General features: G+C 39.3%; 1 protein-coding gene across 1 annotated transcript; it reads left to right on the top strand.

Annotated features, from left to right (window-relative positions):
• The first annotated feature begins 21,231 nt into the window (after window positions 1–21,231).
• On the top strand, window positions 21,232–41,077 carry LOC138174015 (zinc finger protein 420-like). Its single transcript, XM_069104172.1, has 4 exons — window positions 21,232–21,328; window positions 22,031–22,190; window positions 23,463–23,592; window positions 32,159–41,077. Exons 2-4 carry the CDS (start codon window positions 22,116–22,118, stop codon window positions 34,102–34,104), a joined length of 2,151 nt encoding a protein of 716 aa, XP_068960273.1. The 5' UTR covers window positions 21,232–21,328; window positions 22,031–22,115; the 3' UTR covers window positions 34,105–41,077.
• Window positions 41,078–72,089: the final 31,012 nt, after the last annotated feature.

Raw genomic sequence — 72,089 nt, 5'->3', positions numbered from 1 at the left:
TCACCTTCTACTCTAGGGACCTATATAAACCTCTCACCTTATGATACTATGGATTTGCTGTCCCCTCCAGAAAGAGAAAGAATCTTTCCATTGGAGATGAACCATCTGAATAAATCAGTAAAGGATAATTTATAGGTTTTTATTTTTACTTTTTGTGTTGTGGTTTAGTTACTTGCTACACTGCTAATTCTGGAGCCATGTGATAATCCTCAGAAACCCTTTAATAGAAAGTTAGAGTTTAAAAAACACTTAGCACCTGGCCATGTGGTTCCATGGATGCCATCTTGAGGGCTTAGTGGACAGGGATGGCCATTCTGTGAGTAGATGGGACAATGCACAGGCTTTACCCTATTCCCCAGACAAAAGTATGCATCTATCGTATTGATTCTTTCTAGATATCCAAAGAAATCTACATTGGTCTGTCTTTTAAATTGTATAGGTCTGGTATATAATTCAGATCCGTACCAGAGTCAATCAAATTATGATTACTGAGGCACCATCCTCAATGAAATGTGAATAGGTTAAAAGTACCCAGTCTCAGAAAATGTCCTTTGTTTATCAGAGGTATAGATAGGCGTGTCCATGTCCTTCCTAGCTGAAATTTCCAAACAAAGACTCTCCTTCACTAGTAATGTGATTTGAAGGATGTTTGCACCTCATCAAATGGACCAGGCTTTCCTCAGCAACCCTCAAGTACCAATGTGTAGGATATAAGATAGAAGAATGAATGGTACGGCAGAAAGGAACCCTGGAGTGAAGTCAGGAGACCTCAGTTCTGCCACTAAACCATATGACCTTGATTAAGTCATGAGGAAATGGATAAAATTTAGAAGTAGGAGAATGGAGGGCAGACCTAAATGAGCCTTGTCAAACATAACTCCAGGATGTCTTTTCCTTTCAAATCTCCAAATTCCTAGAATTAAGGAGTAAAAAAAAAGTTGCATCTTGTCTTGAAGTGGGTCTTTGTGCCCCATAGAAAGAGAGGATGATAACTTAGGGTGATGGTAGGATCAAGTGAAGGTTTTTTGTCAAAGATGCCTTTTACTAGTCATCATCCTTCTTGATTTCTCTACAACATTTGACATTTACCTATGTGCCTCTTCTGAATACTCTATCCTCCGTGGTTTTTCTGACACTACTCTGTCATGGTTTATTTCTTACCTATCAGACTGATCCTTCTCCACTTCCTGTATAGTATCATCATCTATGCATAGGTATGCTCCAAAGGTCCATTCTTGACATTTTTTCTTTCTATACACTTTCTTGATGGTTCTATGGATTCAGCTATCATCGTTCTATATAGATGATATTATCTATATATCTAGTTCTGATCCCTCTCTTGAGCTTTAGTACTCTCCACCTAGATGTTCCATAGGCATCTCAAACTCCATATATCCAGAATAGATGTCATCTTTATCTCTAAAATCATCCTTCTTCCTAACTTTCTTATTTTTGTCAAAGGCACACTTTTTTTTAAAGCAATTGGGGTTAAGTAATTTCCTCAAGGTTACACTGCCAGTTATATTTTGTGTGGGTGCTAAGTATCTGAGGCTGGAACCAATCCCAGGTCTCCCGACTCTGGGGCCAATGCTCTTACTCGCTGCGCCACCTGGCTGCCCCCACTATTCTTCTAATCATGAAGTTTTACAAACTAAAAGTTACCCTCAACTCCTCATTCTCCCTCAATACCCAGATACAATCAATCTAACTGATTCTATCTACTCAACATCATTCTAATTTGCCTCTTTCTCCATTACACTATAACTATTCTAGTCCAGTCGGTCAGAAGTCAACAAACATTTATTAAATGCCTTCTATGTGCTAGGCTAGACTGTCATTACCTCCCACCTGATCTATTACAATAGATTTCTAATTGACTTCCCTGAATCCAAATAGCTTCCAAATTGATATTCCTAATGTGTAGGTCTATCTATACAACTCTTCAAGAAGTTTCAGTAGCTTCCCTTTGCCTTTAAACAAAAAATCTTCTGTTTGGCATATAACATCATATAATCTATTTTTATTCTTTGTTTTTCAGAATGATTACACATCACTTCATGCATTGTACTCCAGTGAAATTGTCCTTCCAACAGTAATACCATACATGGTATTCCATCTCCTATCTTTGTGCCTTTGTCCAAGGTGTCTGCCATGCCTAGAATATTTTCTCACCTCCATCTCTTGCAAAATCCCTTCAAAGCTCATCTTAAGTGCTGTTAGTTTTCCCCAGATCAAAGTGTATTTCTTTTGTGTATAGTATCCCTTTGGGCTACTTGTACTGTACTCTCAGGTTGTGTCCTCCCTAGGTTCATAGTACTTACTCAGTGAATCCAAATTCCTAAAACTCTGGCTCTAAAACCACCACATTGTGTCTTTCTTTACCTTGTCTGTAGTACTCCAGAGTCCAGCAAGATGCCTGTGCTTTTGCATCATCACTTAGCTTAAGGCAAAGGCTACTAAAATGGCATCCTAAGCACAATAGTAACAACACATCTTCCTGTGATACACTATTCTATAAATATACACATAGTCAGTGTGAAGAACAAGCACAGAGAAATGGAGCCCACACTGTGGTGGGTGAAAGATGAAATGACTGAGGAAACAAAGGTTTGAGCTTCCAAGTATTTTGATTTATTAAGCAATGTGTGCCAACTGTCTAACAAAATGGGACCAGGCTCCTTCCTCAGCTTAAAGGTTGGCCCCCAAATACAGCAGAAGACTGATTTTTATACATTCAAAACAACGAAATAAGGTCATTTGGCTACAAGGAAACAACACAACATTAGGTAATATGATTTCTAATTGGAGAAAAGATTGGGGACTTCCCAAATTGGGAGGGAGAGAGCAAATAGGTGCAATTTCCCGAAATCAGAAAAAGAGATGTCCAATGGTCTCCAAGTGTTAATATACAGTACAAAAATTGATTGATCAGTGGGGGACCAGTTTTCAGATAAAACATGGGTTGCTAGAAATGTATAATTGTGAGAAAGCCCCTTGCATCAGTCTTAGGATCTGACTGGATTTCTGATTAGCATAACCTAGGTCCTTAATTAAGAGTTCCTAAGTAGTAGATAGAAGTGGTCCAGCTTTCCAGTTGGGCTAAATTCCAACAGGGCTAAGTTCAAACAATGCAATAAAGTTTTCTCACAGGACAATGATTAGACTAGCCCCAGAATTGAGTCACAAGCTGAAGTCAGTGTGGTTCACTTAATTCCCACAATTAACCAATTATTGTCCTGATTCCCTCAATTCTTTCAAGATGCTGGGACCATCAAGAGTCAGCTCTAGGGTTTGCTAGCTCCTGAGCAGGATTCCAACTTCTGATGCCAGACATTGGTTTTTCTCACTCACTAGCCTAATTCCATTTTGAAGCTGGCCTATGTTCTTCTAGATACTGCTTCTTCTAGATATGCTTCTGCATTGCTGGGGGGAAAGGAGGAGGAGATCAGAGAAGAGAAGGAGAGAGAAATTTCCTATCCTCTTCCTGTATTCTCTAAAATATCCGAGTCTTCTAAAAGAGCTTCTTAGATTCTTCTTAGCTTCTTCCTCCATAGCTGGGTTTCTTTACTGACTTGGAGTAGGGGCAACCTGCCTTTTAAAGGATTCTAGAGGTATGGATGCGTCCATCACCTTTATCCAATGGCCAAGGTTATATAGCCACTTACACTTTGTTACCAATTTGTTTAGGGAATTCCTTTTTTACACATCTTGGTTAATTTAGAAGAGTACCTAATTTTGTCAAATTTGCCTTGAAACCGCCTTCCTTATACTCTTCCCTGGATAAATATTTGTTATCCTCTTGACAAATTGTTTGCGATACTCTTGGCACATTTATTCACACCCCCAATTTTGAGTATTTCTCTGGAGACTCAGGAAGGCTCCAGAATTGTCCTTTCAAGTGTTTCCCCCATATCTGATAAATTAGTCATGTGTGAGAATATAGAGCCACCACAGCTAGTGGTCTGGAGGTTATATTTACCCCCAAATATATGATAATATGAATCAAATCAAACATTTTACAAAATTCTCATAGGTTAATGCTCTCAAGTGTGTATTAGAGGCCTGCTTGAACCCAAAAATAATTAAGAAAAAGGAAAAATCAAATGAGTTTTCCTTCTCAGAGGAAAATTCTGGTCCCAAATGAACTCTAGAAACATGTGGGGCTCCCCTAGTAAGCACTGGGGACCTTTAGTTAACTAAAAGTCATTCACTTTCAGGTAAGAAAACAAAGTATTTTTTATGCATTTCTAGGCCACAAGACAAATTTTATCCTGTGACAATAAGGGTCTTGGAGGCACTCCTTTGACTCGAAGTTCTTTGTGCGGCTCTAGGTGCGTATCTAGGAGAGAGTATTCTAAGAACATAATATCTGTATTACTCCTACTAGCCCCCATGCTACGAATGAACACCATAATACAACAAATATACTTAAGCAGTCAACTGATTTCAAACAATTGATGTGACTTGAAAACACAACAGAAACTGACCAATTATTTTTTGGAAAAAAAATTAAAATGACTACATTTTCTCTAATGGATCTCTGCAATCTGTGTCCAAAATGGAAGCCCTAGATATACAGTTAATATGCTATATTTATTTATCTGTGAACATGATGTATTCCCCCTAGTAGAATAAGCTCTTTGTGGAACAGGGACTAACCTACTTTTATATTTATATTGCCAGTGCCTAGCATAGTGGCTGGCACATAATAGGTGCTTAATAAATGTGTGTTGGTGATTGTTGAATCAAAAGTCTCACATATCATCCAAAGAACTATCTAGGGGGCTTCGTGAAAAGCACAGTATCTAAAGCAAGGGACATTCACTTACTAAACTGAGACTTGAAAAAGACAATTTAAAAAGGCCAAGGTCTCCCACTGCATCCAGGGGTATCTCCAGTTGTCCTGACCTATGTCTTGCCACTGGACTCAGACTGTGGAGGAGAGAGTGAGGCTGATGTCTTTTCATAGTCCTGTCTCACTTAAATCCAATCTACTTGCAAGGCAAGACATCACCCTCCTGATGTCATTGGTACTCTTCGAGAACGAAGGGCAAACAACAACAAGCCATAACTAGAGTGTTGTTTGGTTTTGACCACCACATTTTAGGAAAGACAGAAAACCTAAAACAAATCCAGAAGACAATTGATCAGGAGACCTCTGATCTGATGAATCAGGAAACATCTACTTGATGAAATTACAGAGTATAAGAGGAAGATAACAAGACAATGAGATGTAGGACCGTGATTGGCCTATATATATCTTGTAATATGTTTTTGACTAAGGCAATTGATTATTGGCTGAAACAATCAGTCACGTATCTTATGGCTTAGATAAAAAACAAGCTAGATCTTGTCTGATAGTCAAGAATTGAGGCTCAGTTCTTGAGGGACTTAAGAAACTCAACTCTTGAGGATGTTCTCAACCTTTTATATCTTAGAGACTACAGTATTGGGAGGGATGAGAATAATTGTGTCTTGCAGCAGAACACATGCCATAATCCACTGGAATAGAGTCCAAGTTCAGAGTCAAGTTATATTGGTCCAAAAGAATCTTGAAAAGCTCTAGCAAAGAGCTTAATATAATAAGATAAAATTCAAAAGGGACAAATGTAAAGTCTTGCACTTAGATACTAAAAATCAATTTCACCAATATAAGATGGATGAGGACTGGTTAGCATTTTTTTAATTTTAATTTTATTTTAGCCTCAAATGCCAGAACAGAAATAGAGAACAGAGAAAAGAAACAAAAACATGCCATAAACTTAAATGTTGAGACTTAAATACAAAGTTAGAAAGAAAAAAAAGCATGTCATGTGCATAGCAGAACAGAAGAGAGGATTCAAAATATGTAACAATAAATTTTCATTTCAAGAAAGCCTATATGATAAATAATACTCGTTGTGTTGAGAGTAGTCTATCTTTTCTTTGTTTCCTTGTGAGTTTTCTTTTGTTCTCTGCTGTGCACTTTTTTAGTCTGTTCTTTTTTAAAAAAAATTATTTTAGACTCAAATGCCAGAACACAAATACAGAATAGAGAAAAGAAACAAAAACATATCATAAACTTAAATATTGGAACTTAAGTGCAAAGTGGAGTTTTTTTTTTTTGCATTTCTGAAAAATATTCGAGTGGTTTAACTAGATTCCAAGCTCCATCTAAGTCATTAGTGCTCTAATAATGATAAAGTTCTTAGGAGTTACATGTATCATTTTCTCATGTAACCTTAATTTAACCTTATTAAATCCCTTATGATTTTTTTTCATGTTTACCTTTTAATGCTTCTCTTGAGTCTTATGCTTGAATGTCATATTTTCTATTCAACTCTGGTCATTTCATCAGGAATGCTTGAAAGTTCTCTATTTCATTGAATATTCATTTTCCCCCCTGGAGGATTATTATTATTCTAGGTAAATTATACCTACCCTTTTTTACCTACCTCAGAGTCCTCTGGTAACAGGTAAGTGATGAAGCAGCAGGTGCTGATACACAGGGAGATGTAGACACTACCCTATGCACCAATAGCTCAGGCCATAGGGTTATCTTCTCACTAGACTGAAGCAGCAGTAGGATTTATCAGCCCCTGGGGTGTCTGAGCAGCCTTTTTTAGGTACTAGGCTGCTAGCTTTCTGGAGTGAGGAAGAGGTTAGAAAAGGGACCCTAAAAATTATCTGCTTCACCCCACACTGGCCTGCTTACCATAGAAGGTAGGGATCCCTTCCTATGGTCAAAACACACAAAAAAGTACAAAAACTTTTGCAAAGATGATTCTACTTGCTATTGGTACATGGAATGTATAAATGCTTATGGACAACATGAAATCCAGTAGACCTAGAAGATGTATAGCTCTTGTTGTGAGAGAACTCAGAAGGTATCACATATAAAGGGAAGCCCCAGGGTGGCTAGGTGGCGCAGTGAATAGAGAACTGGCCCTGAAGTCAGGAGGACCTTAGTTCAAATTCGGCCTCAGACATTTAACACACACACACACACACACACACACACACACACACACACAACTAGCCATCTGACCTTGGGCAGACACTTACTACTAAAGACTTGTGCATCTCATGACTTTCTCATCAACAATACTGTCTTCCATTTACCTAAACTGAATAAAACTTTGTGGATACATCCTCACAACAAGCATTGACATTTAATAGACTATGTCATTTTAAGGAGAAGAGACAGACAGGATGTGAAAGTGATGAAGGCAATACGAGTGCTGGACCAATCATAGGTTTATCATTAAAAAAGCTAAATATTTTAATTTTAAAAAGCAGCAGCACCAAGGCAAGACAACTACCAGAAGACATAATGTTAACAGTTTAGAGGGCTTCTTAGAGAGGGAAAAATGTGTTGCTAACTTGGAGAGAAAGCTGAGCCAACACAAAGTTGTCAACAGTGGAGCAAAAAAGAAGTGGGCAGTTTTCAGAGATTTGGTGTTCCATGCCACATTTTAGTCATTTGGACCTGTTGAGGACCACGGCCAGTGGGGCTCTGACCCTGAGGGCTGAATAAGCCCTCTCAGCATCAGACCCTGCTAATCAGGCTTGGATAGGTTCCCCATCCCCCAGGAAGGCTCACAGGCATGGGCTTCACATCCCTGTGAGAAGCCTGGTATGCTCCCGGCCTGGGAACAAGGACGCTTGCAGTGTTCTCAGGGGAAACTAGCATAATGTTGCAACATAGTATTAACTAGAAGCCTTGGGACAACTCCATTCTGTTCTAGGGAGGTTTAGGGAGGTTTGGAACATCCTGCCCAGTACCCATACCCTGATAACAAGGATAGAGTACACTATGCAGTTTCACACTATATATACTGGACTCTTAGCTAAATAAAGTTATGTTTTCCACCATACTGGAGTCCCATCTCATTTATGATTGTCAACTTCTGGGTAAGTAATCTTTTATCTATCTTTTCACCTAACTTTTCCTTCTCAGCTCTGCTGCTGGCCGGCAGGGCTCCTCTCTACCACTATCTCAGACTGCCACAGAAGGTCAGGGGTCCCTTGGTGGGCTTGGCTCCCCACAGGACTAGGACACTCATAGACATCAAGACTGGTTTGATGAAATGTTAAGGAAATTTAGAACTCCACAGTATTGACCAGAAGGATAGTTTATCCATATCTAAGAAGCATTTAACTCAATGAAAAGTACAACATTTTTGGCTCAGGTAAGAAAGTAGATGAAATTCAGTTTAACACTGATGCTAACAATCCAAAGCACTTTATGACACCCTGAAAGCTATCTATGGGCCAGAGACCTATGGTATATCTCAACTACTCAGTCCTGATGGGGCCACATTGATTAGTGATAAGATATGATCCTGGAGAAATGAACTGAACACTTCCATAGCATTCTCAAGAGACCATCATCAACCAATGTTGAAGCCTTTGACCATATACCTCATGTTGAGTTCAATCCCTCTCAAGTCAAACTTCCAGCTGAAGAAGAGGTTTTGAATGTCAACAGATTCTTCTCGTGTGGCAGAGTCTGGTGCTTACTCTGTTCCAGCTAAGATTTACAAGTTAGGGGGTCCTCTGTTCATACAAAAGCGGACTAAAACTTTCTAGGTTATATGGCAAGAGGAGGTTATCCCCCAGGAGTTCAAGGATGCCTCCACTGTCCATCTCTATAAAGTTAAAGGAAGTGTTCTGTGATAATCACAGGGGGTGGATAGGTTTCTCTTCTTAATCATAACTGGCAAGATTCTTGCCAGAGTTGTCCTTAACAGGTTGTTTTTTCACCTGGATGATGGTCATCTAACCAAGAACCAATGTACCTTCTGAAAGGACCAAAGAACAGTTGATATGGTGCTTGTTGCTGTAATGGGAATGCAAATTTGGAAGATCTTCCCAGCCCCTAGGCTAAAGTGCACCTGAAGCCTGGGGTGGGAGGCTTGTTTTTCAGTAGATACTTCTTGATTGGCCAGTGAGTCAATAAGGTTGTTACATTCTCTGAGCCAGGAGAAGGCTATATAAGCCCTGATGTGTAGCTTTGTTTTGGGACTCATTTTGAGAAGTGTTCTGTGATTTGATCTGAATTCTGGGAAGCCATTGTTGAGAGTCCCCCAGCTTTGAAAAACCCAGATGTTGACTGGGTATGGATGTAATGGTTGGACAGTTTGGAAAGCTGTCTACTTGATCTGTTAATGTCTTGATAATTCTGTCTGTATATTTTGAAGTTTGGGGTGCTGACCTTTTTCCCCTGAACAAGGTAAAAGATATATGTCTGACTGATTAAAGTAAGCTTGTTAACCCATTTTGAGTTGCTTTCCTTTAACAAAGCAGATCCAAGAACCTGTGGTAGCTGCAAACCCTGAGGACCCTTGGGGTGCTTGCTGCTACAGTTGCCCAACAATTTCAGGAGAAATGCCAGGAGTTTAACAGAGGTCTATACACAACAATCATCAATCTCACCAAGGTCATGAGGGCTTGTGGAAGATTGTAGTGAAATTTGGTTGCCCAGAGAAGTTAATCAGTATTATATACTAGTTCCATGATTGGCATACTTACCCAGGTTCAGGGCAGGTTTCTCATACTCTCCTAGTCACCAGCGCAGTGAAGCAGGGCTGCGTGCTTGCTCCCATGCTTTTTACTTCAATGAAGACAAAAATGACATCAAGGTCAGCTACCATACTTGTCATAAATTATTTAACTTGGAAAGACTACAAGCCAAGACTAAAGTGGAGAGAGAGTTAGGGTGTGATTTTTTTGTTCACAGATGATTGTGCACTCAATGCAGCCTCTGAGGCTGAAATGCAACAAAGTATGAATCAATTCTCTGCTGCTTATACTAATTTTGCCCTAACAATTAACACCAAGAAAACCCAGGTTCTCTACCAGCCAGCACCACAGCATCTGTATGTGGAACCATCAGTTACAGCAAATGAAGAAATTTTGAATGCTGTGGAGAAGTTCACTTACTTGAGGAGTATATTTTCCAAGGATATACACTTAGATGATGAGTTTGACACATGCATTACTAGAACTATCTCAGTGTTTGGGAGACTCTGAAGTAAAGTATGGGAGAGAAGAGGTATTAGACTGCCTACCAAACTGAAGGTCTACAGAGCTATTGTCCTGACCTCCTTTTTGGTATGGCTGTGAAAACTGGACAATATACTAGCACCATGCCAGGAAACTGAATTGCTTCTATGTGAATTGTTTCAAGAAGATACTGAAGATCACCTGGCAAAATAAGGTATGGAACACTGAAGTCCTTTCTCAAGCCAAACTGCCAAGCATTCAAACTCTACTGCAGAGAGCACAACTCTGATGGGCTGCCCACGTTGTTCAAATGCCAAATGTACATTTGCCTAAAAAATTATTTTACAGAGAACTTACTGTAAAGCCAATTATAAGCAGCTCTCCTGAGGACTGCTGCTGTGAATAACTTTAAGGATCGATCTAATCACATAGTATAGCAAACTCTCTATTTATTCAGCAATAAACTACAGCAAAACATTTAAGAAACTAAAGCACAACATTCACAACAATATAACATAACAACTTATTACTAAGGTGGCCACATAGTTTTAAACAAAACATATCATGCAGTAAATCACAGTCTCCTCAATCAATACAGAGGACCCAAGTAAAGTCTTCTTTCATCTTGACTCAGGCTGGCTGCCAATCATCCTTGAGCCAATCATCCTTAAGAGGTAGCAGAAAGTACACATTAAGTCACAATCTCCTCAGTCAATACAGAGGACCCAAGTAAAGTCTTCTTTCATCTTGACTCCAGGCTGGCTTCCAAACCCAGCAGCTCTCCTCCATGGTCTAACTGCTCCCAACTCTTGTCTGGATTGACATGTAGGCAGCTCTCCACTCCTGTTTCATACCTCAGTTTATGGGGACTGCTCTTCAAAGTTTCTGTTTCTAGGAAGACAAAGCTTAATAGAGCTACAACAATATTTATACACTTTGCCAGCACTTTCATCTCAATTCACTTTCTGTCTGACAAAGTAACACAAACTAACAGACAAAGCTTCTGTCTGAGAAATCAAACATAAATTAACAGTAGAGTCCCAGACTTCTGTAACAGCAGTAAAGTCCTCTTTCAACAGACAGAATGCTTCATTCTGATAAAGTTAACATCAACACAGACAGAACAGATGGACAGAGTGCCAAAATCACAAGCATTCTCCCTCTGGGTTCTGCTCATGCTCGAGCTTTTCTCTGCTCTGCTCCCTCCTTTTCCACCCTTCCTGTTCTGCTCCTTAGGCAAGCTCCTCCCACCATGGGCTCCCCTTGATGACTGTTAGGGCTATTAAGGTCAGGGAAAGTCTCCAAACTTCCTTAGGCCTATTAAGGGCAACACAAAGAAGTGATACAAAGTCACTCTCAGGGTCTCTCTGAAGAACTTTGGAATCAATTATGAGACATGTGGGAGAAGCTAGGAAAGGACTGGCCAGCATGACGTGCCCACATCTGCTACATGAGCAAAGCAGAATTATAGTAGCTCAAAAGAAATGTGAGGTGTGCGAATTTAGTGACATCTCTATTCCAAATGCCTAACCTGTGTTAGAGCATCCCAAGCTTGTATTCTTATCAGCCACAGTAGGACACACTGTACCTTGACTCTAACATAGTGATGTCATTTTGGTCCTCTTTGAGAAAAAAGGGCAGCAACCACCCACCAAACAACCAACTACGTGTGATGTATATGTACAAATCCACTTACCAAAACACTGACATCACATGACTACATATACAAGGTGCTTTTTACAGAAATAAAAGACAAATCATTTGAGAAGAATTAAATCTCCACCCTCACCCCCAACACATTCTTCTTCCAAACTTCCTATTATGGTTGAAGGCACCAATATCCTTAGTCACCTACGTTCTTAAGCCTTGGTGTTATCCTTGATTAGGCTCTCTTAACTTGATTCCCTAAATCAGTTGCTAAATCTTATCATTTACATGTCCGAAGTATCACTTACATTATCAGCTACTTTCCACTTACATATTCACTGCTACTAGTTTAGGCTCTTATCACATCTTGTCTAGTGGCATTAAAATCTTCCTTTTAGTTACTTAGGAAATATTAAGAAATATTTCTTTAGCTTAAGAAAACTTTCCAAGACTTTTCTGGTTTGAAAGTGGTTAGCCAAGAATAAAAGACCTTTCTTTTTTGTTGTTGTTTTTTTTTTTTTTTTGCCTTTTGGAGGAGGGAAGGTAGGGCAATTGGGGTTAAGTGACTTGCCCAAGGTCACATGGCTAGTTTTGTGTTAAGTGTCTGAGGTTATATTTGAACTCAGGTCCTTCTGACTCCAGGGCCAGTGCTTTTTTATTTACTGGGCCACCTAGCAGCCTCATAAAAGACCTTTCTTAAGGCAATGGATTAAGTGGAAACTTTCTTTTTTTATTACTTTTTTATTTTTGGAGGGCAATTGGGGTTAAGTGACTTGCCCAAGGTCACACGACTATTTTTTGTGTTAAGTGTCTGAGGCCGGATCTGAACTCAGGTCCTCCTGACTCCAGGGCTGGTGCTCTATTCACTGAGCCACCTAGCTGCCCCTTTTTATTCCTTTTTTAAAAATTTATATATGTAATAAGAATGTAAATTTTAAAGATCTTCCCTGCCCCTAGGCTAATGTGCACCTGAAGTCTGGGGTGGGGGAGGCTTGTTTTTCAGTAGATACTCCTGGATTGGCCAGTGAGTCCATGAGGTTGTTACATTCTTTGAGCCAGGAGAAGGCTATATAAGCCCTGATGTGTAGCTTTGTTTTGGGACTCACTTTGAGAAGTGTTCTGTGATTTGATCTGAATTCTGGGAAGCCGTTGTTGAGAGTCCCCCGGCTTTGAAAAACCCAGAATGTGGAAACCCAGATGTTGACTGGGTATGGATGTAATGGTTGGACAGTTTGGAAATCTGTCTACTTGATGTTTCTGTCTTGATAATTATGCATGTATACTTTGAGGTTCGGGGTGCTGACCTTTTCTCCTGAACAAGGTAAAGGATATATGTCTGACTGATTAAAGTAAGCTTGTTAACCCATTTTGAATTGCTTTCCTTTAACAAAGCAGATGCAAGAACCTGTATGGGCAGCAAACCCTGAGGACGTGCTTGGGGTGCTTGCTGCTACAATATATTATTTTTAGTTTTCAACATTCACTTTTATAAAATTTTGAGTTCTAAAATTTTCCTCCTCCTTCCCTTCACCCCTCCCCAAGAAACCATACTTTTAACAAAGAATTAATTCTCCCAAGTTTTCTCCAAAATTATCAGCTCAAATGCCACCTTCCTCATGAAGCTTTCCCTATAGTTTTTAAGCTACTAAAGCCTTCTTCACAAAAGTTACATAGTATCTATTTGAATGTGTTTGCATCCTCTGGTGAACATAGTAATTGGCACAAGAGACATTTAGCAATTTGCAACCTCATTCTCTTTCACCTTCCATATCTAATTTATTGTCAAGGCTTTTTATTTCTATCTTTGCTACATCTCTCTAATATGACTCCTCTTCCTCTGACCTCCATTTCTCAGCTCTGGGCATTCTCTCTGGCTCTCCCCCATGCCTGGAATGCTCTCTCTCCCTCCTTTGCTCCAACTACTGACCTCCCTGACTTCCTTAAGTCTCAAGTAAAATTTTACTTTCTAATAGAAGCCTTCCCCAAGCTCTGTGCCTTCCATCTCTTAATTATTTCCTACTGATTCTGTATATAGCTTGCTTTATTTATATTCATTTGTATATTGTCTCCCCGGTTAGATCCTTGAGGGTAGGGGCTATCTTTTGCTTCTTTCTGTATCCCTAGCAGTCGGCACAGTGCCTGGCATATAATAGGGTGCTTAAATTTTTATTGGTTGATTGATTTATTGACACTGCCACCACTCTTGTTCAGGCAGGCACTTGTCACCTAATGCCTGGACTGTTGTAGTGACCTCGTGGTCTACCATATGTCATCTACAAAGAAGTGTTTATTTGGGGGCAGCTAGGTGGCACAGTAAGTAAAGCACCAGCTCTGGAGTTAGAAGGACCCGAGCTTGTTTCCGGCCTCAGACACTTAATACCCATACAAAAAAAACTAGCCATGTAACCTGGGGCAAGTTACTTAACCCCAATTGCCCTCCAAAAGGCAAACAAAAAGAAAAAAGTGTTTATTTGTTTCTTCTTTGCCAATGTTTATTTTCTCAATTTCTTTTCCTTGTATTATTACTATAGCTAGCATTTCTAGTACTATGTCGAATAGGTGTGGTGACAATGGACATCCTGTTTTTTCAGCCCTTGATTTTATTGGAAAGAATTCTAGTTTATTCTTATTACATATGGGGCTCTCTCTTGGTTTTAAGATATACACTATTTATAATGTTAAGAAACAGTTCATTATTCCATATTTTGCATTATTTATTTTTAATAGAAAATAGGTATATTTTAAATAGCTTTTTCTGCCTCTATTCATATAATTGTATGATTTTTATTGTTTTGGTTATTAACATTTAATTAAGCCTATAGTTTTCCTAATATTAAGCCAACTGTATACCAATCCCCAGGAATGATATAGGAATTGCTGGATGCTGAAGTCTTCAGGCAAACTATCTCTTAGTTCATCTTTTTCTGACCAGTGCACAAGACCAATGGGACTTGGCAACTGATCATGAGATTATCAGAGTTTGAATAAAAAATTGATTCAGTGACTCTAGTTGTCCCTGACATTGTAATTATTAAAGAGAAGCTGGCAGCCATAGTTCCTTCCTCTTTCTCTCCCTTCCCCCATTCAATGTAGCCTCAACTTAGCCATCTGTCATCCTTGACCCCTTATTCTCTTTATTATATCTTCCACATCTAATCTACTGCCAAGCAATTTGCAACTTAAATGTCATCCTTGACTCCTCATTCTCTTTCTCTCTCTCTTTTTTTAAAAAGCAATTGGGGTTAAGTAACTTGCCCAAAGTTACATGGCCAGGTGTTTCTGGGTGGGTGCTAAGTGTCTGAGCCCGGATTCGATTCCAGGTCATCCCAAATCTGGGGCCGGTGCTCTTACTCGATGTGCTACCTGGCCACCCTCCTCATTCTCTTTCACCTTTCATATCTAATCTATTGCCAAGGCCTTTTATTTCTATATTTGCTACATCTCTCTAATATGACTCCTCTTCCTCTGACTTCCGTTTCTCAACTCTGGGCAATTTCTCTGGCTGTCCCCCATACCTAGAATGTGCTCTCTCCCTCTTCTGCTCTAACTACTGACTTCCCTGGCTTCCTTTAAGTCCCAGCTAAAATTCTACTTTCTAATGAAAGCTTTCCCTAACCCTGTTTATTTCTCTGCCTTCCTTCTGTTAATTATTCCCTACTTATTCATATATATACAGCTTACTTTGTAAATACTTGTTTGCATATTGTCTCCCCAGTTAGATTGTAAACTCCTCGAGGATAGGACTGTCTTGGGAGTGGGGAAAGAAGACAACATGGGGAGAGTGGGGTCATGGGCAACCATTAAGACTAAGATGTAGGTAGCATTGTAGGAGCAGGGCCATTTCTGGTAATGATCTTTGATGTTTAAAAAGGTTTGAGAGACATAGTTTCTGGGTAATTTAATCATTTAATTAATAAGGTCAGCAGGTTGTTAATAAAGGGATGGTAATTTGACTGTCTCCCTCTCAGACTAAAGACAATCATGGCAGCCAGCTGATAGTTTATGTACCCTTCCAGTTAGGGCTGATGTCACCCCATTATCATGTTACTCTTGGACAGAGAAAATATCTTTATACCAGACCATTCCCAGCTATTCCAGTCTTGGGCTATCTAGACAAAAGGATCTGTCTGCACCCAGGCTTGAGTAGAACACAAAATGGGCTTCCCCATCCTAGATAAAAATCCTTGCAAGGTTGGGTGGAATATGACCAAGACTGAAAGAGTCAATGCAATCTCATTATCACTGAAGTCTTTCAAGAAAAACAGAAGTTTTTAAAATGAAGAATTTAGAGACAGGGGAGAGCCTTTGAATCTCCCCAAGATATTGGTTATTAATAATCATTTCTAACAGATCTAAGCCAATAGGTGGTTCAGTAAGTCACTTCCCATAATGTACCATCTATGGAGCCTGTCTCTACTGCAAAGGGCCAACAATAATAGGTACAGTGACCTCAGCTACCCTTATGATGGCACTAGATCCAAACCCAGACAGTATTGATTGATACTGGTTGATTAATTGATACAGCAACAGCTCAAAACTACTTGAGCTGCAGTTGCAAATAACAGTGAGTTCCTCCATTATAGTCACCAGGGCATAAGGCTTTTAGGCCGATGGGAGTGGAGGACTGAACTCTACTCCTAATCTAGCTTGATCCCTTTAAATGTGATAAAGTAAGGGGAAAAGACCGGACCCTTGGCTTTAGGGTTCTTGTTGTGGTAAAGTCAAGCACAAGCAGCTTTCCTGAGGACTGCTGCTGTGAATAACTTTAAGGTTCTGATAACATAGTATAGTTAACTCTATTTATTCAGCAATAAACTAAAGTAAAACATTCACAGAAACCAAAGTATAACATTCACAACAATATAACATAACAACTTATTACTAGAGTGGCCACATAGTCTTAAACAAAAGATATCATTCAGTAAGTCACAATCTGAATCAATCAATATAAAGTACCCATATAAAGTCTTCTTTCATCTTCTTTCATCTCATTGGAGACTGGTTTCCAATCATCCTTAAGGAGCAGTCACCCTTAAGAGGTACAAAGTACAGAGTACAAAGGTCTCCCAACCCTAAGTCACATTGTCTTAATCTCTCAGCCAGCACTAAGCACACCCAAGTGAAGATCCTTTCATCTTGACTAGAGACTGACTTCCAGACTCCATGGTTCTTCTTTTATGCTCCCAGTTCTTGCCTGAACTCACCCAACTGTCACCTGGACTCACAGGTAGGCAGTTCCCATCCCCTGTTCCATCTCCTGCTTCAGCTCCTGCTTCAACTCCTTCCCTAGCTCCAGCTCCTGCTCCAATTTGAAGCTCAAGGTGACCACTACACCTCAAGCCCTTTGCATTTTCTGTTTCTGGGAAGACAAAACTTAACAGAGCCACAACAATATCTACACACATCAAGCTTAGTCAAGTTACAACAATATTCTCACACATTGCCGGCAGTATCATCAATTCACTTTCTGCCTGTGAAATTAACACAGACCAACAGACAGGGCTTCTGTCTGAGAAACCAAACACCAGTCATTATTAAAGTCCCAGAACCTCTGAAAACATCAGTAAAAACCTCCTTCAGGACTTCTGCAAACAGCAGGAAAGTCCTCTTTCAGGGCTTCTGAACCAACAGTAAGGTCCCAGGGATTCTGTAACAATGGCAATGTCCTTTGTCAGCAGACAGGTCTCACAAAGTAGCATTAACACAGACAGAACAGACAGACAGAGTGCCGGCACCACAGGCATCCTTCCTCCTAGTTCTGCTCTGTCCCAACTCGTGCTTGAGCTTTAATATCCTCTGCACCTTCCTGTTATGCCTTTCCTCTTATGTCCTTCTTATTCTGGTCTTTGGCAAGTTCCTCCCACTGTGGGCTTCACAGGTTCTGTTTGTAGCAAAAACTTGATATAATCACAGGTGAGTCTCAAAGGCACTTGAAGAGCTGAAACTAGGAGCTAAGTGCTAATTTTGCTTGCCATTGCCATTGTGTGCAGTAATATTGTTTTCCATTTACCTAAATGCAATAAAACTTCATGGATGCCATGAGGTTGTATCCATGTGCTGGTGATTAGTACCGTAAGTTATTATTACTGTTGCTGTTTCTGATTCCATTCCTCCCAAGGACTCCCAGCCATATCTGTGCTTACTCTGATGTCAATATCACCCAGAATTACAAGTTTGTCCTCTTTCAGCACATTGATGATGACGGTCTCCAGGTCTTCATAAAATTTTTCTTTGATACGAGCCTATCATTCACTCATTTGGGGAGGCATGTTTTAGACTTGTTGACTAGATTACTTTTGAAAGCAAAAGCTACACCAGCTTCACAGAGCTCCCTGTAACTGCAGCCACTCCAGAAAAACATGTATCCAGCTTTGATTTCAGTAAACTGGCCTTCATTTTCCAGCTTTGTTTCACTCAGGATTGCTATTTGATGTAATACCTGCTGATTTCACATGCAACAAAAGTTGTTTTCTTTTGGGACTACTGGATTTCATGTTGTCCACAAACAGGCATACATTCCATATACTAGTCATGAGTTTGGAATCATCTTTGCAAAAGTTTTTGTACATCTTTGGGTGTTTTGACCACAGGGTTAGGATTCCTACCTACTACAGTAAGCAGGCCAGGATTAGGTTGAGTGAAGCATCTTTTCTAGTCCCTTCCTCTCTCTAGGAGGTATGCAGTGCAGTTCTTGAAGAAGGCTGCTCAGACACCCAGGTGGGGCTGTCAAATCCTACTGCTGCTTCAGTCCAATGAGAACACCACCCTCTGGCCTAGGCTGCCTGTTTGCATGGTTGTGGCTATAGCTCCCAGTCAAATTCCACTTGCTGCTTCAGTACTTGCCCATCACCACAGGGGCTTTGAGGTAGGCAAAAATGGTAAAATGATATTGTGTGTCTTTTAACTCAAGCATAAATTAGATTTAAATGAGACAGAGTTGTAAGAAGTTGTCTGCCTTGCTCTGTCTTCCAGAGTCATTGAAGTCCATTCACCAGACAAAAGTCAAGATGACTGTCGAAGGCTCAGTTTGCTGTGGATGATCTTGGCATCTTCTATGTCTAACCAATCTCTAAGTGCTCCACAGTGCCTGCTTCCCCACCCTAGTGGCTGTTAGAACAAATTATTCTCATCTACCTATTCTGCTGGAGGAAATCTTCAAATGTTTGGGGGTAACTGCCCCCCTAATTCACTGATGAATTTGAGACTCCGTGGTTATCCTCAACCTGGTTTACCATGTTTGCCAAAATGGTTTCCTGGGCTGTAGCCATTGTGCATGCTGCAGTTTAGAGCCACGTGTCAGAGTTGGGCAACTGGTTGGACACCAAAGGAGGAAAGCAGCCCTGAAAAGTGCTTGGCAGCCTCACACCAGAGGTACTAGCCTTCCCTGAATACCCATAACCCTGCTAATTAATAGTGGAATGATGGCTGCAGCAAACAGGTATGTGTGTTTATCTCAGTCTTCATAAAATTCTGTGGGATGTACTCTCTATGTATGAGGGACACTGTACATAGTGGTGGTGAGTGGAATTCAGCAGCTCTAACTAGGCTAAGGGGCAGCTGGATAGCACAGTGGATAGAGTTCTGAGCCTGGAGTCAGGAAGACTCATCTTCCTGAGTTCAAATATGGACTCAAATGCTTGATAATTGTGTGACTCTCGGCAAGTCATGAAACCTGGTTTGTCTCAGTTTCCACATCTGTAAAATGACTTGGAAAAAGAAATGGCAAATCACTTCAGTATCTTTGCCAAGAAAACATCAAATGGGGTCACAAAGAGTTAGGCACAACCAAACAACAAAAACAACTAGGCTAAGAGTGAGGAGACTGGGTACTTTACCTTTAGAAGGGTGAGTCTTTGAATCTTATAGCCGCAATAAATAAAAAGATCAAGGATATGAGCAGGCAATTCTCAAAAGAAGAAACACAAGATATCAATAGCTATGTGAAAAAAAATGCCCTAATTACTGATAATAAAAGAGATGCAAACTAAAACAACTTTGAGGGTCCTATCTTACACTCATTAGCTTAGCAAAGATAAGAAAGAAGGTAAAAGACATTTATTGCAGAGTTTGTGAAAGGGAAAGCACACATGCATTCTTGGTGGAACTATCTGTTAGTCCAGTCATTCCGGGCAGCATGTTGGGACTACAATCCCAAATTCCCCAAACTGCATATTCCCCAAAGTGATCAAAGAAAGAAAGAGGGAAATATTTTTTAAAAGTGATACTTTTTTGTAGTAGCAAAGAACTGAAAACAAAGTTGTTTTACATTAGTCAATAAACATTTATAAGACACCCTACCACGTGCCAGGCACTGTGCTAAGTAAATGCTGGTAAACAGAAAGGTAAGATGTCTGTGCTCTCAACTAGCTCACAGTTTAATGGGGAAGATAACATGTAAACAACTATGTAAAAACAAGCTATATGTAGATGGGGAATGTCTGAACAAACTATGGTATGTGAATGTAATGAAATATTATTGAGCACAAGAATCTATGAAAGGGAAAGATTCAGAGACACCAAGGAAGATTTGCATGAAATGATACAAAGTGAAGTGAAGCAAGAGCTTAATTAGATTAATTAAGATTAATGCAATAACTAATTATTACTTTAGAAGACTGATAATTATGCATCCTCATCTCTTGGCAAAGAGGAACTGGGCTAGAGACTTAGAATGAGACATACATTTTCATACAATTACATGTGGATCTGTTTTGATTGATTGTACTTGTCAAAAGGATGGGTTCTTATGTGGGCAAGGAGGAAGTGGTGGAGTAATGATAGTAATAATAAAAAAGAAGATGAAGAGAAGGAAAAGGGAGGCAATGAAAAAAATGTAAATACGCAAAAGAGCAAGATGCTCAGAAGGGGATACAGAAGCAGAACAGTATTGTGAATTGTTTTATCTTCCTTAAAATAGCTGTAATAGAGTCACTTAATTCAGTCACAACACTCCGTTCACCCACTGTAAAATGGGGGCAATAATAGTACCTACTCCAAGAGTTGTGAGGATCAAATGAATTTGTAAAGCACTTAGCACTGTCTCTGGCACATAGTAAGCAATATATAAATGTTTACTACTCCAACCACCATGACCGCCACCACTACTAGTACCACCACTACCACTACTAGTATTACTACTACTAAATCTTGCAGTTTTTTTGTATGGTGAAATGTTCATGTTGATGTTTGCCAAATTTATGAAAGTAGTTTAAAAATTTGAGAAATTAATCACCAGGTGCTAGACGTGATTTGTTCTCAATTTTTTAAAAGTGAAATTGATCATGTTTGTTACTGACATGGTAGTAGTAGTTCCTGAATCAGAGGTCTCTACAATTATAACATAAAGTTGCTAGAGCAAAGGTAAAAAAAGGGGAAGGCCACATGAGATACTGGGAAAATGGCCAAGTTTGGTGAAATGACTTGTGTTTTAATTCAGGATCTGCTTCTACTACGTGACCCTGGGCTAAGAGCAATCTCCAGCCTTTCCCTTTGGTTCACTACTTAAACCAACGATATGCGGAGGCCTCCCAAATTCCCAGAGAGGCACCGGAAGTGCAGCTAGGAGATGGATCCTTTCAGTCGTTGGAACTCAAATACGGACCCTCCCCCCCCATACACTTCCGGCCTATGTGCCTTTCTCGGTGCACGTGGCTTGTGTCCAGAATTACGGATTGAGTCCGATTGCAGGGTCCAAGTAGGGAGGAAACTGTAGCCGCTGGGGACGGGCCTGAGGGCGGACGCTGTGGTCGCAAGCCTCGGGGGGCGGGAATTGGGGTGGGTGGTGTGTCTTGGCCCCAGGGTCCCCGGAATTTGAGGGAGAGGAGCCCCAGGCCAGAGGGAGGAAGCTTCCCCAGGTCACCGCCCGCGAGGTGCCGCGGGGGCCGATTGGGGGAGGGCGGGGCACGTGACTTAAAGACCTCCGAAGGTGGCGAAGGAACCTCCAGCACCTTGGACCTGGCTCCTGACGGGGCTCGCCCCTTTTCACTATGAAAACTTAAATCTCCGTCTGCCAAAGTCAAGGATGGCTTTCACCCACGTGATCACACCCCCAAATTCCGAATTCCTTCCTCTGTCATCCACCGGGGGTCACCCCTAACCTGTGTAGCTGGTAGTTTACAGGTGTAATCCTCTGGTCAGCCTGGCAGTGCGAGGTGCATACGGTTCTTAAGTCGTGGCCCCCAGGCAATTCGGGGTTGTGTTCTTAAGTCCCTAAGTGGCAATTTGGGGTATAGTTCTTGAGCCTCTACTAAAATGCCCTGTGTTTACCCTAATGTGGGTAATGAGGGGGTAGTTGTAGTGGTGGCTTTTAGAGGGATGGAGACATGTATGTGTATCTATGTGTGTATCTGTCTGTGTGACACAGTTTTGTTAATACACTTATCTCTCTCATCTCCAGCACACTTGGAAAACTTCAGGATAAAATAGTGGGGAGACTTCAGTTTGATTTCCCACAGCACAAACTTCAAGCCAGAGCAGGCTTGATGGCAGCAAATTCAAGGGAGGTGGCGGCTTTAGCTCCCACAGTCTTGGATCCCGAGAAGGAAGGAGCCCATCAGGTGTGGTCCTGTGTTAGCTGGTGGGGTTTGGCTCTTACTGTTGAAGCCTTTTTTTTTTTTTTTAGGTTCTTTGCCCCCTCCTCCCGTCCCCCCTTTTTGGGAATAGCTCAGGTGGATGGGGAAGTGTTCATGGAGCATATGGGCCTCCAACTGAAATCTTTAGCATCATAGGTTAATGTGTTGAGTGTGCATGCATGGGGTTTCAAGTATCAAATTTTAATTTCTAAGAAAGTCCAATAAATTAAAAGAGTTCACACCCTTCATTAAGTACCATTCTAGGAGCTGGGGGAAGGGAGGGAGGAGGGACCAGAATAATATCATTAATAATTTCTATTAATGAAACAAGACACATAGAACAGATGCAGTATTTTATATAGTCCTTTGTCAGACTGAGTAACAGACTTTCAGAAAATGAAGAATACATTGTGAACTGGTGTATGCTTCTTGGAGGAGGTGGGTATAAAGATGGGTAAAAAGTAAAATATGGATAAGCACAGTCACAGAAACAGCTGTAATTATGGTGATTTTGTTGTACAATAAAGCAACAGGCCTGGAATGGAACAGAGGGTTCTATTGTGTAATGATAAGGTAGCATATATACAGTGAAGCCAGATTTTTTTTTTTTGAGGGCCCCAAACTGAGAAATTTAGACATTGTATAAGTATTTTGAGAGTTATCAAAAGTTTGTCCTGAATGATGTGAAAGCAGTGGTAGAATGTGCAATGGATTAGAGATAGGAGGCAGGCTGTTAGGTTACAAAAAAAGTAATCCAGGAATGAGATGATAAAGAGCTGGACTAGAATAATGGCAGTAGAAATGGAAGAAGACATATAGGAGAGAGCTTTGCTGAACAAAGCCCAGATGATAACAAATCAAGCATTCTAGAAGGAACCAGGAAGGAGATAATTCAGATATAATCTGTGCTCTCAAGGAGTTCCTGATCTGCTGGAAATGGAAGACACATACAACAATTAGGTTAAAATCTATTTGGATTGTAGGATTTAGAGCTAGAGAGTATCTCGGGTTACCTTGTTCAATCCCATCATTTTAGAGGTAAAATGGCTTGCCTAGGATCACAAAGGTAGAGAATGGCCCAGCTGGGATTTGATCCTTCGGATGACAAATCCACTACATCCCAATACACAAGATTATTATGAAATTTTTTAAGGGGTAGAATATTTTGAATCTTGTTGATGTTTCTTACTTTTAAGCTTCCATAGTAATTGCCTACTCAACTCAGCTTAATTCTGCTATAATGTTAATTATCCACAGGCCTTCGACCTGACAGCTGGGCAGGATATTTTGACTCCGACAGAATGGGAGTCAAAGAGATTCCAACTCCAGTCTGTGACAGATGAGTCTGAATGTGTGACCCTGGAGCCCCACCTGCTGCTACAGAATGGTGAGAAGTAGAATCTATTCTGTTGGGTTTTTCCCTCTTGTCTGTGTCTCTTTATAGAGAACTTTGTTTCTAGTGGGTTTTAGACCAGATCACATTGCCTTTAATATACATCTTAGCTTGGTGTGAACAACTTTGTAGCTAACATTAAGGCAATATTAACCTTTAATTTAAAATTTTGATAATACTAATTAGGAATTATTTCTCATTGTTCCTCGTGACATGTTTGTTTTGAGAAATAATGAAGGTAATATTTGAGGTTTTATTTATTTTGGTTAAGGAGAGGCAACCTGGCTAGTGAGTAGAGAGCTGGCCTTGTAATAAGAAAGATCTGGGTTCAAGTGTTGCCTCTGGTACATATTGGCTTTGGGCGAATCATTTAATTTCCCAATGATCCAGGCAACTTTTATGGACTACAAATTTCAAAATATTTGCTGACATGTATTTGTAGAGAGAATTTCCTCACTGGCAGTTCCTTGTACTAATGAAATCAAAGGATTTGTGTAGGGCATGAATACCTCCCACCAGTGCCAACTCAATCATGAATTCATGTTGGGTGAAAGTTTACAATTTAAACTGAAATTAATATTTTTGCCTGGTTTCAAATTCTAGATCATTTCTGGATTTAGATTAAATTCTGGATCATTCCACTCCACTTTGCAGCCAGTATATTATTTAGAAATAATAACTCACATTTATATAGCACTTTGGAGTTTACAAATAGCTTTCTCAATAAAACTGTGAAAAAAATAGTATTTTTTTTTTTACATATTAATTAAGCAAGCATTTATTAAGTGGCTTCTGTGTGCAAGCATTGTGCTGGGTGATGACAATACAAAGACCAGGTAGAAAACAGGCCCTGCCCTTAAGGAACCACATTCTCCTAGGTGAGGATACAATAAGTACACAGATCCATCAGTACAACATATTTTGAGGAAGGAGAGAATTCTAATAATGAGGGGCATTGGGAAAGGCTTCGAAGAGGAGGTGAGGCAGTGTGAGCATAGTAGATATAGAGTCCTGGAGAGGGGGTCAGGAAGATCAGGAAGAAGGCCTCAAATCCTGCCACTGAATTTTTTCATCTGTATGACCATAGGTGAATCACTTAGCATCTGAATTTCTTTTTTAATCTACAAAATGGGAATGATAACTGTGGTTCCTACTTTACAACATTGTTTAGATGCTCAGATGAGATTTTTGTAATGTGCTTCGCAAACTTTAAAACACTACATAAATGTCAGTTATTGTTATTATTGAAAGATGCTCAAGCTTCTTACATATGGAAAGTTAGGCAAGAGACAGATTGTGAAGAGCTTTGAATGCCAAACTATTGATTTATGCTAGTAGCAATAGAAAGCCATTGGAGATTTTTGAGCAGGGGATATGGTCAGACTCGTACTTTAAGAAAATGATTTTGGCAGCTATGTGGAGGGTGAATTAGAAAGGAGAGAGGCTAGAAGTATAGGGATCAATAAGATGACTATTTCAATAGTCGAGGCAAGAGGTAATGAAGACTCAAAATAGCATGGTAGCTTGGTGAATGGAAAGAAGGAGATGGAAGCAGGAGGTGTGGAGTTAGAATCAACAAGATTTTACAGTTGATGAGCTATTGGAGGTGAGTGATAAGATGAGAAAGAGTCAATGATGACTCCTATGTTTCAGACTTGGGTGACTGGAAAGATGGTAGTGTTTTTCAACAAATATAGGACTTTGAAAGAAAGGAGAGTTTAGATGGGGGGGAGGGAGAAAATATCTTGTTTTGCCATGTTAGATTTGAGATACCCACAAGATAGAGATGTCCAGAAGTTAGTTGATGGTGGTTGGAGCTCATTCAGTTTTTTTTTCTTTTAAATTTATTTATTTTTAGTTTACAACATTCAGTTCCACAAGTTTTTGAGTTCCAAGTTTTCTCCCCTTCTCTCTCTTCCCTTCTCCCCGCTTCACCCCCAAGGCAACATGCAATCAGATATAGGTTCTACAGCTACCTTCACATTAAACATTAGTCAAGTTGTAAAGAAGTATAACCAATGGAATGAACCATGAGAAAGAAGAAACAAAACAAAAAAAAAAGAGAGAGAGCAAGTAGTTTGCCTCCATCTGCATTCAGACTCCGTAATTCTTTCTTTGGATGTGACAGCTTTTCCATCATGAGAGCTCATTTAGTTTTGAGGAAACATCTACATAGAGATAATAATTGGACTGTTGGGAATGAATGAGATTGCTGAGGTGGTGTGATGAGATTAGTCTCAGGATGGAACCTTGATGGGTGGGCATGTACCTAGTTAACTGACATCCAGCAGAATATGCTGAGGGCTACTCATAGACAGGTAGGAAAAGAACTAGAAAAAGAGAAGTGTCACAAAGACCCTTGAATGAAAGTGATCAGAAGGGTCAAAAGCTGAAGAGAAAATTAATACCATTTGAATGAGATTTCTGCCCTTCACCTCACAATGCTTAAGGATAAGGACAAAAGGAAAAAAAGAGGAAAAAGGCAAGAAATAAGCATTTATTAACATTTTGCCAAATGTTTTTTAGAAATTTTATCTCATTTGGTTCTCACCTCTCCCTGGGAGGTAGGTGCTATTATTACCCCCATTTTGCAATTAAGAAAACTGAGGCAGACAGATTAAGTGACTTGCCCAGGGTCACACAGCTATTAAGTGTCTAAGGCTGGATTTGAACTCAAGTCTTCATGAAGTCAGGCACAGTGTTCTTTTTTTTTTTTTCAGCAATCGGGGTTAAGTAACTTGCTCAAGGTTACACGGCCAGTTATTTCTGGGTGTGGTGCTGAGTATCTGAGCCCGGATTTGATCCAGGTCATCCCGACACTGGAGCCGGTGCTCTTACTCGCTGAGCAGGCACAGTGTTCTATAGACTATCCTACTTAGCTGTCTGAAGAGAGAGAAAAGGCCATCAAACTTAGCAGTTAAAGGAGATTGCCGGGTAATTTTGGAGAAAACAGTTTTAATCAGGTGGAAAGAGTCAGAAACCAGACTGAAAGGGATTGAGAAATGAATGGGAATACTAATATGAAGGAAAACAATGGTGAAAGACTTCAGCTCTCTGATGAATGCAGTGGCCAGTTATGACTTCAGACAGCTGTCAGTGAAACTCAACCAATTTATTGCCTCTTATCAGAGAAGTTACATAAAGATGTCGAATAAGGCATATATTGATTTATTTTTCTTAACTCTATTGTTTACAAGGGAAGGTTCTTCTGTTATTGGGAAATAAGAGAAAAATGTAATTTTAGAGTGGGAAATAATACCTCAAGCAGTATTGTCTTTAAATAGAAACCACTATCTGTATTGGATTGGATTGCTTTTCAACCTCAGTGCTTTGCACATAGTAGGCTCTTAGTAATTGTTTTGGAATACATGAGTGAATTTTTAATGTGATAGGAAAAGAGAAAATGGAGGCCATGGTATTGGTGTTGGTGCTGTGTGTGACTTTATTGTGATATGGGTGTCAAGACTGTGGCAGCTTAATTGAATGTCTTTGATATACCTTGCTATCCTGTTTTGATTAAATTCCTTTTCATGAGGTCAAAACAGGTTTAGGAAGAGTGAAACAGAGATGGAAGGATAGGAGACTGATGTGAGAGTGAAATTCCAGTGTTCTGGGTCTTGGAGGTAGATATCTCATGGGGAATGGTGAGATCAAAGTTATGGTTATTCTGTTTGAGGTGTAAGTCAGGGCCATTGAGGTTGAAGAAATGGAAATTTAACAGTAAAGTGGGGTTTCCAGAGGTAAATGGAAATGAAGGGCAGAGCAGAATGAAGATCCTACCCAGGAGGATGCCAAGATGGAGATGAAAGAGAAAAAAAGTGATAGTAGAAAATTAAGGTGTTTTTTCCATAGGCAGCTGGTGACTTTGAATTACTGCTGTTAATAGAGAAGGATGTGAGAGTTTGCTAGCCAAATAACAGAGAAATTGTACTGTTTGACTTTTGGGCTCCCACTCCCAAGCGACCTGTGATGATAGAGTGGTGTCATTTTTCTCTCAAGTACCAGGGAAGAAGGAAGAGTGAATTGGGCTCTTGGATAGGAGGTTGGGCCAGGCTTCCAAACCGATTCTGCTAAGTGGACCTCTGACTGTTCACTTCCATGGGTTGTTACTTGATCAATATTTGACTGCTGGTCCTGCAGTGATGGTTCAGGCTCACCTTCCTTGAGTTTCACTAGTGTGCCTATCTTGAGTGCTGAGATTCTGAGAGGTTGGGGAATTTATCTCACAGCTAGTGATTCTTCTGGCTAGGAAACACACTTATTTTAGTATTAACCTAAGCAAATACAATAAGGTTTTAAAAATTAAAATATATGTAATAAAAATATGTAGTCCCACAGTACATATAGATTCAATCCCATTATAATAAATTCCACATGAGGGGAAAGATGAAAAAGGAAAGTATTCTAGAATTGTTTCATGGAGACAATAAATATAACATTGATGAGGTATCAGCCTCTCCTCCCCCCACCTGACAAATCCAGTTTTGGGATCGGTCCCATGAAGACAGCTGCTACCCTGGGTTCTAGAGTATCCCATCGGTGGCTACTTTTAAGAAATATGTGAGAGTTCCTACTGATAGGCTGGTGACTTTGCACAGCCCTTCCTCACTTAAATCCAGTTCACTTGCAAATCATGGCGTCACCTTCCTGATGCCATGTTCCTTTTTGAACAAAGGACAAAGAACAACAACAACATCTTCCGAGGAGTATAAGTACAGCAGACACAGACGATACTCTGATTCTGGTCCCAAAGGATGGTAAATCAGTCATATCACCAGGTCCTTAGAGGTGACTGCATCTCTGTACTTCAGCTGTCCTTGTGCATGATATCCTTAAAAAAATCAACAGCACAAAACGGTCAGTTTTGTCTACAGGACAGTGGTGTTGTACAGTGAATTCTGAGCTTCGAGTCAGGGAGAACTGGGTTTAAACCTGTCCTCTGAAATTTCTTACTTGTATGACCCCGTACACGTTAGTCTTTGTGCCTAAGTGACTCCTGAATAAATCTCAAGATGGTGCCCTCTGTTAAGTGGAAAGGTTCTCACATTATTAGTTCACTCTGATGATGAAATCCCTTCAGCAGCATTGTTTGTCCTAAACACCTTACCTACTGGAGCACTGGGAGAACTACAGTCAGTTTCAGTCAGTTGACCTTGCCCAGTGAAAATTTCTTTTTTTCTTTATGAATTCTACCTGTGTTTTCATATTTTACTGTAAATCTAAGAACAATTAGTGTCCCAGGATGTGTTTGAAACCTGGAATTCCTTCTCTTCTTCCCCACATCTAATCAGTTATCAAAACCTATTGTCTTTATCAATTTTTTTTATCCCTCCTCTCATTCCCTAGTCTTCTTTATCACCCTTTGACATAATTACAATAGCTTTATTTTAAAAAGGTTTTGTTGATGCAGTTTTTTTTTTGTTGTCATTAAACCCTTCCTTGCAACAAGAATGACTAAACAAAAATATCTAATAGAAAGATAGTGTCTTACATTGCACATGATATTCTGTCCTACAGGTTCCCTGTATTTCTGCCTTGAGGGAAGAGATATATTGCATTATCTCTATTCTAGGGCCCTCATTGATTACTTTTGTTTTTTTACCACAGTTATCTCTTCTTAAACCTCCTCCCTCCATTAAACCCTTCATTGTTACAGTGAATGTTGTTCTTGAAGAGAACATAGTTATGGCACAGTTTACCACATCAGGGAGGTGATGCCATGACTGCAAGTGAATTGTATTTAAATGAGGGAGGGCTGTGCAAAATCACCAGCATCACTTTCTTTTCCAGAGCCATCTGGGTCACTGGCTAAGATAAGGATCAGGACAACTGGAGATGGCCCAGGATGCAATGGGAGACCTTGACCTTTTTAAGGCTAAGTTTTTTTTTTTTTTAACAGATTTTATTTTGACTGAGGCAATGCTCAAGCAGTGATCAAGGCTAGGTGGTAAAAGTAACAAAGAGAAGCATAGGAGCAAAGCCATAATGATTCCATCTGACTCTGCTGTACTCCATAGCTGTAGTCTCAACTTTTTTATTGGGAGCATGTTTCTCTAGAACTGAGATCATTGTGCCTCTTGGTTCTGCTCTCTTCAATTTGTCTCATTACTTCATACAAGTCTTTCTGTGTTTCTGGATAGTTTTTATTTCTTATGGCACAGTTTGCCATGTATTCATGTACCACAATTTGTTAAGCCATTCCCCATTTGATAGATACCTATTTTGTTTCCAGGTTTTAGTTTTATAGTAGCTTTTATAGTGCTTTATAGTAGTGCTTTTATGAATAGTAGTGCTGTGTGTGGTTTGTGGATATGAGTGTGTGTGTGTGTGTGTGTGTGTGTGTATGACTTATGTATAAACACATGCACATAAACAAGACCTTTCTGTCATTTAATTATTGGAGGTTTATGCCTCATAATGAGATAAGTTGGTAGACATGAGGAGCTTTTATTTTGGGCATAATTTAATATTGATTTATAGAATTTACAGAATCAGTTGGACCAGTTGCTGTGGAAATCTCTTGCATCAGAATCCAAAGTGCTGGAGTTTTTCATATGTGCCTTGCTGTACTTGTTTTGCTCCAGAATGCTGGGGCTAGTGGTTTATCAGATTAAAAAAATGCTTTGAATCATGAAATGAGGAGAGAGGGAGCTGTCAGGTAAATATTATTACCCCACCTCCTTTTTTTCCCAACCTTTCTAAATGTCTATATTTGACCTCATTGGAATGTTTAGGAGTTTAAGTGGGTTTGGGGGGGATGGGTAAGTCATATTTTTGGGTGGGGGTTGAAGTATAAGTGATGAGTTATAGAGCTGAGCTTTTTCCTCTCCTATTTAGCATACAAATCGCTCATGATCAGATATTTCTAGTACAAAGGAGAAATCCTGAACTAGTAGATGGGCATCTACCAGTAGATCTTGACATCTTACCTGGATGATTTCCAAGCCATTTGCCTGTATCACATCCCTGTTTCTCAGGCTTCTAAAATTCTCAATAGGGAATCGAATATATAAAGATTTAGGCTTTCTCTCAACCACTTCACTTATTAGAACAGTTTCCCACTAGTTCATTTATTTGTACCTCAAAATATTGTCTTTTCATTTTCATTTTGTGTGATTTCTAAATTCTTCTTTGCATTTTACCTTCTTTCTCACATTCTTAGTTTTTTTCCATGCTATTTTTGATATACTATCATTGCTCTCTTCCCCCTTTCCTCCTCCATAACACTCCTTCCTTCCTTTTCTCCGCCCCCCCACCCCCATTGGAACTGTGAAAGGAAAATAGAGAGTGTAGTGCCTGGATTGTAAATGGAGATGTAGACCAAGTTTCAGGGAACTGAATAAGGAAGGAAGAATCTTAGTCACTGCCAGCTGATCAGAGACATTTATGTATTACAGTTGCATACAGGTTGGCAGTCATAAGCATGTGGAGTAAATAGAGTCCAGCTTTGTTGAATTGAAGAAGTTTTAACATCACAATACATCTACAGGAATGTTGCTGGACTGGAACCTTTCCCCTACTGTTCCTAGAAGTGTTTATATTCTCTTTCTAGTGTACCCTAGCTTATGTCCTGATTCAAACTAAATTTTCCCTAGCTTTCTCAGGCCCCATGAGGAAGCAGGAACTCTCTTTCATCTGTTTCCTTAGCTCTTTACCACCAGTTTTCTTCTGAGTTCTGAGCAGCAAGTCACTTTGTCCACAACTCTTAGAGAAGTCTTTCAGCTAATTCACTTTCCCCTTTTACTCACTATTCTCTGCTACCCATCAAGAGGCTTAGGTTTCTTTATCATTTGTTGAATTGGAACATTCCTTAGATTCAGATAGATTGCCATTACCATACCATCCTTTATCCTTCTTCCTAAAACAAAGATCTATACAGGAAGGCATATTTATTTTATTATTCAGTTCTGGCACCATATTTTAGGGAGAATGTTGGCAAGCTGTCCAGAGGAAGCCAACCAGGTTGGTGAAGACTGGAGATGAGTTGAAGAAACTTGGGGTGTTTAGCCTGGAGAAGAGGTAGGGGAGTATAGCTGTCATTTATCTTGACTCTGCCACTTATTCCCTGTATAGTTTTGGGAAAGTCATTTTATATCTCTGGACCTTAGTTTCTTCTTCTATAAAATAAGGGGCAGGGGGGGTGGGCTAGATGACTTCCAAAGGCCTTGTAACTATATATTTATTATTTTGTGTTTGGTAGAACCAGTGGTAGCATGGGAAAGTAGAGTGGGAAGGTGGCATGGAAAGCTCTATGGGGATCTTGAAGAAATTTTGGATGATGGGTATGTTTATAGCTACTTTTAAATAGCCTTGTCTATATGTGGCTGCTGTGAAGGTGAAAGCTATGAACTCTGTGACCACTAATGAAAAAAGTAAGATATGAAGTAGAACTAGATCAAGGTTAAGATTCAAAAGGCATCTTTGGCTATTCATACAAATTATGAATTGGTTTGGGTCCTATTCACATTTATATGTGAATTGTATTCTTAACCCTTCTTCAGTTTCCTTCACTTTAGCACAAGAATTAGGTGACATTTGTATTTTCTATTTATTATGTCAGGTGGTGAGACCAGGACAACGAATGAAGAGGCAACTTTGAAGCAGGAAATTTTAGATAATAATTATCAATTATTACACACAGAAGAACAACCATCCCTCTTTAATGAATATGGGAGTTCTTTCAGTCAGAACTCAGCCATAGTTGGACTTACAGTATTCCAAACTAAAGAAGAAGTTTATGATTGTCAGAAGTGTGGAGAAAGCTTTATTTCTATGGCACATCTTACTCAGCACCATAGCCTTCACACTGGACCAGGTCGCTATGAATGTTATGAATGTGGGAAAAAGTTTAACCGAAGTTATGATCTGATTCGACATCAAGTTATTCATACTGGAGAGAGACCATTTTCCTGTAATGAATGTGGGAAAACCTTTAAGCGAAAATCAACGCTTATTGAACATCAGAATATTCATACTGGAGAGAAACCTTATAGATGTAACAAATGTGGAAGAGCCTTCCGGCAGAACACAGGCCTAATTGAACATCAGAAAATCCATACTATTGAGAAACCCTACAAATGTAATGAATGTGAAAAGGCTTTCAGTAATAGTTCAAGCCTTCTTCAGCATCAGATTGCACACACTGGAGAAAAGCCCTATAAATGTGATGAATGTGGGAAAGCTTTCATAAATAGCTCAAGTCTCCTTCGACATCATAATATTCACAAAGGAGGGAAACTTTATAAATGTGAGGAATGTGGGAAAACTTTGAGTAATAGCTTGAGCTTTTTTCAGCATTTGAAAATTCATACTGGAGAGAAACCATATAAATGTAATGATTGTGGGAAAGGTTTTATATGTAATTCATACCTTGTTGAACATAAAAGAATTCATACTGGAGAGAGACCATATGTATGTAAAGAATGTGGGAAAGCTTTCAGGCGGTCCTGGAACCTTACAGAGCATCAGAGAAGTCATAACTCAGAGAAATCCTATAGGTGTACTGAGTGTGGAAAAGCTTTCAAGAATAGCTCAAGTCTTTTTCATCATCAAAGAATCCATAGTGGAGGGAAACCCTTTGATTGTAATGAATGTGGTATGGCTTTCAGGCGCAAATCACGTCTTATTGACCATCAGAGAATTCATACTGGAGAAAAACCATATGAATGTGACAAATGTATGAAGAGTTTTAGTCACCGTTCACAACTTCTTGAACACATAAGAACTCACACTGGGGAAAAGCACTATGAATGTAATCAGTGTGGAAAATCCTTTACTAGGAATTCAGGGCTTTTACGTCACCAGAAAATACACACTGGAGAAAAACCATATGAATGTAATCAGTGTGGGAAAGCGTTTAGCAATAGCTCATGCCTCATTGAGCATGAGAGAATACATACTACAGAGAAACCTTATAAATGTAATGAATGTGGGAAAGCTTTCTGTAAGAAATCATACCTCACTGGACATCAGGTAATTCACTCTAAAGAGAAACCCTACAAATGTAATGAATGTGGGAAATCCTATAGTCGACGTTTCCGTCTTGTTGAACATCAGAGAATTCATACTGGAGAGAAACCCTATGAATGTAGTGAATGTGGGAAAGCTTTTAGTCGAAGTGCACTTTTTATTAAACACCAGATAATTCATACCAAAGAGAAGCCCTATATATGTGATCAATGTGGCAAAGCTTTTAGTCTGAGAAAACATCTTGTTCAACATCAGAGAATCCATACTGAAGAGAAACCTTTCAAATGCAATGAATGTGGGAAAGCCTTCAGGCACAAGTCAACTTTTCATGACCATCAGAAAACACACACTGGAGATAAACCCTGCAAATGTAATGAATGTGGGAAATCTTTCAATCGGATCTTTCACCTTATTGAACATCAGCGAACTCATACTAAAGAAAAACCTTATGAATGTAATGAATGTGGGAAATCTTTTAGTCGGAGTTCAGTCTTTATTAAGCACCAGAAAATTCATACTAAAGAGAAACTAAATTAATGTAATTAATATGGGAAAGCTTTTAGCTTGATACCACACTTTGTTGAATATTGAAGAATTTCTACCTGGAAAAAAATGAATGTGGAGAAAAACTTCAATAAGAACGTACATGATTCAACACAACCAAATTTACATGATGCAAACCAGTTATTTTAAGAAATGGAAATTTCAGTCCTGTCTCAAGCAATGTTTCATATATAAAAAGGTATTGATTGGGTAGTATCACTCTTATCTCTGTAGGAGAGTCCTGTAGACTCAGAAATATAGGGAACTATATTCTTAAAGATTAGTCCTTCATTGTTTTTTGTCTATACTCTTGCAGTGACCTATAATTGGACTACCTGCTTCTAGTCTTTCTTCTCTTTCAAATCTGTCCTCAATATTTCTGCCAGTTTGATAGTCCTAAAACACATAACTGACCATTTCATTCCTCTATTCAAAAACCTTCCCTATTGACTCTAGAATAAAATAAAAAATTATTTGTTCAGCATTTAAAGTCCAACACACTCTAACTCCCACTTATCTTTCCAGTCATATTTCAAATTACTCCCCTCATGTACTCTCTGTTATTGTCAGACTGGGTACTGGCTGCTCCTCATGCATGACAATTCATCTCTCTCCATGCCTTTTTACAGGTCCCCCAAATCCCTACCATGATTAGAATGTAATTCTTTCTCATCTCTTGCCTCTTAGATTTTCTAGTTTCCTTCAAGGCTTAGTTTAAGTTCTTTAGAAGACAAGACCTTTTCTGTTCTCCCCTGGTTAGTGCTCTCTCTCTCCTGAAATTGTTTAGTATTTACTTTGTATATAAATTGTATTTACTGTGTGTTATCACTCCCAGATTAATATAAGCTCCTTGAGGGCAGAAACTTTTATTTTTCTATTTGTTTCCCTAGTGCCTGGCATAATATTTTGCACATAGTAGGCACCTGATAAATATTTATTGAATTGAATTGGGCCAACTGTAAGCTCTGTCAGTGAAGGAAAAAGTATACGAATTAGAAGCTGTAGAGTAAAATATCCTTCCTGGAAAGCATTTTACTCCATTGTTTTCTTTATGCCAAGTAATCTGATGTTTATTAATAGAAGTTATTTTATTGAAATAGGATAGTGGAAGTAATGGTACTTGTAGTAGTCTATAGCTTAATAAAAAACTTGCATACCAGAGATACTGCCTCAGTGTCTTTGAAGAGACCAGTTGTCAGAAAAGCAGATGGAATTTAAGGGTAGGAAATAGAGATTGAATATCAGGCCACTTTTTGTTTTTGATGCTGAATGGTATAGGGATTTTCTCTTATTTGTTAGTTATTCTGCTCCCCTTGTAAGAACGGTGTCTTCACTGTACAAAGATGGAAATAACTCCAGAGAAAAGTAAGGACTGACATAAGATTTCAAATTGTAATGTGACCAATAACACTTTTGTAGGTCCAAGAAGCAAGCACACAAAGCTATGGATGGGTACCCCCTTTTTAAGAAGAATCAGTAAATGCTTCTGGGACTGTTGAGAGAGGAGAATTCAATACTTCTCACACAATTCTGAATGTTCACAGTGGAAAGAGACCAGGATGAAGGGAAATCAACATTGTCTTCTGTCCCAGTGTTTGTTAATAATTTTTTCTGTATGACCTCTAAGTCAGAAACATAAATACTAATCAAAAGAGCAGGCAGGAAAATCCTGTGTAGAAGTGATTTAAGTGGCACCTTGGGATTCAGTAGCTCTAGCCTCCTGCCTACTTTTTCATAAAATCTTAGAGTTCTAAAGGAAATTTGACATCATCTAATCTGGCCCCTTCATTTTACAGATGAGAAAGTGGGATCCACAGAGGGGAAGTGACTTACCTTTGGAGACTGTTAGAGTCATGTGTAGGGTGAAAGTTACACAAACATCCAATCTTTGCTGACTGTTGTTGGTTTACTTACACAATCTGTGCTTGTAGTATTTTTGAAGAGGGACCTGGGATTTAAAAGACTACAGGTATGAATAGTGGGTTAAATAAATCTAATAAAATGAAGTATAGTAAAGACAAATGCAAAATCTCTCACTTGGGTTGAAAAATCCAACCACCAAGTAATAGATTATGCATTCTTAGAAAAGTGCATGGAAAAAAAGACCCCCAACATGAAGAGTATTGTCTGTGTACCTTTTGATGTACTGCAAAATCAATAGGAACAATGAGATATAGCAGACAGAAAAGCTAATTTAATCTTAATAAATAATAAGTGTATGGCATCCACATAACAATAATAAAAGTATGACCTCTAGAATGAGCAAGCTGTTCTGCTGTTCCTTTCCTTATGGTTAGGTTATACCATATTGAGTTCTGGTTGCCATATTTTAGGAATGGTATTGGAAAACTGAAGCTCATAAAGAAGTATGATCTAGATGGTGAGAGGACTGGAAAACATGCCATATGATGATCATTTCAAGAAATTCGGAGTGTTCATCCTGGAGGAAATACTAAGGATGAGGGTTCTTAATCTTTTTTTGTGTCATGGACCCCTTTGGCAGTCTGGTGAAGTGTATGGATCCCTTTTTGGAATATTATTTTAAAAATTATAAAATATATGTGATTACAAGGGAAACCAGTTATATTGAAATAGGTGGTATAAACATTAAAAAACAACAACCTCACAGACCCCTGACTTTACTGTAGGATACTAATCTTCAAATATTTTAATGGCCATTATATAGAAGAAGGTTGGGATTGGGGTTGCACTCTGCCCCACATTGTAAAATAGGGCCAATTGGTGATATGTAACAGAACCAGATTTTGATTCAATATAAGGAAAAACTTACAAAAAACTATAGTTATCCAAAAGTTGGAATGGGCTGCCTTGGGAGGATTTTATTACTTCTGAAGTACCTTCCAGATCAGATTTTATTATTCCATTACCTAGAAGATAAAGTCTAAACTCCTCAGCCAGGAATTATTGTGTATTTGAAAATTTGGTTCCATTGTCCTTTTGTGGGCTTAACTCCAGAAACTAGCCTTTCATTCAAGGCATGTTGGTCTTCTTTGTCACATATGAACATACCTTGTGCTTTTCTTGTTTTCATGTACTTGCTTTCTACTTTCCCTTCAGTGCCTTCATTCTGTCTTAGTTAAGTCTTACCTTTCTCTTCTCTACCATGAAACTTTCTTAGCCCACATTGATTGTCATAAGAATTCATTTGACATTTATGTACTGTGAAAACCCTAGTTTCCACTTATCCTTCTTGGTCCTTTTAAATTGAGCCCTCTGGAACTTAAGTCTTCTTTTTAAACTTTCCTTTGTCTTAGACCTCTTCTTCCTTTCTTCTGTCTTTTAGAACTAGTAAAAGTCTGACTTTCCCCAGAAAACACTGAGTCACCCACAGCCACCCTCTTCAAGTCCTAGGGGCCTCCAACACATTTGACCAGAATCTTGGTCCATCTTATTTCTCTTTACCACTTCCAGAACTTCCCTTTTTTATTATCGCTCATTTATCTTTTGAAGTGAACTCCATCTGTGTATATCATCCTATCCAGGTCCTAGTTATAGTTAATCCCCTTCTTTCTTAAAGAATTCTATACCTGTTAAAATCCTCTGCCCCTCAAATTTGGGAAACTTTGGCAAGTAGATATCCTCAAAAAACACCTAGCTTACCAAATTTATCAGTCTGAATTCCCATGACCTATAACTTTGTTCCATCTCAGCTATACACAGTGGATAACCATACCCTTGATCTCACCATTTCCACAAATTTCCTATCTCTGCAATCCAGAACTATGGAATTCCTCTCAAATTTCATCTTTCTAGGCCAGGCATGGGGAAACTGTGACCTTCTAGGTCCTTGGGTGTGGCCTTTTAACTAAGTCCAGGATTTACAGAACAAATTCTTTTATTGAGGGGATTTGTTCTGTGAAGTTTGGATTCAGTCAAAGACCTTTGCTTGAGGACCTAGAGGGCACATGTGGTCTTGAGGCTGCAGGTTTCTCACCCCTGTTCTAGGCTTTGATTTCTTCTTAAACTAAACCTATTCTTCCTCCTTTCTGAAATCTCCAGCTCCTATACTTTGAAGCTTTCCTAGTCTGTCACCCCTGTTCTCAATTCACTTGTCTGCTTTTGCAATGCTGACCTTACAGATAACTAGTATATGTTCAAACATCATAGAATATTTTCTTTTTGTCCTCTTTGTCCTTTTGCTGTTGATATTTTGCTAAGTACTACTTTGGGTTTTTCTCACCATCTTCATTTTCCACTTTTATTCAGACACAGCTTAACACTGAGTGTTAAATAACTGAAGTCACTGAACATAAGTTATCACTATATTGTGTTTACTAATTTGTCTGCTCCCACCTACACCTATCATACTGTTTAGTAGTCCTTTCAGGCTTTGTGATTGAAAATCACAGCACAAGCATTTCAGACCCTCTTTCTTCAAGCCTTCTATACCAGCCCTTGATTTCTTTCAGTAGAAGACTTTCCTACTACTCCTGAGAAAGTCACAAATTTCTCTCTTCTCCTCTATTCTGTGCCTCCAAACTACTATATATCATCCACCATTCTTTTTCTTTGTTTCAGTCCCTAATGAAGGGCTCTGATTATTTTTCTTTCCCAGACCAGTTACTCTATTTGTACTCGACTTCCATACCCTCCCATCTTGTCTTCCATCATCACCCTCCCCCAGTCCTCTCATTTTCAGCCTATTACAGAATTTGAGGTTTGTAAGGGGTCTCAGCAGCTGTTTAGTCTAGCCTCCATATGAAAGGAATTTCTTCTGCATAACTGACAAGTGGCCATCCAGTCTTTGTTTGAAGACTTCAAAAGAAGGGGAGCCCACCACATCTCATAGTGGCCCATTCCACTTCTGGACTGCTAATTATAAAGAAAAATTTTCTGACATAAAGCTTAAATTTGCCTCTTTGCAACTTCCACCCATTGTAGAAATGTACTGGCTCATTCCTTCCTACCTACAAATATGCCCAGGCCCACTCTGTCCTTGAAAAAAATCTTTACTTAACCCTGCCATATCTTTAAAATGTGGTCCTTTACCTTTCCTTCTTTTCATGACCCAACTCCTAGTAAAAGCTGCTTAAACTTAAGTGTTATCTTTACTTCCTCACATCCATTATTTCTCAACCCTTTGCAATATCTATTTCCAACAAAGGTTACTAATGCACTCAACTGGTGAATACAATATCTTTATCATTCAACCTTCTTGAACTTTTGCAGTTTTTCACACTCCTGACCACTATTTTTTCTCCTTCCTTGGCTTTCATGACATCACTCTCAGTTGTCTTACTATCTGACTACATTTCAGGCTTTTTTTTTTTTTTTTGGAGAGTCATTCATTTGCTCGGTACTCACTAAACCCATCTTTTCTCTTCCTACACCCTCTCTCGATATCATTAACTCCTATGAGTTCATTTTAATCTCTATTATGGTACTTTAATGGTACCTGAAACCTTTATGGTACTTTAAACCTTCTGGAGCAGCCTTATGTATAGATCCAAATTGGTGAATTTCCTTTTTTTTTTCTTCTAGATGTACCATTTTGTTGGTTCATTAATATTGACCTCACAGCCAGTAGCACTATATATAGCAAACACATGCCTGAATGAAGCTTATCCAGCACATGTATTTTCTCAGTAAGGCACATCACAATGTTTTTGTACTAAGGAATGCTAGACAACACTGTAGCACTACTTTTGGGTGCCATTTTAAACAGCAAGATCACCAACAAAAAGCACAAAAGTGTGAAAAACATTAAATAGATGGTGAACAGGACACTTGTTTATAGTATGAGAGCTTAGACAAGTAAGAACTTTCTGTTTGACCTCTGCTTGGAATGAGTGTATCCAGTGACTCGAGTTTTTTTGCTACTGTGGGCATGTTTGTGAATGACCATGAGATATCTGTAAATATGGATTTTGGGATTACAAATACAAGTGAATTTACAAATAGAAAATGCACAGATGAGGATATATATATATATGTATCATACACACACACACACACACACATCTCCAACCCATTATAATTTGCCTCTTGAAGTCTTGTATCTTCTCTTAGATGTCCTATAGGCACCTTCAACTCAGTCTAGCTTAAAATATAACACATTAACTTTTTCTTTAAACCCACTCTCCCTTTTAGTTTCCCAATTTCTTTTGAGAGTATCACCATCTTTTCAGTCACTCGTGTTCCTAGCATTGAAGTCATCATCAATTTTTCACTCTTTCTTACCCCTCCCCATACTCAAGTCACTTGCCTATTTCAGTCAATTCTATAACCACATTACTTATATTCATCCCTTTCTCTCAACATACAGACATCATTCAGGCTCTCAGTCACTTTATTCTCATTGTCTACCTTCATCTAGTCTCTCCCCTGTCTGATCTATCCAACACATAGCTGACAGAGCCATCTTTTTAATAAAGTTGACAGTGTCCTCTTCAGGGATATCATGTCACTCCTTTATTGCCTCTAGGATAAAATGTAAACTCAGACTGGTGTTTAAAGTGCTTGATAGTTGCTTTTCTTCTTATGTGTATCCCCAGTATCTGGCATATAGTATACCCTTAATAAATGTTTATTGATTAACTCACTAATTGACTCTAGCCTACCTTATATTCCAGATAGAACTTCATACACCTTACTTCCCTTCACACATCCCACTTTCTAGTCTTAGGTAGCCTACCTGCTCTTAGCTGAACTCAGTATTTCATTTCTTCTGTCATGTGCTTTTTGCACAGCCTGTTTAGAGTTCCTGAAGTAGGTTCCCTCTTTACATATGCTCTTCAAATCCTTTAAGTCTTAACTGAGTTGTCACCTTGACCAGGAAACCTTTTCTAATACCCTTAGTGGTTAGCATTTGGTCTCTTCTCAGATTGTGCAGCAGTTAGCCCTTTCTTGTCAATATTGTCTCTTCCGTTTATGCATCTTGTTTTTGTTTATATTCCCAGCACTTAGCACACAGTGCCTTGATATAATAAATGCTTTGTAAATGCTCGGTTGAATTGAATTTTATCTTCCACTTGTGGATGGGATGACAGGCATCACAATCAGATGATTCCCTGAGTGGCAAATGCAATAGGCATTTAGTGGCCATTGTTTTGACACAGAACTGCCTCTAAGCCATCTCTGTATAATTGAGGGCTTGCTGGGATTGGCAAAGACCAGTCATTATGCATGTGTGATGCAGTGCAAGGCCTGAAACGCTTTGTTACATTTCTCATCCCAGTAATTTCTAAAAACATGGAATCCTGTCTGGAGTGTCACTCTTTGTCTCAGTGCTTCTGGTTTTTAACATTGTATCTATGGATAGATTGTTGACATCTGTGATAGTAGTCACTAAATGCCAGCAACATTTTCAACTCTTAAAGCAGTTCAAAAATCCTCTTTTGGTGGAGGGGGGGCATATATATAGTCTCCTCAGGTAGCCTGTTTCTGTTCTAAACAAATTCCCTATTCCTGCCTGTCTTTCCCCCAACCCCTCCCTGCCTCCTTTTAAAAATTCTGTAACACTCACATCTTGGAATCTTTCATGCTAGAAACTTCTAGTCCCATGATGTACTCAAGTAGACCTTGATTGCCAATCCTTAGTACCTCCACGTCTGTGATATAAGAAATGAAAAACCAGTCAGACATGTCTGAGCAAAACTTTACTCCTCCCTATAAATCTCCTGCCCCTTATCTCTTTCACTAAGTTGCCCTCAAGTTCGAAGAATAAGGAGAGTGGATACCCACGCATCCCATCAAGCAAGGAAGAATGATGAGAGCTTGGTAAAATACCAAGAAGGTAGCCTCTTGCAGGACCATTGTGACTCCTTTTTTTCTCCAGCTGTTTCTGGAAGATCATTGTGTTTGAGATTCTGGCAATATCCATAATAAACCTCATCTGCTTCTGTTAAGCGCCAGTGTCTCATGTCCCTCATTCTTTGTCTTTGTGTGAGTTAAAATGCTCATATGAAAGAACTGTTTACTGTTTTTACCATTTCTGGTATTCTTGCCTTTTATATAAATGCCTTTAAGTCCTATTGTAGCTCCAACTCACTGGAGCAACCTTCACCAGACAAGGAAGGCTTCTACAATTCTTGGGTTTGGTGCTCATGATGAGATACCATATGAACCATGTATTTGGATTGAAGCTCAGTAGACCTGGCATTTGTCAGTTGACAACTTTAGATAAGTATCAACTTCTAGTTCATCTCATATACAGTCATTTTTCCCATTTTCAATGGCAAATGTATTGATTTCCTCCATGATTCAAATTATACATTTACAGGGCATCTGCTTTTCCTTGTCAGTTTCTACTCTAGCTAGAGTTTAAGACAATCTTTTAAAATAAGTCTCTCTGAAGTTGGCTGTCTTACAGCCATATACTTAAGTAACACATAGGGAAGAAAAGAAACTTGGTTTTGTTATGGTCACATGGATTAACACGTACCCATCATTAGGAAGTCATGTAGATATGTCTACTTTAAGAAGAGTAACCCAGTAGAACCTTAGGAAGGGCAGTAGGTGGGAAAAGATCACGAATCTTTTTTCATGCTTTTCCATTGTCTTCTAAAATATGATGAGCACTCCAGGTAAATTACCTCCAAAAAAAAAAACAAAAAACCAGCAAGTAGTCCTTGTTTATAACCACTTTTCTTCATGAGCCATTAAAAAATGGCAGGAGCCACTGCAGTCCTCTAAACTGTTCGCAAGTGGGTAGAATTCCACTGGTCAGATGACAGCTGTCTTTCTGTTATCCTGTTATGGGTGATATTCACTGCTCAGATCTAACACTAGAACGTTCTGTCTTATAGCTAGTGCAGGGCTCCTTGGACTCAAGGATGTGGCGTACTAATGATCCACAGTAGTTTTATTCAAGCCCACAAATATTTTAATCTTCCCAGTCTTTTCATAGCACTAGTGAGGGTGAAACATGGACTTTATAATGATGCAATCAAATAACATCTCCTTTAGGTGGTTCCTGAGTTCCTCCATTTCTGAGAGTTTCGTGGGACTATTTAAAAAGGTAGGAGTCATGAAGGTAGGTCATTTGTGTCATACTTAGGCAATGAAAACACCTTTGACCTTGAGCTGAATTTCTTCCATGCCTAGGGCACCAGAGAGTCACCAGATTAGAACGTTTCTGGAACTACTTTCAACCTTGAGGTTTCAGTTTTGCCAGGATTCTTCGTCAGCATGGTCTTCTGCCCTCTTCAAAGCTTCTGCACAGGAATAATGCATAGATTGTTGAGGTGTTAAGATATTGAGCCCCAACTTGATGTCTTGGGACTATTACAGTATTATAAATTAACAGGACAAAATAGTATTCAAGTTCACAATTAGAACGAAATAAGATACTTGTAAACAATTAACAGAAAAAGGTTTACTTAGCCATATCATAGAAAAGATACTCAACAAGGACATACTAGGTATCTAGATAGACAAGGCTTCCCTTTGGTCATCAGGGCAGGTGTAGTGACTCCCAATCAAGCCCAGTTTGACACGGGTGGGTCTCCTTTATGCCTTTTGGTGACCAGGAAGCTATGTCAATGGCTTGAACCTTAGTCTCCTGAGCCAATCAAATCTAAAGGACAATTTCAGTACCCTGAAAAAACAAAAAAGGGGGCAAGTTCTTAGGAAAAGCTAGCTTAGCCTCCATGGTAGTGACCTGGTAGTTAACTTTGCTCCTTCCACTTGAGTTGGGCCCAAATTAATATCAGTACTCTAGAGGTGTTTGCTGGGTCTGGACACAACATGGCTATGGTGTCAGTCTTTTCTCTGACTCCCAAAACTTACCTGTGAAACTCTGAACATACTGTGATATAGCACAGATACAGACAGTCTTTGTCACTCAGTTCACAGAGACCCATGTGATATTGTTGTTCAGTTGTGTCCAGTGCTTCATGACCCCATGGACTTCTGTCCATGGGGTTTTCTTGGCAAAGATACCAGAGTAGTTTGCCCTTTTCTTCTCCAGTGGCAAACAGTGACTTGCCCAGGGTCACACAGCTAAGAAGTTTCTAAGACTAGATTTGAACTCAGGTCATCCTGACGCCAGGCCCAGTGTTCTATCCACTGAGCCATCTAGCTACCTCCAACATTTTTCACAGTATTAGATTATAACTATCTCTTGGTATCCAGACTATGGCTGATCCAGATTTTCTGCATCCTCTGTCTCCACTGTTAATATTACATGGTCCTATTAAGTCCATGTGGAAAGAATCCAGGAAAGGTTTGTGAGGCAGAGATTAACTTCTTGGGGATCCTGTCCCCAATTCTTATTTATTTCCAGATGCTGGATTCTCCTTTGAAGTGCATCCAATAATCATGTGCCTATTTCATTCCTAGCACTAACAAAATACTTTTTGCTCTCTTTGATTGCACCCTTGGTGTCATTCCCATAGTGAGCAGTTGGACCTGTGGTCACAAACCTCTTGTTCGTTGCTCTGAGGAATAGCTCAGCTTAAGCCTCTTCACTAAGGTCTGCCTGAACTGTGTGGGGGTGGCCTCTGCCTGGGAGATCTCTTCATCGTGGAGAACCCACACCTCAGAGGTACCCTTTACCCTTGGGGCTCCTCATTCTGAGGGGTCGGAGTTTCTTCCCAGAACCTCCATTTGAAGAGTGCAATTTCTCTATCAACCCCCTTTTCCCCTTTCAGCTTCCTTTTATATGTTGTCTTCCTGATTAGAATGTAAGCTCCTGAAGGTCAGGGAGGTCTTGCTTGGTTGTATTTGTATTCCTAGTGCTTAGTACAGTGTAGTAAGTACTTAACAAATGCTTGTTGGCTGACTGATTGCTTTGGGCTTGGTGACCCATACTTGAGTGGATTGTTCAGGGTCATGCAAGATTATTATTTTTTTTTTTTGCTTTTTGGAGGGCAGTTGAGGGTTAAGTGACTTGCCAAGGTCACCTGGCTAGTTTTTGTGTTAAGTGTCTGAGGCCAGATTTGAACTCAGGTCCTCCTGACTCCAGGGCTAGTTCTCTATTCACTGTGCCATCTAGCCACCCCAAGACTCTTTTTTTGTTGCTTCTGTATACTGTCCCTGTCTATATATTCTGTTTACCTCCCTGATTGACCAAATCAGTTCTAAATAGGTATGGACTTTTGCTGTTTACAGCCATGGGTGCAATCCTGGCAAAGTTCATGTATACTCTCCCTGATTGCTCAGGTCAGTCTTGTATAATTTATGCTTGCTTTAACAACTACACCATTGACCTTTGCTTTCTGCAACAAATTCTATGCCTACCACACAGAACTGGCACGTTTGTCTCCTGCTCCTTGGGATGCAGTGAAAAACTTTGAATGGATGTCCTCTGTACTCAGTGATACACTTGTCTAGTGCTCACAAACATTCAAGTGATGTGACTTCAGGGCCCAGTCCTCTTTTCGGCATTAAGAGAAGGGTGTCTTACTGCCTAGGAATCTCTAGCATACTCCGCATTCTCTCTGTTGGACTGTGACTTGTTCATGCATGCCTTTCCCCAGGTATCTCTGTAGGAATTTGGGACACGACTAGGGTTTTAAGCAGTTCACACCAGATAAAAACTGTGATGAACAGTAAAGTGAGGAGAACCAACGACTAAAGTAATATAAAGGAAAACAACTCTCTTTCAAAGTTGTTTACTTAAGAAATGACCAACCATCACTTCCGATGTCTCTTGACATCCTTCCTCTCTTACCAGAGAAGTGATAGACTAGAAGTGCAGAATGAGGCATACGTTTCCAGACGTGGCCAATGTATGAATTCTTTTTGCTTTATAAGGGAGGGCTTCTATTTGGGAAAGAGGAATTGTGTGTGGAGAGTTGGTAAGCAGAGATATGATGCAAAAGAAAAAAAAGGAAGAGTGTTATTGAAATATTTTAAAGCACCCAGAAGGAAGTTCAGAAGGGCACATAACAGGGCAATTTTATGTGTGTGTGTGTCTATTGTGTATATATATATATATATATATATATATATGTAGATAGATATCTATATATAAAACTTATACACATTTAAAATTGTAACTAAAGTGTAGTGTAATTCTGTTTTTTGCATATTGAAATGATTTTTGTGTTCATTAACTTTTTAATAAAGAAAAATTTTTTAAAAGATTACTGTGTGACTACCTTCCCTGGTAGGTTGTACTTTCTTTCTTTTTTTTTTTTTTTTGGAGGGCAGTTGGGGTTAAGTGACTTACCCAAGATCACATGGCTAGTTTTTGTGTTAAGTGTCCCAGGCCAGATTTGAACTCAGGTCCTCCTGACTCCAGGGCCAGTGGTCTATTCACTATGCCACCTAGCTGCCCCTTACGTTGTACTTTCTTAAGAGTTCATAGTAATGTTTAAAATCCTGTCTGTGGTGCTCTTCATCACTCCCTCATCTCCCAGCAGTCCCTGGTGTACCAGCCCTCCAATAAATAGTCAGCTACAGTGGCCACTCAACTGCTATGCAGCTGTACATTGCTCCCTAGGCTCAAATAGTCATGCTTCTAGTGTTAGCAACTTAGATTAAAAACAAAATCTCCAGATCTTGGACAAGCTTCTCTTGGGGAACATCTGCCTAATAACTTTTGTATGGATTATGTTCTTCCACTATCCACAAGTCTCTGGGAACATCTATCTGAATTTGGATTATTTTTTCTCCTTTTTTTTTTCTCCTACTGTTCAACTTTTACCAAATAAGAGGTTTTTTCATAGCCAACAAATAATCAACACAGTGAAACCTTGTAGCTTTTGCAATTCTGTAAAGATACAGTCTAATATAAAATATATAAAATTCTGAGGAAAAGTCAGATTATCTTTTACAAAGAAATCGTTACTTCAAAGGTATATTAAAAATATATATCAGCATACTCCATTTAATCCTCCCCCTCTTCCCCCCCCCATCCTCATACCACTAAAGTTTCTGAGAAGGGGCTCAAATTCATAGTTTAGCTTAGTTTCTGTAGAGCACAGTCCCTAATTCCAAATCCAAAATCCCCCTCAGGCTTGAATCACTAATCACTTTGGCCTTTTTAAGCTTAGGTCTTTTCCAAGATCTCACTTTGAGTGAGGTGACACCCATTCAGTGAATAGGCATCTTTAAGAAGTGAGTCAAGGGATGGCCCCTTTAATAATTTTTAAAAAATCAAGCTTCTTTGCCGGATTTGTAATATGTAATATGTAAGATATGTAATATCCTACTTGGAATTTTGGCTCAACAGTCACCATGGCTTAAATTCCTGGGTCCTGAGAAGATTATCACCTGTACCTGAAACAGAAAGAAAAATGACACATAACAAAAACCAAATCCTAGGCCTATTTCTTGGAACCAGTGGGTAAAAGGGAGATCAGGGAAAGGAAAACCTTTCCTCACTGGTGCCCTCACTATGAATGAACTGGAATCTTCACCTTCTGGACAAAGCAGGAAAGAGAACACTCAGGAAAAAGAGACTGTTCCAATCTGGCAATTTTAAAAGATGGTTCAACATGTTGTGGCTATGTAGCCAATCAAAGGAGTGATAGGGTGCAGAGAAGGAGAGTACATCCATTTATAGGCAATCTGGATATGTACAGGGAAAGCCCCCTTACACTTAGATTTAGTTCAGTGCTTCAATCTGTCAAAAAATTTTGGGTCCTGATTCTTTCATCCAATGTGTTATCTATCCCTTACAGCATTAGCAAATTTGATAAGCCTGCCATTCATGCCTTGATCTAAGTCATGAAAATATTAAACAGCACAGAGCCAAACATACAACCTTGAGATATTCTGCTGGAGACCTACTGTGTTCACAGTGAACCATTAAGAGTCTGTCCAATGAATTCTGAATATCTTTGTTATCAAGTCCACATGCTCCATCTTCAGAAGAATAGTGTGAGATGGGCCACTGGACCCAGATGGCTCTGCAGGAGAAAGTGAGGCTGATGACATTGCACAGCCCTCCCTCACTCAAATCCAGTTCATTTGCAAGTCATGGCATCATCTCCCTGATGTTATGGTCTTCTTCTGAAAGACAAACCACAACCTGTGAGTAGTCGGCTGCCCAGATGAGGACCTCCTCTCCTCTCCTCCCCTCTCCATCATGCCCTTACCTGAGGGTGGTAAAGGAAAGTACATTTTAATGACCAAACCTGACCAAGTTACCTTGGGGTTTACTGGATAGATTTTTTTTTTCTCAAAGGCCATGCTTAAACTCAATTCACTCTGGATCTCATTGATAGGTCCCTACCCAAGTACCACCTAATGCTTATTTTTTGGGCTCTCCTCTCTCAGAGTGAATGTAAATAGCAGTTGTTTCTCTTTTTGCCAGAAATCCTGAGCGTCTCCCCTCGAAGTTTGATTTTTTTCAAATTATTATTAAAGGAGCCATCCCTTGACCCACTTTTTAAAGAGGCCTATTAACTGAATGGGTGTCACCTCATTGAAAGTGAAATCTTTAAAAGACTAGTTTAAAAAGGCCAAGGTCTCCCACTGCATCCTGGGCCATCTCCAGTCTTCCTAATCTATATCTGGCTACTGGATCCAGGTGACTCTGCAGGAGAAAATGAGGCTGGAGACTTTACATAGCCCTCACTCACTCAAATCCAATTCAGTTGCAAGACGTCATGTCCCTGATGTCATGGTCCTATTTTGAGAACAAAGGACAAACAATACAAGTGTGAGACACTTTATCAAGTACTTTACAAGAAATCTAAAGAAACTATGGCTATAGCAGAGGTTTTTAACTTGGAGTCCATGGGTCCCCAAGTAGTCCATTGTAATGTTAATGGAATAGAAAGATCTTCCCCACCCATTAATAGGCCTATGTGACCTGCTTTGAGCTCTGGCCCAGCTCACAGCTAGGATACAGCCTGAGTCACATGGAGCCCATTGTGGGAAGAGCTTGCCCAATGGAATAACTAAAATAGAGCAGGAGAGGCGGAGCAAAGTGGAGGGAGGAACTTGCCTAGAGGAACTTGTTTGTGGGGAGGCCCGACAGAAAAAAATGTTTAAAATGTCAGTACTCGCTGAATTAGTGATGAGTACCTTACTAATTCTTACTTCCTGGTACTCTAATAGTGATATTCAAATAACTATTTTGCCTTTGCCTTTGAGGAAGAGAGTTTATTATATTTTGTGAATCTACCCAGGAAATACGTGTGCATATGCTTAGCAACTGCTATGGGTATCACATTGTTATTACATCCAAGGATAGATTTCAGGAGCTCCATGCACTTGATTGGGAAAAAAAATTACATCTTTATTTTCACTAATCTCTAAATGAAATTTAGCATTTCCTTCAATTATAAATCTAAAAAAATATTTTTTTTTGCTTTTTGGAGGGGGGAAGGTAGAGCAATTGGGGTTAAGTGACTTGTCCAAGGTTGCACGGGTAGTTTATATGTGTGTGTGTGTGTTAAGTGTCTGGGCTGACTTCTATAGAATTTTATTCCATGGAATCCTGCCTATCTTTCTTCTGAACCCTTTGATATCTGCTTTCTCAAAATCAGGAGTTCATGTCAGACTGTCCAGAGATCCTCTCCTTTATCACAAATTCTGGGAGAAAGAATGAAATTCAGGGGACCCATCATTTCCACCTCAACAACTGATTCCTCCTTATTAATGACAATCAGAGATCCAGAATATAATTTCCCCTGGATGGTTCCTCTGCCTAAGAAGTGACCAGATGCTCTGTTCTTGGCAGAGAGATCTAGCAGGTATCTGGATAACTGAAACCCTCCCATCACTACTTAAAATAGCATGCTTCTTTGCTAGGCTTTTGATCTGTTTCCCAGATTACTTATCTGTTTTCTCTTTCTGTCCAGTTGGTCTGTACCAATAACAAAATCCAGCTCCTCTAGACACTCATTTAAATGCTCTCCAACATGCTTCTCTCCTCTGGTCCCTAGATTTTCTTAAAAGAGTATTTTTTTTTTTTAAATAAAGAGTGCTTTAAAATGTACTAAGACTTTTTTGGGATACCCTGTATGGATGCTATCCCCACCTTTTTTTTTTTAAGGAACAATGTCATTCATATTTTAGATCATTTTATTATTTATTTTTTTTGGTTCTGTATTTGACAAACACCATTAAATATAAGAATTTCCACATACACAGGACAGAAAAAAATTGTCCACAATACTATGAATCTCTGTTATATGCAGATTTCTTATTTTGTGTGTTTACTTAGTATTTTATTTTCCCCCAGTTACATGTAAAAACAAATTTTAACATTTGTTTTTTAAACTTTTGAGTTCCAAATTCTCCCTCCCTCCCTCTCCACCCTACCTCATTGAGAAGGCAAGCAATTCGATATCTCCGTAATGTTGTTGTGAAAGAAAAAAATAGACAAAAAACCCTTAGGAAATAAATTTTTTTAAAGTATGCTTCAATCTGTATTCAGACATCATTAGTTCTTTCTGTGGGAATGGATAGCATTTTTCATTATAAGTCCTTCTGAGTTGTTTTGGATCATTATATTGTGACAACAGCTAAGTCATTCATGACTGATCATCTTACAGTATTGCTGTTATTTTGTACACAGTACATTTCACTTTGCATCAGCCCATGCAAGTCTTTTCAGGTTTTTCTGAGAGCATTCTGCTCGTCATTTCTTATAGTACAATAGTATTATATCATAATCACATACCACAATTTATTCAGCCATTCCCAATTGATGGGTATCCCCTTCTAATTCTTTGTCCCCAGCAAAAGCTGCTATAAATATTTTTGTACATATAGGTCCTTTTCCTTTTTGTTTTTTCTCTCTTTTGGGATACAGACTTAGAAGTGATATGTTTAGGTCAAAAGGTATGCATGGTTTTATTGCCCTTGGGCATACAGATTGCTCTACACAATGGTTGAATCAGTTCACAATTTTGTCAACAATGCATTAATGTCGAATTTTTCCTTCATCCCCTCCAACATTTGTCATTTATCCTTTCTGTCCTATTAGATAATCTAATAAGTATGAGGCAATACCTCAGAATTGTTTTAGTTTGCATTTTTCCAATCAATAGTGAGTTAGAATATTTTTTCATAGCTAGGTTTGATGATTTCATCTGAAAATTGATTATATATTTTGATCATTTATGAATTGGGGAATGAGTTATTTTTATAAATTTGATTCAATTCTCTATATGTATAAGAAATGGGTCCTTTATCAGACACTTGCTTCAAAATTTTTTTCACAATTATTATTGCTAACTATTTCCCTCCATCCTATTCCTCACACCCCTGTTTATTCTATTCTCTTTCTCTCCTTTCATCCTGTCCCTCCTCAAAAGTGTTTTGCTTCTGACTACCTCCTCCCCCAATTACCCCCTCTCTTCTATCACCATCCCCTTCCCCTATTGCTTTCCTTGTATGGTAAAATAGATTTCTATACCCAATTGTGTGTGTATGTTATTCTCTTTTTGAGCCAGTTCTAATGAGAGTAAGATTTACTCACTGCCCCCTTACTTCCCCCTCTTTACCTCCACTGTAAAAGCTTCTTCTTGCCTCTTTCATGTGAAATAATTTTCCCTATTCTACCTCTCCCTTTCTCTTTCTCCCAGTACATTCTTCTCTCACCCCTTAATTTTGTTTTTTAGATATCATCCCTTAATGTTGAACTTAAACCTGTGCCCTTTGTTTATATATACTTTTTCTAGCTACCCTAATAATGAGGAAGGTTTTATGAGTTACAAACATCATCTTCCCATGTAGGAATGTAAACAGTTTAACCTTGTTAAGTCCCTTATGATTTCCCTTTCCTGTTTACCTTTTTATGCTTCTCTTGAGTCTTGTATTTGAAAGCCAGATTTTCTATTCAGCTCTGGTCTTTTCATCAAGAATGCTTGAAAGTCCTCCATCTCACTGAATATTCATTTTTTCCCTTGAATGACTATACTCAGCTTTGCTGGGTAGGTGATTTTTGCTTGTAATCCTAGCTCCTTTGTCCTTTGGAATATCATATTCCAAGTCCTCCAATCCTTTAATGTAGAAACTGCTAAATCTTGGGTTATCTTGAGGCTCCATAATACTTGTTTCTTTGATTGTTGATATAGTTTCTTTCTGGCTACTTGCAATATTTTCTTCTTTACCTGGAAACTCTGGAATTTGGCTATAATATTCCTAGGAGTTTTCCTTTGGGGATCTCTATCAAGAGGTGATCAGTGGATTCTTTCGATTTCTTTTTTACCCTCTGGTTCTAGAATATCATTGTAGTTTTCCTTCATAATTTCTTGAAAGATTGTATCTAGGATCTTTTTTTGATCATGACTTTAAGGTAATACAATTATATTAAAATCATCCTTCCAGGACCTATTTTCCAGGTCAATTGTTTTTCCAATGAAATATGTCACATTGTTCTATTTTTTTCAGCCTTTTGGTTTCACTTTATTGCTTCTTGATTTCTCATAAAGTCATTAGCTTCCATTTGTTTCATTCTAATTTTTAAGGAATTACTTTTTTCAGTGAGTTTTTGGACCTCCTTTTCCATTTGGCCAATTTTTTAAAAGGCATTCTTCTCCTCGTTGGCTTTTTGGGCTTCTTTTGCCTCTTTTGCCATTTGGCCTAGTCTATTTAATGTTATTTTCTTCAGCATTTTTTTGTGTCTCCTTTACCTACCAAAATCTTTTTTCTCATGATTTTCTTGCATTATTCTCATTTCTCTTCCCAATTTTTCCTCTACCTCTCTTACTTGGTCTTCAAAATACTTTTTCAGCTCTTCCATGGCCTGAGACCAATTCATATTTTTCTTGGAGGCTTTGGATGTAAGGAGCTTTGACTTTGCTATCTTCTTCTGAGTGTGTATTTAGATCTTCCTTGTCACCATAATAACTTTCAATAGTTAGACTTTTTTTCCATTGTTTGTTCATTTCCCCAGCCTATTACTTTACTTTTAACTATTTGTTAAAGTAGGGCTGTGCTTCCAGGGTAGAGGGCGCACTGTCCCAAGCTTCAGGGTTTTGTGTATCTGTTTTTAGAGATACTTCTAGGGAAATGTAAATTTTCATTTCTTCCAAGGTGTTATGATCTAAGGAGAGGTGTTTACTACTCTCCTGGCCTGTGCTCTGCCCTGTGAGTGACCACAAGCACTCTTCTGCCCTGGAACTGTAAGGAGGGTCCCCCTTCCACTGGGACTGCAGGCTCTGGTGTGCTAGTGCCCCTCCTCACCCTGGGACTGCCCCCCAGGACTGTTACCCAGATACAAGTAGGGGCAAAGCAACAGAGTCCTGCCTCAGTGCTAGCAAAGAGACCCTCGTAATCTCCTTCTGACCAGTTGTTTGACCCCCTTACTATATGTGGGCTAACAGTTCTGGAAGCAGCCACTGCCACTGCTGATTCAGTCACTCCCATGGCCTCCTCCTTATTTCTTGGGGCTGGGGCTCTGCTGGCACCACCTGCATTGTACTGCATTCCCCTCTCAGGTGCAACAGATCCTTCCTGCTGACCTTCTAAGTTGTCTCTGGTGTCTGTGGGCTGAGATCTGTAACTGCTGGTGATTCAGTCCCCTGAGGCCTGCCTGGCTTTGCTGGGGTCAGTCTGCACTGGCCTGGTCTGAACTGGACTGTGCTTCTCCCTCACCCTGAACAAACCTTTCCTGCCAACCTTCCAAGTTTTCTTGGACTGGAAATTTGTTTCACCCCATCTTTTTGTGGGTTCTGCTGCTCTAGAATTTCTAGAATTTGAAAGAGTTTGGGGAAAGCTCAGGTAAGTCCCTGCCCTTTACTCTTCCTGCTTGGCTCAATAGTCCCAGCTTTCATTTTTTTAAAGGAATATAATTCAATATATTAGTTTCAAAGCTATTCTGATCGTCTATCTATTCCTACTTCTGAGCTTCCTTTTGTTTTCTTTTCTACATCTCTTTAAAATGCTACAATTATTTTATTTTCTTCCTCTTCCTTTTTTTTGGCATCTTTTTGCTCCTTCTTTCTCCTCCCTCTCTCCAAGTTTTTTTTAAGCCTCCTTTATAACAATTAAGTAGAGTCAAGCAAAATACTATCCCAGATGACATCGGTGCAATTGAAATGTGAAGGGAAACAATTTAACAGGAAAAATCTTTGTAACATTTTCCTGATAAAGGTCTGATATCCAATACATATAAGAAATTGATGCAAAGAACAAGAGCCATTACTTAAAAGAAGTGGTCAAAGGATACAAACAGGTACTTCTCAAAGAAAGCCAGTTTGCCAAAAACCATTTTAAAAAGTTCCAAATGACTAACAATAATGTTGAGGTTCAGAGTTGTGAGAGCTGGTTCAGATTTTTGAAAGAATTCAATCAGACCTTCTCTTTAGCCAAAGGGAACTTTATTAATATAAAAGCATGCGGGCCTGAGACTTAGCAAGGAGCTAAATAAATGCAACGATATAGTACAAGGACCAGACTTATATACCCAGAAAGTTACACAGCCTGTAGGATGATGACATAATTTTAGGGTTTCTGTGGGATTTGGAGATTTAGGCACAGGATGAGGAAGATGGATGACACAAGATAAAGGAGACAGGGGAAATTTTATGACCCAGGATGGGGGGGGGGGGGGTGACAAGGAAGTTTATGGTCCAGGACAAGGGGAAAGTTTACTTTAGGACACTCTCGGGTTCAGGAGAGCCTCTCAAGGTAATGAAAAAGCTACCCTTAATATTATTTTAACCCTTAGGGCACCTCTGTATCCACATCAATAGGAGAATGCAAATTCAAATACATGCCACACAGTATGGACATGTAAGAAAGTCTACCTTGCCTTAGGAGATGGACTCTGGATTTACTTGACCTCAAAGAGAGAAGGCTTAAACTTGCAAAAACTTCAGAAAGGGACAGAAGAATGCTATGACTTATTTTTGATCCACAGAATGTGTCAGTTTTACATGAGATTGTTTTTTGTTAGTTATAAATTTATAGTTTTATACATTTTTAGATTTTTATATATACATTATACATATACATTTATATATACAATTTCAGACACTATTGTATAGAAGTGCTTTTGATTTTGGAGTGATATTTAGTGTGGTTCATTTGTAGTATTGGACATTATATCCTCCTGATTAGGTAGCTGAGAATGATTAATGAATTAGGACAATTATATAAAAAAAAATTTGTCTGGAGACCAACTGGGTTTCCTTGGGTTAAAGCCTATCTTAAATATTTATAGGAGTATATTCTAGTTTGTCAAATAGTCTATTTCTCTTTGAGGAGATGGAAATTTGTGAATGTGTTTGAGCCCCTGGCTATTGTCTTTCTACATAAAGAAAAATAATGCAGTAATGAATGGAAGTGTGAAAAATGTGCTTCCTCTAGAAAAAACAACACTCGTTGAAGCTAGGAAAGCTCTTATTTTATTTTACATTCTTGTGAATGGGTAACTCCACCTAAGGGAGCACACTTGCTCAGACAAGTGCAAGGCTATTCATACCCTTTACCTGATTTGAATTTCCTCTCCTGTAACCCATTGGCTGGATGCAACTTCCTGAACAGCCTATTCCATGGTTTTCACCTAAATGTGTTCTCTCTCCCTTGTAATTCATAACATGTGTATTTAAATTGGCTTGTTCTACCCTGGGGGTGTGTGGGTTAATATTAAATAGCTTGTTAAGCATGCATACTAGCTTCTGACCTTTTAATTGATTAGAAGCCTGGTCCTGCTAGGTCACAGCTCTGGTACTTCTAATTTATATCCTGTTATCTTTCCTGCAAAGCTGGGAGTATATGTAGGTGTCACCCTTGTGTAAACAGAACACCTTCTTCTGTTTCTCACAGAAATGATACTGTTTGTGGTGCTGGAAATCCCAAAATGTCAGAGTACAGGGTGGCATTGCCTGGAATGAATGCAGGCATTCAAACCTCCTTCCATTCAAGAGGCAAAGATTATTGTAAGGACAAAGGGGGCAAACTGTTTTCGATGAAAAATCTCATCCAAAATTTAATCAAGAACAGGGAGATCTCTTAGGATAGGAACAGGAATTTATTTTCTTCCCTGGGTGAAGAGGGCAGTCTTCCCCATGACCAATCATGAGGAAGAGGCACTTTACAAAAGGCAGAACAAGAGTTTATACCCTCATGGGGTCCCTTCTCCCATTGGTTGGGGGGGGTGGGGGGACTCAAGTCTCCGAGTAAAAATCTTCCCCAATGGTAAATAACAGAGGAGTCCACCAAGGAGGCTGATTGACAGCAAGGGAAATCTGAAAGCCTCCTTCAAGGGCTTGCTGCTGATTAACAGCAGAAGGAGTGGGGGGAAAGGAGAGGGAAGTTCTGAGAAGTTTTCACTTCCCCCACACACACTAGGGAACCTGCAAACTAATGAGGATGATGCTGATATACAAAAGGGACAATCAAAAGATCATCAGGTAGGCTAATTAAGTGATCTGGGTGGGATTAAGGAGTGGTCAGTATATGCCAGTAGTCTGGGGTGGGCCAGGTGTCTTGGGTGGAGGCTATTTGCATGAACAGTGTTAATAGAATGTTTGAGAGTAAAAGGTTTGGAAACTTTTGGAAAGTTGTTGGGTAAAGTATTCTCTCTCTCTATTCTCTCCTACTCCCTCTCTATTTTCTCTCTCACTCTTTCTCTACGTTCCAACTCTGGACAAGTTTTGAATGTGGAAAGAAAGACAAGAAAAAAAAGGGAAATCTTTTCCCCACTTAACCATTTCCTGTCTCACCTAACAGAGAAAAAGGTTTTGTGTACCAGAACACAACCAAAAGGTAATTGAATTCATTCTGTTCTGATTTTTAATCGAAACGTGTCAAGCCTAATTTGATGCTTAAGATAAGTCAGAATTTATTATACTATTTGACACAAAGGCAAATTGGGAAAAACATAGATCTAAAAAAAGACACCTCAGAAATGAAATTTTGAGCTCCCCAGTATGGGGGAGAAGGGATTAAGTGCTGATGGATCTTTCCAGGGTCCCACTCATCTTAATTGGCAGGTTCAAAGCTCTCAATTTCAAAGAAGTTTTTAAGGAGGGGACATCGAAGTGAAGTTTACTTGAGTAAAAGTTAAAAAAAAAAAAAAGGAAGGGAACCTTTTAAGATTCTCCTCCTTGTAGTCCTGGCTCTGATTGAGCTAGGGCTGCAGTGAAAAGTTAGAACAACTAAAAACATTTTAGCAAATTCTGTTAACCCCTCTCTTCCAGACCAGATTAAGGAAAGAGAGTGCTGAACAATGGTAGGAATTTGAGTTACCCTCTCCCACCTGGCAAAAGAAGGGGCGGGGGAGGCATAGAAGCTGTATTAAGTGCCCCACTGGCAACAGCCCTGGCCACCTGTAGCAGCAAGCACCCCAGCGTCTGCAGGGTGGCTGCTCACACAGGTTCTTAGATCTGCTTTGATAAAGGAAAGCAACTCAAAATGGAAAAAAGGAAAAAAGGAAAGCAACTCAAAGAAAAAAAACAAGCTTACTTTAATCAGTCAAACATATGTATTGTTTACCTCTTTCAGGGGAAAAAGGTCAGCACCCTGTTTCAAAGTATACAGGCAGAATAATCAAGACAGAAACAGATCAAGTAGACAGCTTTCCAAACTGTCCAACCATTACATCCATACCAAATCAACATCTGGGTTTCAACATCTGGGTTTTTCAAAGCCGGGGGGCTCTGGACAACGGCTTCCCAGAATCCATATCAAATCACAGAACACTTCTCAAAGTGAGCCCCAAAACAAAGCTACACATCAGGGCTTATATAGCCTTCTCCTGGCTCAGAGAATGTAACAACCTTATTGGCTCACTGGCCAATCAAGAACTATCTACTGAAAAACAAGCCTCCTACCCCAGGCTCCAGGTGCACTTTAGCCTAGGGGCAGGGAAGATCTTCAAATTTACATTCCCATTACAGCACCCTGAAGCCCACCCCTCTAGGCAAGCAGATGACTCTCTCCTCTCAAAAACCCCTGTAATGGCAAGCAAAATGGTACTTAGCTCCTTGTTATTCAAGTGTCTTGAAACTTCACCTGTGGGGGTGGCCAGGTAGCACAGCAAATAAGAGCACCGGCTCCAGTGTTGAGAAGACCTGGAGATCAAATCCCGGGCTCAGACACTCAGCACCACACCCAGAAATAACTAGCCGTGTAACCTTGAGCAAGTTACTTAACCCCAATTGCTCAGGGGCGGCCAGCTGGCTCAGCGAGTAAGAGCACTGGTTCCAGTGTTGGGACGACCTGGAGATCGAATCCCGGGCTCAGACACTCAGCACAACACCCAGAAATAACTGGCCATGTAACCTTGAGCAAGTTACTTAACCCCAATTGCTTAAAAAAAAAAAAAAAAGAAACTTCACCTGTGATTATATCTAGTCCTTGTTAGAAACAGAATCTGTGAAGCCCACAGTGGGAGGAACTTGCCAAAGACCAGAATAGGAAGGACGTAAGAGGAAGGGGTGGAGCAGGAAGGAGCTGATGATATAAAAACTCAAGCACCGTTGGGACTGAGCAGAACTGGGAGGAAGGATGTCTGTGGTGTTGTCATTCTGTCTGTCTGTGTTGATGTTACTTTGTCAGACTGTCTGCTGACAGAGGATGTTGCTGCTGTTACAGAAGCCCTGGGAACTTACTGCTGGTTCAGAAGCCCTGAAAGAGGACTTTACTGTTGTCTGTTTTTAGAAGTCCTGAAGGAGGGTTTTACTGATGTTTTCAGAGGTCCCAGAACTTTATTGATGATTTCTGTTAATTTTTGAGATAGAGGCCCTGTCTGTTGGTCTGTGTTGATTTCACAGGCAGAAAGTAAATTGATAATAGTGCCAGCAATGTGTGTGGATATTGTAACTCTTCTAAGCTTGATATGGGGAGCTGGACCAGGAGCTGGGAGCTACCTACCAGGTGAATCCAGGTGACATTTGGGTGAATTCAGGCAAAAGCTGGGAGCATGGAAGAGGAACCATGGAGTTTGGGAGTAAGCCTTGAGTCAAGATGAAAGGACCTTTCCTTGAGTACTTAGTTCTGACTGACAAGAGCAGGATTTACTGTGACCTAGGGGTGGGAGACCTCTGTACTTTGTATTCTGTACCTCTTAAGGATGATTGCTCCTTAAGGATGATTGAATTAAGGATGATTGGAAGCCAGTCTCCAATCAAGATGAAAGAAGACTTTAGATGGGTACTTTATATTGATTGATTCAGATTGTGCCTTACTGAATGATATCTTTTGTTTAAGATGATGTGATCACTTTAGTAATGAGTTGTTGTGTTATATTGTTGTGAATGTTGTATTTTGGTTTCTGTGAATGTTTTGCTTTAGTTTACTGTTGAATAAATAGAGAGTTTACTATATTATGTGATCAGAACCTAAAAGTTATTCACAGTAGCAGTCCCCAGGAGAGCTGTTTGTGCTTGGCTTTACACCCCGGAGTCCACAACTAGGCTCTCCAACTGTGGGGAGAGGAGACAAGAGGATGCACCAGGGCAGTATGAGGTCAGAAGTCAACCACCCCCTGTACTTGGTAAATCCAACCTTCTATTAATAACTTTTATAAATGTGATGATTTGGAAATGCAACTAATGTCATCTGAAGTTTACTGTTTGTTTTGTTATTGTATTTCTAAATTATAGTAAAATCCTCTTATATTGTAAAAATCCAGTGACATTGTGAGCCAGAAATGATGTTAGACAAAGCAATTTTTAATCTGAATTTTGTTGAAACTAAAAAAAGGTGGGAAAATTGTGTAAAACCAGTTGTGTTACCTTATCAGCCTTGCTACGTGTCTTATAATTGCCATTTAGAAAACCAGGTATTTCCACCTTTGCCTGTAGTTAAAAAAGAGGTTACAGCTAAAATGATTTGACTATCACTTATGAAAATTGTAAGATTGTTAACTAAGTTATTTGGGGTTACTGTTTTAATGCTAAAACTTAAAATTGTTTATCACTGTGTGTGGAAAGGAAGGGATTGGGTGAAAGCCTTATCAGGATTGGTTCTGCCCATTCAGAACAGTCCTTCTGTATGTATGGGTATTGGCAGGCAGAGACAACAGAATCAGCCCCTCCCTGGAGTCTATGTCAATTCTCCTTATTTTGTAAATTTGCTAAGGCCCCTGGAAACCACCTGTGTGGGCAAGGTCATCAGCCCTGGGAAAAGAACTTGATCTGGAGTTCCTAAACAATTAACTTGGCTTGCTGAGAAGTTGCAAGTTTACTTACAATAGAGAGAAAGGATTTCCACTGTTTGGCTTTTATGTTAGGACAAGTTTAAATTTGAAAAGAAAAGATGTTAAATAGAATCCCTTGTGTATGCGAGTCCTTGAAAATCTTTATTGCTTATTGCAACTCTATGAAAGTAGAAATAATTATATCTGACTCTATGCTGTGATTAGTGAAACTTGCTGTTTCAGGTAAAAGGCACTTGGAACCATAACTAATTTTGTTTTAAGTTTGAATTTAGGTATAGTTGTCTGCATTAAATCAGTATCTGGGAGAAATGCCATAAGCTACTCAAAGGGAATGTGATCCTGTACTATTAACAGGTAGAGATCTGCATCTAAGAAAAAGTTGTGAGGACAGTCTTAGCTTCAATATAGGATGGGATCCTCCTGGCTCAGTTTCTCCATTATGTTCCTTTGAAAAGGAATGTTTTCTACCTTACTATTCCTGAGTCTGGTTATGAGGTGGAACGGATACTGCATTGGAGAAAATACCTGAATTCAGACAGAGTCAAGGATGTTTTATCCTGTCATATTTGGTATGTCACATGACCTTGCTTTTTTCCTTCTATAGCAAATTTTTATGATCAGAGCAAGTGATCAGTGAAAAATATGAACACAGTGTAAATACATGAGATCTTGCTGTTTTGATCTAAATTTGTAGTCATTCTGTGGCCTAACCAAAAGTTAAATTAGTGTTTGAACTTATCATATGTAAAAGATTCAATTTATGAAGTATCTCCTTCTTCCACAGTGAACATAATTAGAGAAGGATAAACTAGCTTGTAAAACAAGGATATGAATCTACTCACTTGTAAAGTTAAAGTCAGGAACCTCTTTTGTTTAAGGCAGTATATTTTAGTATGTTAGTGAATTTCCAGATATTTAATTTTCCCAGTCTAAATTAATCTTCATAACAATTTATCCCAATGCCTTTCTTCTTTTATTCTTTGATATAAAATTATTACTTTTTAGAACTCTATATGAATGTGACATAGTCCATCAACCTTCAAAGTAACATACGTTAATATGTATCTTGAAAATCACCTTTAAATTTTAAGGTTTCTCATTTACTTAACATTAGTGTCAACTAATATAATAAATTCTGACCTATCTTAAACATCAACTAAGAGTAATACATTTCACTTAAAATATTACCAGAATTGACTTAGTTACCTTCTGGTTACATTCCAATATGCAAAAACCTTTTACTTTGGATGAGGCAGGAAATGGTTGAATGCTGGTCAGCCTGCTTTTCTTTGATCTGAGGGGAAAGATTCCCCCTCCCTTTTCTTATCTTTCTCTCCCTCCACACTCCAAACCTGGCCAGAGCTTAGAATGTAAAGAGAAAGAAGATGAAAACAACGAAAACAAAAAAAGTTTCCAAACCTTTTACACTACTAATCTAAACAGTAAAATATTTTTCTCTCTTTCTCTCATCCACCTGATGGAGGAGGGGGAGACAAAGAGAAAGCTGCATTCCAAGAAAGTTCAACAGTAGTCCTTGCTGTCAGTTACACACAAAAACACACAGAGTGAATATTCAAGCCAATTTCACTTGATCATTTTCTTTTTATCCTTCCCTTTATACTTTAGCAATTCATCCCAATCTTTGAGTCTATTCCCAAGAGAGTCTATCCTCTAGAATGTTAGGAAGGTTTCCTGTGCTAGGTGTCTTAGACTGTTCCTTTTCCATGGTTCATGAGTTCTTGTCCTCTAAGGACTCACCCGATCTCACCAAGTTCCCTTTTAGGGGAGCCGGAGTCATACAGACTCAAACCGCTTAGACTTTTCTTCCCTCCCCTACCCGATCACCCAGGGACTCACCAGGTCTTGCCCAGAGAAACTTCTCAAGGCTCAGTGTATCTTGCTTGCCTGGGTTGTGTGTACAACTTAACCGTAATTCAGCTTTCTCTGTTGACTGTCTTCACTAGCAGGATTGGAGCTCTGTTTATGTTTGTTTTCATTTCTACTTTCTCTGAGTACCCTCTCTTCAAGATCTTTTACCCAGCCAGAGTGAGTCCCTCCACCAAGACCCACAGACAGCTGGAGAAATCTCCGGTGGGTACCTGCCCAAGAGTCTTGGTGGGAGTGGCCCCCCTGTAGGTGGGAAATATCTTGGTGGGACCTCCAAACTATATGGGACAACAGAGACCCATACCCAAATTAAACTCAGAGGCTTCTCAAGGTAGAAAGTAGAAAAGGAGTTTATTACAATCTTGCGAGAAAGGGCAGCTCACAACGAGTGTATTCAATACATTCTCAGTGTCAGACTGCATTAGACATAGATAAGACAGATTCTTTTATAGATCTTATTCACAATTTCCCCTCCCTAATTCCCCTTCCTCTTAGCTCATTATCATAAGCTTTGAGGGTATAATCTAAACGTGATAAATCTATCCCAATGACAGTGATGAAATACAGAATAAGCAAGTGTGGTTATTTTGTAAGTTTAGCAGTCCATGAACTTTGGTACAACTCTTACATTTTTCGGGGACCCTTTCCTTTAATGTACAGACATGATCAAAGCCTGTGTCCTTGTCCTTGTTCCTAGAATACTTCATGGTCAGCTTGCCCTTACAGTATAACTGGGCAAGGAGCCAAGTATTCTATATTTTGTGGGCTCAGATTCTATGAGAACAAGCAGATATGATTATCATGCAGATTTAGTATTCTAAGAACTCTTGTACAACTCCCATCCTTGTTAGTCTCTTGACCTGGGTAAATGTGCAGATGTGTTTACATCCTGTGTTCCCATTCTTTCTCTTGGAACACTTCAGGGTCAACAGCTTGGAATATGATATTCTGGAAGGCAAAGGAGCTGGGATTAAAACCAAGAATCACCTACCCAGCAAAACTGAGTATCATGTTTCAGGGGAAAATATGGTCATTCAGTGGAATAGAGGGCTTTCAATCATTCTTAATGAAAAAACAGAGTTGAATAGAAAATTTGACATTCAGATACAAGAAGCAAGAGAAGCATGAGAAGGTAAACAGGGAAAAGAAATCATAAGGAACTTCTCAAAGTTGAACTATTTACATTCCTACATGGAAAAACAATAATTGCAACTTATGAAATTTTCTCAGTATGAGGATAGTTCAAGGGAATATAAATGTGTGTGTGTGTGTGTGTATGTATAGGAGGGTATATGGGCATATGAATACATATATGAGTGTGTGTATATATGTGTACAGGTGTACATAGAGGGCATAGGACCAATTTAATAGGAAGGGATGATACTTAAAAGTGAAATTAAGAGGTGAGAGAGGACTATAATGAGAGGAGAGGGGGAGAGACAGAATGGAGTAAACTATCTCATATAGAAGAGGCAAGGGAAAATGGTTACAAGAGAAAGAAAAGGAAGGCAAAAGGGAATGGGGTCAACCTTATTCTCATTGAATTTGGCTTAGGGAGGGAATGACATACACACTAAATAGGGTATCTCACCCTACAGGAGAGTAGGGCGGAAGGGGATGACAGGGGGAATGATGGAAAGGTGGGCAGGCTGCCAGGGAGGGAAGTTGGAAGCACCCACTTTTGAAAAGGGACAGGATCAGAGTAGAGAAGAGAACAAGTGTGGGTTGGGATAGGATGGAGGGAAATATAGTCAGTCTTTTACAATATATCCACTATTGAAATATTTTACATAGCTACACATATACAACCTATATTGAATTGCTTATCTTCCCAGTAAGGGTGGGTGACAAGGGAGGAAGGAAATGAATCTGGGATTCAAAGTTTTAAAATCAAATGTTTAAAAAAAAAAAAAATATATATATATATATACTATTATTAATATTATTTTATATGTAACTGGGAAATAAGATATACAGGTACTGGGGCATAGAGATCCACTGTGCCCTACTGGAAAGTTCGAGGGGGCATGGGGGAAGATATGGGAGAGAGCAGATTGGAGGAGGGTATATCCAGTGGGATCGTTATTTTGGGGTGGTGGGTAGGGGAAAAATGGGGAGAAAATTTGTAATTCAAAATATTGTGGAAATGAATGATGTAAACTAGAAGTTTATAAAACATTTGATAAAGTAAAAAAAAAAAAGAATCAACTCCCCAGCAAAACTGAGCCTAATCTTTTGGGGGAGAAAATGGACATTCAATGAAATAGGGGACTTTCAGTCCTTCCTGATGAAAAGACCGGTGCTAAACAGAAGATTCGATTTTCAAATACAAGACTCAAGAGATGCATAAAAATGTAAACAGAAGTGAATTGGCCTTCTGTAGATATTTGGGGGTCTCTCTCTCTCTCTAGTAGTCTGTAGTGGTCTGTAGAGAGTAATTAGTTTTCACAGAATGTCTCCCTACTCTTTTCTTTTTGGAAGCAATCAGGATTAAATGACTTGCCCAGGGTCACACAGGGAGTAAGTGTCTGAGGCCAGATTTGAACACAGGTCCCCCTGACTCCAGGGCCAGTGCTCTACCCACTGTGCTACCTGGCTGCCCCTAGTTTTTCTTTCTTTTCTTTTTTTTTTTTAAGCAATTGGGGTTAAGTAACTTGCTCAAGGTTATTTCTGGGTGTGGTGCTGAGTGTCTGAGCCCGGGATTCGATCTCCAGGTTGTCCCAACACTGGAGCCGGTGCTCTTACTCGCTGAGCCACCTGGCCGCCCCACCCCTAGTTTTTCTGTTAGAAAAAAAAATTATTTTAGAGATTCAGCCTTTATTTGGTAGCAGCCTACATTCAGATTAATGTTGTATTAAGTGGGAAATGAATAATATAAATGAGAGGCATTTATAGTTATTCAGAAGAGGGAGACAATAACATGGGCTTAATGAAGGAAGGATTTTTCAGAGGAACTGGAACTTTGAAAGAAGGTCAGCTCCTAAGCAGAGAGGAAGTGAAGCAGAGGTAAAAGAAAGGGAAATAAGGTAAGTTTAAGTTTGGATGTGTGATTTTGGATAAACTTTAGGAGACAGTGGCAGACTGAGGAGCCTGGTGTGCTATGTTCCATGGGATCAGGAAGAGTCAGGCATAACTGAATGAATGAACAATGAGAGGTTTGGAGGTGAGATGGGCACTGGAGAAACAAGTAGGGAAGTCTGGTGTAGAGAGGGAAATAAGGGTGTAGAAAGACATTGGAACTAGATTTTGGAGGAGTTTCATGCCAAGATAAGGAATTTGAACTTAATTTTGCCAGCAATAGGGAAAATTGCTGGAATTTGAATCATGCAATGTTCAGGGCAAAGTTTTAGAAAGATTAAATTGGCAACATGGTGTAGAATACATTGGATATGAGAAATGGATGTAGGGCAATCAATTTAGGAGACTGTTGTATAACGGGAAACAACTCTGAAGTGACACTAACCCAAACCCATACCTTGGAAGATTTTCAATATTTCAGGATCTGGTTTCTTTTAGTTCTTCCCCTGGTAAATTCAGTTTACCTTTTGCATTGTAAACAAAGCAAAAAAACACAGTTAAGGACCTGTTCTGGAGTATAATTATCAGGAGAATCTGTCTATCCCTTCTCCACAAGTGAGTGCCATTTTTTACTAAGATGATTTGATCTTAGTTCCTGGAAAATGACTTGTCAGAATAAGAGGTAGAGTTGGAGAGTTTGAGTTGAATGGTTAGAGTTGGAGTCCAAGGCACTTATGGTTCGAGTCAGAGAGTTAGGGTTAGGGTTATTGTAAAGTTTAGGGTTAGAGTGCCAGGCAGAGTCTGAGAGATAGGGTTGGAGTCGGAGTCAGAGGAATATTTAGGGTTAGGGTAAAGGGTAGAGTTGGAGGGTTAGGCTTGGGGTCAGAAGCATTTAGAGTTGGAGTCAGAGGCGTCAGAGTCAGAGGTGGAGTTGGAAGCACATTTAGAATCTTAAATGTAGCAGTAGGAGGTGCATTTAGGATTAGGGTTAGGTTTAGAGTTAGAGTTGGAAGCAGTTAGGGGGTAAGAGTTAAGGTTAGAGTTAGAGGTAGAGGCAGAGTTGGAGAGTTAGGGTTAGGCTTTGGTTTTCGGTTAAGGTTAAGATTTCAGTTATAGTTGGGGTCAGAGTCAAAAGGTTTTGTGTTAGGGTTAGAGTTGAAGGCATTTATATTTAGAGTCAGAGGCATGCATTTAGGGTTAGGGTTAGATTCCAAGGCATTAGAGTTGGAAGTGTGCATTTAGGGTTAGGGTTAGAGTTGCAGGTGGAGTTGCAGGTGGCATTTAGGGTTAGGGTTCAGGTTAGGGTTAGAGCCCACATTTGGAGTTAGGGTTAAGGTTAGAGTCAGAGTTGGTGGCACATTTACAGTTTGACCAAGAGGCATTTAGGGTTAGAGTTGGACACATTTCCAGTCAGGGTCACTGTTTGTGTTAGGGTTAGAGTCTGAGTCACAGGCAGGCATTTAGAGTTAGGGTTAGAGTCAGAGGAATTTAGGGTTAGGCTTGGGGTTAGGGTAAGAGTTTAGGGTTAGGGTTAGAGTCTGAGTATTAGGCAGTAGGAGTCTTGTAAGGGCAGGGTTAGAATCAGAGGCATTTAGTGTTAGTGTTAGAATTGGGATGATTAGCGTTAGGGTTAGTGTTAGGGTTGGGAATTGGGAATTGAGTTAAGGTTAGGATTAGAGTTGGGTAAAGGTTAGATTCGGGAGGCATTTAGGGTTAGCATTGGTTTCAGAGTCAAGGTGCACACGTTTAAAGTTAGGGTTAGGCTTAGTATTAGGGTTGGGTTAGGGTTAGAGTTAGGGTTAAAGTTTAGAATTAAGATTTTTGGTTAGTGTTACAGTTTGAGTCTCAGGCAGTGGGAGGCATTTGCAGTCAGGGTTAGAATCGGAGGCATTTAGTGTTAGGGTTAGAGTGGAGAGGGTTAGGTTCAGGGTTAGAGTTTGGTTTACGTTTAGGGTTAGAGTCATATGTTTAGGGTTAGTGTTAGAGTTTAGGGTTAGAAAGATTTAGGTTTAGATTTAGGGTTGGAGTCTGAGTCTTAGGCATTGGGAATCATTTAGGGCCAGTGTTAAAATCAGAGAGATTTAGAGTTAGGGTTAGAGGAATTAGGGAATTAGGATTAGGGTTAGGGTTAAGGTTGGAGTTGAAGGTCTAGTCTAAGGTGGAGTTGGAGGGTTAGAATTTGTGGGTTAGATTTGGAAGATTGGGGTTTTAGGGTTAGAGTTGGGGGTAGAGTTGGAAGCGAAGGTGGCATTGGAATGTTAGAGTCTTTGGGTTAGATTTAGGGTTGGGGTTAGGGTTAGAGTTTGAGTCTCAGGAGGAGTCAGAAGCTGAGTCAGCAGAATTTAAGTTCAGAGTTAGAGTCCTGGGGGAATTAGAGACCAAGTGGAATACATTCAGGGTTAGGTCTTGGGTTAGGGTTAAATTCAGAGTCAGAGCCACTCCTGACTTAGTAACTCTGATTGATATAATGATCCACTACAATTCCAAAGGACTCATGATGAAAAATAGTATACACCTCCTGATAGAGAACTGATGAACTGAGTGTAAATTGAAACACATTTTTCCTTCTTTTTTTCTTCTTCACTTTTTTAACATGGCTAATGAAGAAATGTGTTTTGCATAGCTGAATTTTTATAATGGATATTACATTTTTGCCTTGTCAGAGGGGAGGGAGGGAGAGAATTCGGAACTAAAAAGAAACAAATAGATAAAAAAAAAGTTGGAAAAATTTGCCAGAGGATAATCAAAATAATTCTTCTAAAATTCTATTCAGTTCTGTACCTTTTAAAACATCTTTCTTATTTTATTTTTGTTTGATTTGGCTATTTCTAAAAGGGACATATTGAAATCCCTATTATAGTTTTTCTGTTTCTCCCTGAAATTCAATTAATTTTTCCTTTGTGTACTTAGGTGTTACATTATTCAGTGCATATATGTTATATATTGTATGTTAAATATTTATATTATTTCATTTTCCATGGTGTCTTTTATCACAATGTAGTTTCTCTGTTCATTTATCTTAACCGTGTCAATGTCTATTTTTGCCTTGTCTAAGACCATGATTGCTTTTTCTACTTTTGTTTTTAGTTTTCCTAAAGCATAATAAATTCTGCTCCAGCTTCTCATTTTAATTTTGTGTGAATTTTTCTGTTTTAAGTAAACAATATATTTTTGGATTCTACTTTCTAATTCCTTCTGTGAGTCTCTTCTGTTTTATGGTTGAGGTCATTCACATTCTCAGCAAGATACAATGATTACAATTAAGATAATCTGAGACATGATCAATTTATTAGTAAAGTGTGAATTTACCAATAGATAAAATTTCAGTTTCTTCAGCAAAGCTAAGACCCCAAATCTCTCTTTGATAGTTTTGGGGAGTACAGAAAAAAGAACAGGACTTTGTAGGCAGGAAATGAGTTATGATTAAAGTGCTCAATATTATAAATATAACTGGTTACAGAGTAGAAGCATGGGGGACAGACAATATGATTGGTTAGAAACTGGGAATTAGGGACCAGAAACAACCTCTTCCTTCCCTCCTGTAACTAAGAAATGTTCATTGTTTGAGTCCACCTGAAAAGTTAGAGATAGTGGACAAGACTTTTTTGGATAACAAACCAAACATCCTTAAAGGATAGCTTGATGGTATAAAGATACCAGACCAGACTACCTGGTGTTAATTCATGTCTCTCAAGGATAACAAATTACCTTGTGGCAAGAATAGAACAAGGACTGGAGAACTAGATTTCTAAACTTAAGTCATCTTAGGCCAGTTGAATTTCTGAACTAAGTTCAGAGACAAAGAGCCATGACTTAGGCAGTTAACAGGACAAAATCAACTAATTGTAAATAGAATCAAAAGAAGACACAGAATCGATCTGATCATTTCAAAGGAAAAAGAGTGTCATGTGTGAAGAACAGCAAGAAGGCCAATTTGACTGGACCATAGTATATGAAGTCCTGGAATGTTAAACTGGAACCAGTTTATGAAGGTTTTTCAGTGCCAAAAAGACGTATTTGTAATTAATCACTGAGGTAATAGGGGGCTCCTGAATGGTATTAACCAGGGGAGTGACACATTCAGACATATACATTTAAGAATAGCACACCTTTTGACAGCTCTGTGTAGGGTGGATTGGAGAAGGGAAAGGTGGGAGGCCAGGAGACTAATTAGGAAGCAATTAAAATAGAATAGACAAGAAGTGCTTATGGGACTAGAAAAGGTGTTTGTGGTACAAATAGAGAGAAGAAAGATCCTGAGAGATGTGGAGGTAAAATTGAAAAGTGATAGCAAGTGATTGGCTTAGTGAGGTAAAGAAGAGTGAGAAGTCAAGGAGGGATCTGAAGTTGGAAATGTAGATGAGTGAGTGGAAGGATGGCAGCAATGACCTGAACAGAAATAGAAGAGAGGTGGGGTTTTTCTAGGGAAAGTGTTTTTGGTTTTGGACATGTTGAGTTTGAGATGACTATGGGACATCTAGTTCAAAATATTCAATAGGCAGTTAGTGACAAAGGACTGGAGCTTAGGCAAGAGACTTAGGACTTGATACATAGATCTTGGAGGCCTCTGCATGGAGATGATATTTAAATTCATGGGGGAGCTGATAAAGTCAGGAAGAGAAAAAAATGTAGTGAGAGAAGAGAAGGGTGCCTAGGACAGTGATTTTGGTTATATTCACAATTTGGATGATCCAGCAAAGGACACTGAAAAGGGCAGTCTTAAGGGTAAGAGAACCAAGAGAAAGCCGAATTTGAAAAATGCCAGAGAAGAGAGGGTATCCAGGAAGGAGAGGGGTGGTCAGCAGTGTAAAATGCTACAGAAGGGTCCAAAAGAATGAGAATTGAAAAAAGACCATTCATTGACTTTAGCAATGAAGAGATCAGATATGAGTGGGAATTCCCTGGCTACTTTGCTCAAGTGATCTCAGGCAAATCAGTTCCCATTAGTTCTCTTCATTTGTAAAATAAAGGTATTGGGGCAGCTAGGTGGCAGTGAATAGAACACCAGCCCTGGAGTCAGGAGGACCTGAGTTCAAATATGACCTCAGACACTTAACACTCACTAGCTATGTGCTCTTGGGCAAGTCACTTAACTCCAATTGCCCTGCATTTCCCCCTCCAAAAAAGACAAAATAAATAAATAAAGGCTTGGAATTAGATAACCTCTAAATTTTCTTTCGTTTTCTAGGTGCTGTTATGCGGTGAAGCTGTCAGTGGGAGCTGAGAGCAGTGGCCAAGGGCAGTGGCTTTGTACTGAAGGTGTGTCTTAGAATACGTAAGAAGAGAGAGAGAAGTCCAACATAAGTGTAGGAGATTTGGGTAATAGCACTACACCAGTATCTAAAATTGCAGCCTTCCTCTCTCCCCATTCTCCCAACTATTCCTCAGCTGTGGGCATTAATTATCTTTCTATACATCACAAAAAATTTCTGGGACTCAGTTCCACTTTTCTTTAGGATTAGGGGTTCTTCTCAGGACTAACAAAACCATCTACAGCCTTTCAACATTAAAATCAGGGAAATGGTTCTCACTCTCTTGGATGAAGGCAGGAACTAGGACAGTAATGACACAATCACATTACTTCCACCAGAGGGCACCAAAACCATTGGAAATCTGGTATTCCGAGCTTAGTACTGCTCAAAAGTGCTGCTTTAGAAAGCATCATCTCTCTGTGACCTTGCCAAGGAGACAGTAGTTGTCCCCACATTTGGTGTTGATGGTAACCATCAATGGAAGATATTATGTGTACATCAGTAAAGGATTGGAAAGGGGATCCATGTCATTCACATGGTAATAAACCCCTCCTTCCTTTCAAGGATCTGTGGCTTACCTTTGCCTCTCAAGGGGATTATTTCTCATGTTTATGGGATTTTGATTCACTTTATATTATTAATTTCTCTATGGTTAAAATCCTGTTTATTGATTTGAGCTAACTATTGAGGACTATCATGGCTTGCCTTCCAAAGTGTTTGTAACTTCCTCTAGGAATTTACTGTCTCTGCCACTTTTCTTTGCCCAAACTTCTTTTGCTGTTGTTGTTGAGTCATCCAGTTGATTCTTTGTGATCCCATGGACCATAGAACACCAGACCCTTTTGTCTTCCACTATCTCTTGAAGTCTGTCCAAGTTTATGACATCCATCTTATTCTCTGCTGCCGCCTTCTCCTTTTGCCCCCAGTCTTTCCCAACATCAGGATCTTTTCCAATGAGCCCTACCTTCTTATTATATGGCCAAAGTATTAAGGCTTCAGTTTAGGTATTTGGCTTTCCAGTGAATAACCTCCTTTCTGTCCAAGGGACTCTCAAAAGTCTTCTCTAGCACTACAATTTGAAAACATCAATTCTGTAGTGCTTAGTTTTCCTTATAGGCCAACTCTCACAGGCATACATTGCTACTGGAAAAAAAAAAACATAGCTTTGAGTCTTCAGACCTTTGTCAGCTAGGTAATCCCTATTTTTTAGTATGTTATCCAGATTTCCCATAGCTTTCCTTCCAAGGAACAAGTGTCTTATTTTTTTTTTTTTTGGAGGGTAATTGGCATTAAGCAACTTGCCCAAGGTCACATGGCTAGTTTTTGTGTTAAGTGTCTGAGACTGGATTTGAACTCAGGTCCTCCTGACTCCAGGGCCGGTGCTGTATTCACTGCACCACCTAGCCGCCCCTGTGTCTTTTATTTTCATGGCTGCAGTTGCCATCTATGGTGATTATTGAGCCCAAGAATGTAAAATCTGACACTGCTTCCATTTCTTCTCCCTTTCTTTTCCAGGAATTGATGGGACCAGTTGCCAAGATCTTAGTTTTTTGATGTTAAGCTTCAAGCCTCCTTTTACCCTCATCAAGAGGTTTCTTAGTTCTTCACTTTCTGCCATCAGAATAGTATTTTCTGCATATCTGAGACTGTTAATGTTTCTCCCAGCGACCTTAATATTGGCCTTTGAATCATCTACCCTGGCATTTTACATGATATATTCTGTATATAAGTTAAATAAATAAGACCACAATATACAGCCTTATAAAGGCTTATATTATTATTATATTGTATCACCTTATAATAAAATATTATTATATTATATCACCTTGTTATATTGTCAA

This window comes from Petaurus breviceps, unplaced genomic scaffold (genome assembly GCF_028583685.1).
Source record: "Petaurus breviceps papuanus isolate PSGF00001 unplaced genomic scaffold, PetGlider_PUasm1.0 673, whole genome shotgun sequence".
NCBI lineage: Eukaryota > Metazoa > Chordata > Mammalia > Diprotodontia > Petauridae > Petaurus > Petaurus breviceps.
The sequence above is the reverse complement of the archived record's forward strand: the minus strand, read 5'-3'. Positions and strand labels throughout refer to the sequence as shown.

Bases quoted from the DNA above. Each gene is read 5' to 3' on its own strand.
- LOC138174015 (XM_069104172.1), top strand. From the start codon at position 22,116: ATGGCAGCAAATTCAAGGGAGGTGGCGGCTTTAGCTCCCACAGTCTTG. The intron at 22,191-23,462 runs GTGTGGTCCTGT...AATTATCCACAG, and splicing joins AGAAGGAAGGAGCCCATCAG to GCCTTCGACCTGACAGCTGG. The intron at 23,593-32,158 runs GTGAGAAGTAGA...TTATTATGTCAG, and splicing joins CCACCTGCTGCTACAGAATG to GTGGTGAGACCAGGACAACG.